Source organism: Henckelia pumila, chromosome 4 (assembly GCF_033568475.1).
Source record: "Henckelia pumila isolate YLH828 chromosome 4, ASM3356847v2, whole genome shotgun sequence".
NCBI lineage: Eukaryota > Viridiplantae > Streptophyta > Magnoliopsida > Lamiales > Gesneriaceae > Henckelia > Henckelia pumila.
Window position 1 is genome coordinate 119,388,232 of NC_133123.1, and position 72,089 is coordinate 119,460,320.

Below are 72,089 nucleotides of genomic sequence, written 5' to 3' on the forward strand. Positions count from 1 at the left end.
TTTCATGTATTCAAACATGAAACTTTTGTTTGATTTTATTATTATAGAGTAGTCGTCCTTTGACCGGGGCCACAATAGGGCCAGACTATTGATTTTTGTTCATGGAACAGATTGATTGAATTTTTATTTATGAAATATTTATTAATTAATATTAGTGCTTATTTATTGCTTTTAATCTGGCCAATTAATCGCATGTCTGTTGTTCGATCTGGACTTGAAAAAGAAGAGATTGAAATTAGCTTCAAAATATTGATTAACACATGGTTAAACCGACTAGAAATAGTATTCGGTTTCAGTGTGCGACTTTAGACGAAAGTTGAAATTCCATAACTCGTGAATGCGTTTTTGTTTAATTAAATTCAATTAGAAATAATTGGACTGTTAAATGAAAATAGGGTTATTAATTCTAGAAATATATTAATAATTATTCTAGGGAATTTCTTCGTGAATATGAATGATTCTTGTTTGATTAAATCCAATACGTGGCAATTATCGATGTCTGGTACCGTTGTGTGTTCCTGGTCATTTTCTTGAAACTTGAATCAGTCTTAAATTTATTCTGCTATTTTAATTTGCTTAAAATCTCTGCTTTAAAATAATTTATTTATTTTATTTAGTAGTTAATTCCTAAAAATCCCTTATTTTAATTAGCCTAGATTAAATTGAATAGTCTATATCTTAGTATTTAAACATTAGTCTCTGTGGGATCGACTTGGACTCTGTCCAACTATATTATAACTTGACCTAGTTCACTTGCTAGAATTTTTCCCAACCGAAATCGTCGGTCAAGTTTTTGCCGCCGTTGCCGGGGACTATTTGTTTAATATTAGGATTGATTATTTATTTGAGACTGGGTTTTTATTTTACTTTGTTTAATTTTTATTCAAGTGGTTGATTTGTGCGATTTAATTTTTTTCAGGAGTATATCTCATGTTATATGAGCCGTGATCGAGATTCTGAAGACTTCATACCTCTTGATTTGGAGATTGAAAGCACTCTTCGTCGTATACGTAGAGATCGAAGACATCATAACTTAGCCCTTAATTTTGAATCTGAAAAGGAGTTAGAAGATATGGCTGAAGAAGAGAACAACCGCACTCTGATGGACCTTCATCGACCATTAGTTGGAGGATATGGATCCAGCATTGTTCACCCTGCAGTTCAGGCGAATACTTTTGAGCTCAAACCGTCTATCATCCAGATGATTCAGATGCAATTCAGATTTGGAGGGACGCCTTCTGAGGATCCGAATGCTCATCTGGAGCAATTTTTGTCAATCTGTGACACCTTTAAATTTAATGGAGTGACTTCTGATGCCGTTTGGCTGAGACTATTTCCGTTTTCACTACAAGGAGAAGCGATAGAGTGGCTGCGAGATTAGCCAGAGGGATCAATTACTACTTGGGATGGTCTGGTTGAAGTTTTCATGCATAAGTATTTTCGACCCACCAAAGTTACACAACTTCGGAATGCAATCATGTCGTTTAGGCAGAAAGATGGAGAATCACTGAATGTCGCATGGTCGAGATTTAAAAAGATGTTGAGAGTATGTCCAGTACACGATCTCTCCATAGGCCAACAAGTAGAGACTTTCTACTAGGGGGTTGATTCATCTGTGCGTTCCATGCTTGATGCAGCTGCCAATGGCAGCCTCAATAGAAAAACTCCTGCAGCGGCACTCGAAATCATCTCAAATATGGATGAAAGCAATGTTGGTTGGCAAGACAGTAGGAGAGAAAAGAAAGTTGGATTTCAGGAGATGGATGCTCTGACAGCAATTACAGCAAAACTTGATGGACTGACCCATCAAGTATCTCAACGGCAAGCAAATAAATCTGCACCATCAAAGCATGTGAATCAAGTCCAGGGAAGCACTGAGGCAGTTGAAGGATCAGCGAGTGGCATTCCATTCATGCCCGATTCATTTTTTGATGGACCGCCAGTTTTTGAAGGTGATTCAGTGAATTATGTGGGGAACCAAGGGCGACAGCAGTTTAATCCATACAGTTTTTCATATAATCCGGGTTGGAGAAGTCACCCAAATTTTGGGTGGAAATAGGCTGAAAATTCTGTCGAGCCGCAACGTTTTAATCCACCACAGCAGCTTGCACAGCAAAGGCCTCCTCAGCAAGCAGTTAGACCTCCACAAGGTGCTGGATCTTCTATGCCGCCAGGTTTCAAGCCATCTGAGAATAAGTCAAATCTGGAAGACATGCTTGCAAAATACATAGCTGGGAATGAGATGAGATGGCAGAATCATGATGCTATGATGCAAAGAGTGGAAACCCAATTGGGTCAGTTAGCAAACCAGTTCTCTACATGGGCGCCAGGCTCATTTCCTAGTGACACGGAAAAAAATCCAAAAGGCGTCAATGCAATCATAGTAGCTGAACAGGTGAAGAAGGAGGAGGTTGAGGTTGAAAAAGCTATCAAGGAGAAAGAATCAGATAAGCCGCAACGCGAGAACTCAAGGGAGAAAGGTAAGTCTCTTAACTCCAATATTGATATAAATTCTCTCCCTTTTCCCCAAAGAGCAAAGCAACTGCAACTTGATACTCAATTTTCAAAATTTCTAGAGATTTTTAAGAAGTTGCATATTAATATCCCGTTTGCAGAAGCTTTGGCTCAAATCCCCTCTTATGATAAATTTTTAAAAGAAATTTTATCAAACAAGAGGAAACTGGTAGATTTTGAGACAGTGAAGCTTTCGGAGGAATGCTCTGCAATTTTACAAAACAAATTACCTCCGAAGCTTAAGGATCCTGGTAGCTTCTCTATTCCTTGCACCATAGAAAATTAATTTTTTAGAAAAGCTTTGTGTGATCTTGGTGCAAGCAGTAATTTGATGCCATTATCTTGCTTTGAGAAGTTAGGAATTGGTGAGGTGAAACCAACTACAATTTCCCTACTGTTAGCAGATAGATCAATTAAATATCCTAGGCAAATTGTAGAGGATGTCTTAGTTAAGGTCGATAAATTTATTTCCCAGTGGACTTTGTTGTTTTGGATATGGAAAAGGATCGTGAGATTCCTCTTATTTTGGGTAGATCATTTTTTGCCACTGGGAAAGCTTTGATAGATGTCCAGAAGGGTGAATTGGTATTGAGGTTAAATGATGAGAGAATAGTATTTAATGTGTTTCATTCTATGAAATATCCGTCGAATGTTTCAAATTATTTTAGAATTGATGCTACTGATGAGTTTGTTGAGTATGATGTGCAGGAATTTAATTGTGAAGATCCCTCGAAGTTATGCTTGACACATCCAGCACCAAAAGAATTGGATAAGCAGGAGATTGAGGAATGCATTCAGTATTTGGACGCCGACAAACCACTCTCAAGGATGGTAAACTCAAGGATTGGGGAGCTTGGACATGTTCCAAGAGCTTTAAAGCCATCAGTTGAAGACGCCTCAATCCTTGAGATGAAACATCTCTCTTCGCATCTAAAATATTTATTTTTGCTTAATAATGATAAACTGCCTGTAATTGTTTCTTCTACTTTGATAGGGGATGAGGAACGAAAATTGACTCGCGTGTTGAGAGAGAATATCAAGGCCATTGGGTTGAGCATAGCGGATATAAAGGGGATCATCTCTTACATGTGCATGCACACAATTCTGATGGAAGTTGATCACAAAACATCAACCCAACCTCAAAGGCGGCTTAATCCTGCTATGCAAGAAGTGGTAAAGAAGGAGGTAATCAAACTTCTGGATGCAGGTATTATCTATCCCATCTCTGATAGTAAGTGGGTTAATCCTATTCAAGTTGTTCCGAAAAAGGGTGGGATTACTGTTGTGAAAAATGAGAATAATGAATTAATTCCCACCAGAACTATTACGGGTTGGAGTGTTTGCATAGACTATAGAAAACTTAATGATGCAACCCGTAAAGATCATTTTCCCCTACCCTTCATTGATCAAATGTTGGAAAGATTAGCAGGACATCCTTTTTACTGTTTCTTAGATGGCTATTTGGGTTATATGCAAATTCTCGTTGATCTTGAGGATCAAGAAAAAACAACTTTTACATGTCCTTATGGGACTTTTGCATATAAACGAATGCCATTCGGTCTTTCTAACGCACTGGCTACTTTCCAACGTTGCATGATGGCAATTTTTCATGACATGATTGAGGATTTTATTGAAATATTCATGAATGGTTTTTCAGTGTTTGGCTCTTCATTTGATGCTTGCTTGCTAAATTTGTCTAAGGTTTTAGAAAGATGTGAAGAGTCCAATTTAGTTTTGAACTGGAAAAAGTGTCATTTTATGGTGAGAGAGGAAATAGTTTTGGGACATAAAATTTCTAAAAGTGGGATTGAGGTTGACAAAGCAAAAATTGAGGTCATTGAGAAACTTCCTCCGCCATCAAATCTGAAAGGGGTGCGTAGTTTTTTAGGACATGCTGGATTTTATAGGCGGTTCATTAAAGATTTTTCTAGCATCGCCAAGCCGATGACTAATTTGCTTATAAACTATGTGCCGTTTGATTTTTCTGCTGAGTGTGTGCAGGCCTTTCAGATTTTCAAGAAAAAGTTAATCACTGCACCAGTGATTGTAGCACCTGATTGGGAATCACCTTTTGAGGTGATGTGTGATGCGAGTGACACAACTCTTGGAGCAGTTTTGGGGCAGAAGCGAGACAGATGCATACATGTCATTTACTACGCCAGTATGACCCTATCAGCTGCCCAACGAAATTATGCTACAACTGAAAAAGAGTTACTAGATGTGGTTTTTGCTCTATATAAATTCAGATCTTACTTAATAGGGAGCAAAGTGATAGTGCACACTGATCATTCGGCCTTGAAATACTTGATGGATAAGAAAGATGCAAAACCCAGACTAATTTGTTGGATTAACCTCTTGCAGGAATTTGATTTGAAGATCGTTGATAGGAAGGGCACTGAGAACCAAGTGGCGGACCATCTGTCATGCCTGGAGAATCCCATTCAGAGCAGCAACATTATTCGTGATGAATTTCCTGATGAACAGCTCTTTGAGGTGAACAATTTACCATGGTATGCTGATTTTGTTAATTACCTCTCAAGTAAGTTCTTACCTCCGCACTTTACTTATCAACAAAAGAATAAATTCTTTTCTGACTTGAAATACTATTTGTGGGAAGATCCTTACTTGTTTAGAATATGCGCAGATGGTATAATTAGGAGATGTGTTCCAAAGGAAGAGGTAAGTGAGATTTTATTTCATTGTCACAAGGGTCCAACTGGAGGTCACTTTGGTACGACTAGAACCGCATCTAAAGTACTACAATCCTGCTTTTATTGGCCCACTTTGTTTAAGGATGCGCATGAGTATATAACCAAGTGTGATGAGTGTCAGCGTACTGGTAATATCTCTAGGAGACATGAAATGTGTAGTAACCCGTATCCAGAATTAGCGATTAATGAGTATATTAATCATGTAATCATGTTTAGATTAAGTAAAACATGATTAAGGAAACTCCAAAAGAGTTAACGGAGTCCAGAAATGGATTCAGGATACTCAAAATAACCGGGAAGGTCCCGAAGGTCCGGAGGGTTCGGAAGCTCCGAACCAAGTCAGGAGGCTCCGAACTGGATCGGAGGATCCGAACTCAGGATCGGAGGCTCCGAAGTGGATCGGAAGCTCCGTCGGCAAGATCGGACGTTCCGATCGGGACCAAGGCACACGTCATCGCTTACGTCAGCAAGGTGACGTCATGGCTGACGTAATATTGGGGCGATCGGACGCTCCGAAGATGGGATCGGAGGTTCCGATCGTGTTCGAACGTTCCGAACCGGGTTCGGAGGCTCAGAACTTCGTCTATAAATAGGGGGCCGAGATTTCATTTTCAAGTGTACCTTTCCCTCTCTTCTCTTTGATTCCTAAGCCTTCTAACTCAGATCTAGGGAGTTCTAGGCATCCTATTGGGAATCCGAAAGTGGCATAGCAATCCAAGCGTCGAGGCAGAGCTGTGGCCTAGTTTTGAGGCAAGTGTCATCAGCGGGCTGACGACGGACGCAGGTATAGCTATGGTCTCCTTAAATTATTTAGGAGTATGCAATAGCTTAGTTAAGGCTTTTAGAGCTTAATTATTGATGCATGAGTATTTGCATTGTAGAGCTGATATAGGCTTGGAACCAAGAGTGGGACTGCTAGGAACTGCCTGTAGTAAGGTACGCAAGTACAGACTGAGATTGCCAGCGGGTTTTGCATGCTTATATGTTGCATTTTGTATGTCATTTATTATGCAGCATGTGCATATCATATTGTGCCTGTCCATCTTGTGAGATGAGCCACGTAGGGTCGCTCAGCCCTGTCTGGACCGTTGATGTCTAGGGCCCAGTGACTGACGGGTCATGGGTGGCTAGCATCGGGGGACACGGTCCACGTCCTATAGGAATGAGCAGCGTATGCAGGGTTTGCTCCCCGGGTTGTACCACTCATGTCCTAGGCTCCATTACTGAGCAGTTATATACAGTTATCCCAGATATGGATACCCTATCATTTGCATGCATCATATTTGTATGTTTTACCCAATGCTTTCGTATTGAGCTTAGAGCTCACGTCCAGTATTTTCTGTGTATCTGGAAACCCCATTCGGCGGGACAGGTGTAGGTGCAGGATTGAGCACCAGGAGCTTGGAGTAGCCAGTGACCAGTGAAGATAGCAGGATTAGCTGTAGGTTTTGCCTTTAGGCTATTTATTCGATTTGGTTGTATAAATCAAATTGGTTTAACCGGTTGTATTCTGTCGGTCTGTTTTTATTTAAGTCTTCCGCAGCGATTTATTTAATGCATGTTTAATTATGCTCTTAACTCTGATTAGGTAGCGGATCCGGGTAGGATCTCTACATTTATTGGTATCAGAGCATATACATGCAAGAGACTTGGGATATAGTAATAAGACTTTGGGTTATCCTTATAGGATTGATGAGACCTTGGAAGAGGTAATGATGCGGCGATTAAGTTGCACAAAGACTATCATCATTGGCAGGATTTTTGAAGATTTGGCTAATGGGATACCAGCAAGTGCGGACAGGAGTGATGGATCGTGTCCGAGTTTTCAAGATTTCTACTCATGTGGATCCTAGATTTGGATCAAGTACCGGATGCCAGAGGCAGTGGCAGAGGATTGGTGGGGACTTACTTAATGCTTGCATCTGTACAGTCATTACCATGATGACACTACTCTGAAGATTCTCCACTAGTAGTTGGAGAGATTGTCAGATAGACCTTCACCAGAGAATGCCTCGAGTGCCTAAAGCATGACAGGTTTCGAGCGTGAGGTCTTTAACCTCATGCAGAACATGGTTTTGCCGGTATGCTGATTTCGATGCTTTCGGTAAGCACGCGGAAAACTTCATGTTCAAAAGCATGATTTGGTTACAAGAAGAACGCTAATGGTAGATCGTGAGCAGAAGGGGTCGACTGACATGCACGGACGTAGAGCATAACTGGTTAGCTATCACGAGCCATTTCTCCAGAGTTCTTCGTAGGAGGACATGTAGAGAGACTTGGTCGGGAGTATGCTTGTATCGATGCGTGTGTCAATTAGAGGCTTCATGCTCAAGAAACGAAGACTAGTACGATGATTTAAATACTGTATTTATGTAGTTGTAAACAGTATTTCAGTTGTAATGAATCATCATACTTTGGTTGTATCATTTCAAGTTTGGTTGTACATTTCATTGTATTTTGAATACTGTATGTATTTCATGGGATTGTAATTGAGAAATTGTACATAAATGGAAGCAATGATACATGTTTTATTTATCCAGCAATTCGTGGATGATTGCATGATTGTGCAGAAGTTTGGATTGGGTTTAGTTGATTAGCATTCAACTATTGCAGCTCATGGGATTTGAGTGGGCCGACTGTGACAGTGTGACTTGTGGTTAGTCTATGCGTTTTCCTAGGATTGACCTAGTTAGTCAGTGGACTATGTTAGTGCCAGCGATGAGTGGACTCATCTAGAGGCATTAGGCATAATGTTTGGTTTAGAACATTTCGGCTTTGTTCTAGGTTGTTTCATTAGAACAGGCTGTCTGACCTTCGTTAGGTTGAGACTTGTGATGATGGGTTTTCATCGGGATACCAGGTCCAGTATATGCCGAGAGTTGTGGACTATGACCATGATTAGACGTGATGGGGCGCGACCCTATGCCAGTGTTACTCTGGGAGTCCTTGTACTTCAGAGGTTATCTGGGAGCCTTGGTGCTTCAGGATTGGCGGTGGGAAGGCTACTCAATCTAGGGATTTGGTAGCAGTCACGACGAGGTATGACCTTGGATTAGATATCAGGTTTGATATCGATGGTACGATATCGTCTGGTGTGCCAGAGATATAGTTTGAGTTTTCTGCTGTGGAACCAATCATGGAGGGATTTCTTTGACAAGTGTATACTCTGAGCAGATAGGTTTTAACCTTTGAATTACTGCTAGACGTCTGAATCTAGTAGGTGGATGGATTTCTACCAGCGATGACTAGGGGTTGTCATCAGAGTTGTGGTTAGAATTTCCTTGTGATAGGAATTATCCAAGATACTGAATGGAATGTTGTTTTAAGACTTAGACTCGAATACGAGGACTACACCATGATGATTGACTTCATCTGTGATAGATTATGTCAGAAGCTAAGGATTGTACAGAGCTATCTGAGATATGAGGGAAGCGTGGCCTATACCCGTGAAGCCTTGGTGGTTGTCCAGGTGGGTTAACATGGTAAGCTACCTTAGTCTTAAATTTTTGCACAATCTTAGCGAGGGATATAATCATGAGAGTGTTAGAAGATTGTAAGAATCTTGGAGATTCGTTAGTTATGATTCTGAATTTGACGAATCGTGATATTCATCCTGGATGAACGAAGCAAGGATAGTTAGTGCAGTGTTTGCGCTAAGTACTGTATGATATTTTCAGAGATTGAGCGTAGGATTTTCCATGGGATGGAATGGGCTTAGTTTATCTTGATGTTTGCCTTGGGTGAACAAGACAATGATTGGTAGTGCTAAGGTGGCACGGGATCTGTGCTAGTGACTACTAGTGGTTATTGGGTAACTCTATCAGAGTTAGGATGATTAAGTTCAGAATACGAAGCAGCGGTTAGTAGTGCTGAAAAGGCGCAGGACTTGTGCCAAGTAAACTACTTATGTACTGTGATCTGATACCGTTTGGAAATGATTCCTTGTGGTAGCTAAGTCATGGTTATTGACCGAGCCATGTAGGTTGGATGATTAGTGGTGGTCTGATCTGATAAGTGCGAGCTTAAGTAGATCGACAAATTCGATTGGTTGAGCCAATCAGGGATGATCAGGATGTAGCAATTAAGAAATACTTGGAGTAGTATTTTTTTGAATAGTGCTTATGGGATGAGTACTGGATACCATCTCAGAGCATTTGACAATTTGGATGATTTAGGATCTCTAGGTTTGCCAGAGACGAATCTATTGAAAGATTGCAATTGAATTGTATGATCAAGTTAGGTGATAACTTGACAGTGGAGACAACAAGGGAGTTGTTAGTTTCCAGTATAGTGCATTCTTGTTAAGAAGGAAACTGATATTGATCCAATCAATTGCTTAGTGATAGCAATAGGTCAGGAAAGGATCATGTTGTTGTTTCATGTGAGAGTTTTCCATTGAACAACAATAGTAAAGATTGTTGACCGGACATTTCGGTTAAATGAGGGAATCTATGTGTACTGTTGTGGTTGGATCCGATGAAAGGTAGGAAATGCTAATGGACATTAGCAAGGAAACATCAGTTGTCTGATCTGTGTGACATTAGCTAGGATCTGATCCTCGAGATCTAGCAAGATGTGTCACTAGTCTTCCAGTGTGTGATGAACGATGTCTCTGAAATTACAGAGATAGTCAAGGATCGACTTAGTAGCCAACGAGGTTTGCCTTTGGGATGAAAGATTTCGCAAGATCGTGACGGATCAAGTTATTTATTTCAAGCCGTGAGTCACATCCGTGCGGACTATTTGTCAAAGATATTGCGCGTTAACAATGAACGACAATCAGAGACGCATTATGTGGCAAGTTATTTCGAGCACAAGTGTTTTCCAGGATTGACTAGGGAATCGACAAGTTAGATCGTTCAGTGCTAAGGATGATGCATTTAGCAAGGGAGCAATTTGATGACTTCCATTACAATGTATGCGTGATTTCGCAGGCCAATGGCTAGGAGATGACGTAGCGTCATGAATTGCAAGTGATGATAGTTATCATCAAGGCACAGTGTTGAGGTTATACTAAGAAACGTGGACAGCAGAATGTACTAGACATGATGGTTTAAGTTCCCAGTATTCCATGGGAAGCTGGTTATGCTTCAGGGAGAGTGGGGAGGATAACCAGTCTAGGGAACATTGTAAGCAGTTACGTTGAAGTATAGACTTGAGTCCACTGGATTACCTTAAAGCGAGATTCATGTTAGAATGTGTCAGCACAATGTTGGAAATAGTGTTTTCTGACTAGAGGTGTTGAGCATCGAGAACTTTTGGAATCATTAGATGGTTAATTTGATAAGTAATTCGACGAATGTCGTAAACCAGTCAGGTTATGACTTGGTCTTCGTCAGTAAAAAGATTTCCTTGAGACGATAATCTTGATCAAGCGGGTATTGTATCTTTCATGACCAGAGAGATCGGGGTCAGTTTGGAAGACGTATCAATGTTGTGATATGTGAGTGCTAGAGGAGTTCGATTGTCGACCAGTAGCGCAGTAATTTTTGGCTGGGGAAAATGTTAATGCGGTTCAGCATTAATGAAGCTTGCAGAGAATTCGACGGGAGTCTGAGTGTGTCGGAGGGTATTTCGACCAGACACTCAAGCAAGGGTTTCTTGTACGTTCTCGAGGTATTACCTTAGATTTCGAGGATGAAATCTTTTAAGGGGGGGAGAATGTAGTAACCCGTATCCAAAATTAGTGATTAATGAGTATATTAATCATGTAATCATGATTAGATTAAGTAAAACATGATTAAGGAAACTCCAAAAGAGTTAACGGAGTCCAGAAATGGATTCAGGACACTCAAAATAGCCGGGAAGGTCCCGAAGGTCCGGAGGGTTCGGAAGCTCCGAACCAAGTCAGGAGGCTCCAAACTGGATCGGAGGATCCGAACTGAGGATCGAAGGCTCCGAAGTGGATCGGAAGCTCCGTCGGCAAGATCGGACGTTCCGATTGGGACCAGGGCACACGTCATCGCTTACGTTAGCAAGGTGACATCATGGCTGACGTAATATTGGGCGATCGGACGCTCCGAAGATGGGATCGGAGGTTCCGATCATGTTCGGACGTTCCGAACCTGGTTCGCAGGCTCTGAACTTCGTCTATAAATAGGGGGCCGAGATTTCATTTTCAAGTGTACCTTTCCCTCTCTTCTCTCTGATTCCTAAGCCTTCTAACTCAAATCTAGGGTGTTCTAGGCATCCTATTGGGAATCCGGAAGTGGCATAGCGATCCAGGCGTCGAGGCGGAGCTGTGGCCTAGTTTTGAGGCAAGTGTCATCAGCGGGCTGACGACGGACGCATGTATAGCTATGGTCTCCTTAAATTATTTAGGAGTATGCAATAGCTTAGTTAAGGCTTTTAGAGCTTAATTATTGATGCATGGGTATTTGCATTGTAGAGCTGATATAGGCTTGGAACCTAGAGTGGGACTGCTAGGAACTGCCTGTAGTAAGGTACGCAAGTACAGACTGAGATTGCCAGCGGGTTTTGCATGCTTATATGTTGCATTTTGTATGTCATTTATTATGCAGCATGTGCATATCATATTGTGCCTGTCCATCTTGTGAGATGAGCCACGTAGGGTCGCTCAGCCCTGTCTGGACGGTTGATGTCTAGGGCCCAGTGACTGACGGGTCATGGGTGGCTAGCATCGGGGGACATGGTCCACGTCCTGTAGGAATGAGCAGCGTACGCAGGGTTTGCTCCCCGGGTTGTACCACTCATGTCCTAGGTGCCATTACTGAGCAGTTATATACAATTATCCCAGATATGGATACCCTATCATTTGCATGCATCATATTTGTATGTTTTACCCAGTGCTTTCATATTGAGCTTAGAGCTCACGTCCAGTCTTTTCTGTGTATCTGGACACCCCATTCGACGGGACAGGTGTAGGTGCAGGATTGAGCACCAGGAGCTTGGAGTAGCCAGTGACCAGTGAAGACAGCAGGATTAGCTGTAGGTTTTTCCTTTAGGCTATTTATTCGATTTGGTTGTATAAATCGAATTGGTTTAACCGGTTGTATTCTGCCGGTCTGTTTTTATTTAAGTCTTCCGCAGCGATTTATTTAATGCATATTTAATTATGCTCTTAACTCTGATTAGGTAGCGGATCCAGGTAGGGTCGCTACAAAATGCCACTTAATAATATCTTGGTTTGTGAACTTTTTGATGTGTGGGGAATTGATTTCATGGGTCCGTTCCCAGTCTCTTTTGGGATAAATATATTTTGGTTGCTATAGACTATGTGTATAAATGGGTAGAGGCAAGTTCTTGTAAAAATAATGATGCTAAGGTTGTCATTCAGTTTCTCAAGAAAAATATTTTTTCACGATTTGGCACACCTAGAGCGATCATTAGTGATGGGGGTACTCATTTTTGTAACCGTCAGTTTGACAGTCTGTTAGCTAAATATGGGGCATAAGGTGGCAACACCTTAACATCCTCAGATCAGTGGCCAAGTCGAGGTGTCGAACAGAGAGATAAAACGCATTATGGAGAAGACCGTTGGTGCTTCAAGGAAAGAATGGTCTAGTAAACTCGACGACGCACTGTGGGCTTATCGCACAGCATTTAAAACCCCAATTGAAATGTCTCCATTTCGTCTCGTGTATGGAAAATCATGTCACTTGCCTGTTGAACTTGAACATAAGGCTTATTGGGCTACTAAATTTTTGAATTTTGATGTCAAAGCCACATGTGAAGAAAGGTTGCTGCAGTTGCAAGAATTGGAAGAGTTTTGGCTGGATGCATATGAAAATGCCAAGCTTTACAAGGACAAGACCAAACGCTGGCATGATCAGAATATTGTGAATCAAGAATTCGAGGTGGGACAACAGGTATTACTTTATAATTCTCGTTTGAAGTTGATGCCAGGTAAGTTGCGGTCGCGTTGGTCCAGACCTTATACTATCACTCAAGTCTTCCCATATGGCACCGTGGAAATCACTAGCGAGACAACTGGAAAATTTCAAGTGAACGGCCATAGACTTAAGGTTTATCGAGGCGGCAAGGTGGTCGATGAGCAGATCACCATGAACTTGCAGGATCCAAATTAAAAAGGGAAGCACAGTCGGGCTATAGACTATAAATTTAGCGCTTGCTGGTAGGAAACCCAGTTTCTTTTCCTTTTGTTCTTTTATTTCGTTTTGTTTTGTTTTATTGTTTAATTTATTTTTATTTTCTTATTTAGTTAATCTCAGCGAAATTTTTTTTTTGGTGGGTGTAGATTTTTACTGAATCGGAGTACATCATTGCTTGAGGAGGAAAGAGCGCGCGTATTTTTGGACGTCTTATCATTCAGGAGAGTCTCTTTAAAATTTTGCATTTTGTGTGCTTACGTGTCTTATCTGAAATTTTAGATGCAAAATTCATTTGGGTGGATTAACATTGTGGGTGCTTGATTGAATTTTTTTTTTATTTGCCTAATCCGTTTGAAAAATGCATGGACCCCGGACCTAGGTCCGGGTAAGGGTCCGTGCATCTTTTTTCTTCAAAATTCTAGGACATTGGGCATCCAGAGGCGTATCCGGACCCCCCTACGGGGTCCGTGCCCTGCGATTCCACCTTAAATTAATCAGACGGGTTCTTTTCTATTCTCAAATTCCTAACCCCCAAATATCTTCCTCCCAACTTTTTCTCCATAAACCGGACACCGTGCTCAAAGATTCACAGCCTCCACACATCACCTCCGTTTCTTCACCCGTATACACCTCCGGACCGTTGCTCCACACCCAGCCACATACATCCGCCGTTTCAAACCTCTAGGCATCGCCTCTGCTCATCCAGCGGCCGCCCCTATCTCGATTCTGATTGTCTGATCAGCCACGACTCCTCTCATTAGTTTTGTTTCTCTGATTTTGGACGTCTGTTTGGTCCTACTATGGGTAAGGGTGGCTAGACTCCTTTTTCTTGGTTTGACGCTATTCATTGGCTGAGTGTATCGATAATTAAGTTTTTTTTTGAATTTGAGATTGGTTGGTTCAGCGTGGGAGATTATAGTGGATTTCTAGATTGACGTGATCGTTAGTCGCGATTTTTTTTTTACGAACCCGTATGACTGAGGGAGTTTAGTTTGTGTTTATTTGGTTGGATATCTTACTGATCCTGAGGATTAGCTTGTGCATTTGTGCTTGGTCAGTTGGTGATATTTGGTTTTTCTTGTGAATTGTGTTGCACATTTTGAAAAGGCTTCGTTATTAATTGTTGATCATTTGTGATGCCGCCACGACCAAGTGTTACAAAGCGTGCGAGGGGTGGGGCTTCCTCATCTCGAGGAGCTCCAAGATTTGAGTTTGATGCTACTCGGTTTAATAGTCGGGAAAATTTTGAATGGCATGAGAAAATGAAGGGAAATCCCATGGTTGTGGAGAAATCTATTCACCCTACCATTGATTCCCAAGTACCGATACGAGTGGAATTTAATAAGTTTGGGTGGGGCTCTATATTAGACATCAAGGGTGTTTATTTTCCTGAGTTGGTGTGGCAATTTTATGCAAATATGGAGGAGAAGGATAAAACCGGAATGCAAGTGATCCGAACTTTTGTGAAGGGTGTCCGCATCGAGATGACAAGTGAGTTTCTAGCACAGCTATTGCATATCCCGAATGATGGTCCACCAGTGGTGTACAACCAATATGATGCTATCGTGTCTGATCCTACCTACAATTTCTACGAATCCATGAATGATCTCTCATACCGCAGGGTAAAGACTGGTGCCCGTTACAGGATCCTTCCGACCTATCTCCCACTGATGGATAGGCTCATGATCTACTTTCTCAGCGGCAACATAATTCTTTGGAAGGCCGGGAATAATGAAATCCGGAACTTGGACATGTATCTGATTGATAAGATGGTAAGAGGTTTGGGCGACATCGCGGCCATCCCTTTGGCGAGCATTATGATTTCGCACATGCGCGTTTTCACTCATTCCGCTTGTGCTCCGCATGCGAAGCAACATGCCCCCTTTGCCATTACAGTCTCCCGGATCTTGGCAGCGTTTGGAGCTGATTTTACTGGCGAGATGTCGCTTTCCTCCTCCATTTGACATATGCTCACTCCTAATGTCTTGACAGGTATGCACTTTATTTTTAGACAGGGTGGATGGTACAAGAACCCTGCAAGCCATCATTTGAGTCGCCACACTCAAGACCCTCCCGTCCCACCACCTACAGCTGCAGATGAAGCCAGGGAGGCTCGAGTTCAGGAAGAAGCCGCTCTAGATCAGGCCGATGATCCTCCCACAGGTGCCCCTGTCCACGCCAGAGCTCCGAGGGGCACACGTCGCATTTTCTCTGCCATATTTGACTGCTTGGATGAGCTTCGCACCGGTATGGCTCGACTACAACATCACGCCATTTCCCAGTCCTACTCCACTGAGATTCATGCCCCACCCTTTGATCGCTCTGCTCTAGATGACCTTGCCGAGTTAGCTTCTGCTTCGGAGGAGGAGTAGTTTAGAGATATTTTCTGCTGTGGTTCTTTTGGATATTTTGGGTATTTTGTTATGGGTTTTGAACTATGTGTGTTTTGGCATTTATTTGCTTTATTTTGGCATGTTTTGCAAATACTCTAGCCTTTTCTAGTTATTTAGTGGATCTTACCTATTGTTTCACTTTATCAAATTTTGTTTAGTTGGCGTTTCATGGATATCGTGCTTATTCGCTCAGCTAAGCTTATTCCGTGTTGAATTTATTTTGGGAGGTTTTATGTGTGTGCTTGTGTGCGTCATTTTTCTATTTTTCGTGTTTTGGTTGGTTTTGTTGTCTCCTATGCTCAGGATGCCGCCCGCTCATTGTGTTTGTAACACCCGGTATTTTTAATACGTAAATTCGCATGCATAATTAGGGAATTTATTTATTTAAAATTTTAGATTTATGGGTTAAATATTTATGTGAATTATTTGTGCATGATTTAATTGATTTTTAAGCAATTAACCCATAATTATTGATTTTTATGAATTATTGGTATTTGAATTATTTTATCGCGTTGACGGGACCGTGGACGGACGAGATGACAACTTTCTATCCAATTTATTTCATGAGCCTTTTAAGAGCCCAAAAATATTATTTTGAGTTTTATTACCTCAATATTTTTAGTATTTAATTTTATATAATTTTAGGAGTCCGTTTTTATTCAAAATAAGCCAAAATAATGACTTTTTAGTATTTTTAAAATTCCCTTAATTATATATTTCGGGATTTATGATTTAGTATCAGATTTAAATCTTTTAAGTGGAGTTTTAAATTATATATTTTGGTATATTAATTAAGTAAATTATGTAGTGTAATTATATTTAATATTTTTAATCCAAAACTACCCAACCCTACGCCCAAACTCTCCATCAGCCGCCTCACCCCCATCTCCATCATCTTCTTCGTCGATCCAACAGCCAAGGAAGACTCCATAGCCACGTTTTTGAAGGTCCAAAACAAGTTGTCGTCGCCCCGTCGTCCCGGAATCGTTCCACGCTTCTTTTTCTCTTCAAACTTCGGTGCAAGGCATGATTCTTTCTATAATTTTGTACCATATCAGTACTTATGCATGCGTGTGTGTGCATTGTTTTTTTATTTCAAGAAATTTCATAAAAAAAAATATCGAGAGGGCTTGAATGTATGCATTGTTCACGTTTTGGGAATCATGCTCACGTTTTTTTTGTTAAGGGGCGTGCATGGCTGCTGGTCAGGGCTGTCAAGGGGTTCGTCGGGGTCCTTAGGCTAGCTTGGCTTGGTCGGATATGGGCTACGTAGAGGCCTGGATGAGCTGGTGCAAGAAGAAGCCATGGGGGGCGCAGGTTAGGGTTTCTGGAAGGAGGGTTCGGCCTTGGGCTAGGGAGAATCGTTGAGGCCGAGCTAGGTCAGGTTAGGACCGTCCAGACGTGGGCTACGTCTGGGCGGCGGAGCTCCAGCCAGGGGTGGCCGGAGCAGGCTGGCAGCAGCCATGGAGTGGCTGCTGCTCGTGGCCGAGAAGGAGCTAGGGAGGGGCGTCGGGTTCTAGGGTTCCAAGTGGGTTCCGGGTCGGGTTAGTGGTCCGGGTCAAGTCCGTGGGTCATGGGTTAAGTTAGTTGGGTTCGGGTCCGGGTTAAGTTAATTGGGCTCGGGTATTTTTAATTTTAAGTTAATTATTAAGTTTAAGTGTTTTAATGGGCTAATTAGATTAATTAAATTAATGGGCTACATTTAAGTTTATTAATGGGCTTGAATAATTAATTTAAGTTAGTCCACTAATTTTTATGGGCTTGAGAGCCCATGGGAATTATTGGGTCAGTCTTTGGGCTTTTGGGCCCATTGGGCCGGAATAGAATGTTATTGGGCCAAGAATGTTTTAATGGGCTTTAATTAATTAAGTGGGCTTAGAATAATTAATTATTGGGCTTAAGTATGTTAATAGGCCAGTCTCAGTGTTAGTGGGCCAGAATTTAAGAAAATGGGCTTGAGTGTTAGGGCCAGCAATTCAGCACAAACCATGAGAAATTGCATGTGTCCTAAATATATATTTAATTATTTTATGCATGAATGTTATTTTAGTATTTATATGTTAGTATAAAAATTAAATTAAATATATATGAAGGACACACATTTTATTTAAGTACATGCATTCATGAAATAATTTTTATGCATGATTTAATGTTTAAGGTTGAGAAAAAGAAAAATAATTTTTATGTTGGAAGTTGAAGTAGTGTGACAATTTGAGGGGGATTCGTCCCCATATGTGAACTATTGAAGGGCAGTTTACTGCCAATTTAAGAGGTGATTCGTCACCGCCACGTACGTTGGTTCCCACGCTGATCAGTATTTAATGTATGATTTAAGGTTACACTATGGATACAACCATGCGATGTTAGAAAATACTTTGCTCAACAATGTTTATGTATTATGTATGATTATGATATTTAAGTTAATTTAAGTTATGTTATGTCATGATATTTTTTAAGTATGCTCATTCATGTATATGCTATGTATTAGTATTAAAGTGATTTAAATTATTTTAAACCCTTGTTATGTTAGCATGTTGGGCCTCTAGGCTCACTATACTGGTACGGTGCAGGTGAGTACGTAGAGGAGGATGTGGTACCCACCGGCGGCGAGGACATATGAGCGGACATGCAGTGACCCCGTGACCGTGATAGTCGTCTGAGTCTTTATGCATGTTTTGAATATTTTAGCATGCTATACATTTATTTATTTATTTTCAGTGGTTGACAGTATGGGATATTTTATTTAAATATTTTCAGTGCATGCAAATTTTATTTATTTTTGCTTATGTCAGTATTTTATTAAATGTTTGACTCAGATATTTAATTTATTAAAGGTTGCATTTTTATTTAGTTTATTTATTTTTAAATCTATTTATTCTGTGCATATATGTATGGGCATGTATGTACATATTTTTAATTAGTAAGTATATATAAAAAAAAAATTCCGCATATTTATTTATTATTTAGAGAGTTAGGGTCGTTTCAGTTAGTATCAAAGCATGGTCCTTGGAGGGGTCATTACTGCTATACGAACTCAGAAATCCACGCTACCGGCCTATAAGTTTTAAGTGTTTATAGCATGATTTACTTTTAAGAATTTAAGTTAGCATTAATGTTAAAACACTTAGTTATGCATGGAGATTTACGTAAAGAAATATGTGGTGGTGCAGAATGCCTCCCAGACCGATGAACAGACGTGGGGAATCTACACCTACACCTCCACCTCCGCAGAACCCACTTGCAGCATTGGAGCAGGCCAATGCTACTTTGATGGCAGGGGTTACTGCTCTGTTAGAGCAACAGGCTTCACGTCCTAGAATGTCCCATGAGGAGGACGTAGCTGAGCGGTTCCAGAAGAAGGGACCCAAGGAGTTCACTGGTACCACCGATCCTTTGGTGGCTGAGGGGTGGATTCGATCTTTGGAGTCCATCTTTGCGTATATGGGGATCACAGATGCCGACAGGGTGAACTGTGCAACGTATATGCTGAGGGGAGACGCAGCTCTTTGGTGGGAGGGTGCTGCCAGGGGAGTACACCTTCCTACACTGACGTGGGCGGAGTTTAGGCATATCTTCTACGCCAAGTATTTCACTGAGGATGTGCGCAGTTGCATGATCCGAGAGTTTATGAGTCTCCATTAGGGGGACAGATCAGTGGTGGAGTATGTGAGGCAGTTCGAGAGGGGCTGTCACTTTGTGCCCCTGATTTCAGATAGTCCATCGGAGAAGATGAGGCAGTTTGTGGAGGGCCTGAAGGCAGATATCAGGCATGACGTTCGCATGGCGGACGTCCCTACTTACGAGACTGCAGTCAGTAGAGCCTTGCGTTCCGAGGAGGGTCAGAGAGAGAACCAAAGGGAGCAGCAGGGTAAGAGGCAGTTTCAGGCTGGGTATCACGACCACCTTCACAGCCTCCTGCGAAGAATCAGTTTACTGGGCCGGCTAAGGTCCCGAATCCGCAGCAGAGGCCACAGCAGTTGAGGGGCGGGGCCCCTAATGCTATAGGTTTTCCTACTTGCCCGAAGTGTCAGAAGATGCATTCGGGACCTTGTCTGTTGGGAGCAGGAGTTTGTTTCCACTGTAGGGAGCCAGGGCATCAGATAGCTAACTGCCCGAGGAAGAAGAACACTGCTGGTAGAGTGTTCGTCATGCAGGCAGAGGAGGCAGACCCAGACACCTCCTTGATCACCGGTATATCTTACCTCTAGCATTTTACAATTTCTTCCTTTGGTTAAGAATTTCGTTTTTTTGTGGAATTGTTGTTATTTGGATTATCTATTTGCATGTTAGAATAAGAAGCATGTTTTACTTGTGATTAGAATTAAGGGTTTTAGTGACTCTTTGGGGAAAGTTTAGTAGTGGTATGAAATTGTTGGGATTTTTCTGCGTGCAGGGAGAATTCTAGTTAGAGGCAACTCCACGTTTGCGTTGCTAGATTCAGGGGCTACGCATTCGTTTATCTCCCTGGAGTTTATCAGATGGATAGGCATCACACCTGAGATTATTGACAGTGGTTATGATGTTACTATGCCGTCAGGGCAGATTATTTCCACCTCTAATGTCATCCGAAAGCTGGAGTTGGAGCTTCAGGGACACTCCATTCGAGCAGATGTGGTGGTTTTGCCGTTGAGCGATTTTGATTTGATTTTGGGTATGGACTGGTTGATAGTCAATGGAGCTTTGATTGATTTTCGTCGGAGATCAGTGTCAGTGAAACCATCAGAAGGCGACCCGTTTACCTTTCAGGCATCTCAGAGCAGTGATATTCCTCAGGTGATATCTCTTATTCAGGCGAGGAAGTTGTTGAGATGGGGTTGCCAAGGTTTTCTAGCAAGTATTGTCACGGCCTCAGAACCATCTAGCAGATCATTATCAGAGATAGAGGTGGTTCGTGACTTTCCGGATGTCTTTCCGGAGGATGTTACAGGAATTACACCAGTGAGAGATGTAGAGTTCAGCATCGATTTAGTGCCAGACACCATGCCTATATCTAAGGCACCGTACAGACTTGCTCCTACCGAGATGAAAGAGTTGAAGGAGTAGATTCAGGAGTTATTATAGAAAGGCTTTGTTCGTCCTAGCTTTTCTCCATGGGGAGCTCCAGTGTTATTTGTGAAGAAGAAGGATGGCAGTATGAGATTGTGCATCGATTATCGAGAGCTCAACAGGGTCACAGTGAAGAATAAGTACCCACTGCCGAGGATAGAGGACTTATTTGATCAGTTGCAGGGAGCTTCAGTGTTCTCCAAGATCGACCTGCGATCTGGTTATCATCAGCTGCGAGTTAGAGATGCAGATGTGTCCAAGACTGCTTTCAGGACACGTTATGGGCATTACGAGTTCTTAGTGATGCCATTTGGGATGACCAATGCTCCAGCGGTTTTCATGGATCTCATGAACCGAGTCTTTCAGCCGTATCTTGATTAGTTCATCATAGTCTTCATTGATGATATCTTGATCTACTCTAGGAGCATTGAGGAGCATAGGCAGCATCTACAGACAGCCTTGCAGACTTTGAGGGAGCATCGTTTGTATGCCAAGTTCAGCAAGTGCGAGTTTTGGCTCGAGCAGGTGGCGTTTCTTGGCCACGTTATTTCGAGAGATGGGATTGCAGTGGATCAGTCGAACGTTGAGGCAGTGCAGAATTGGGGTATTCCGAAGAATGCTTCGGAGATTCGCAGTTTCTTGGGTTTGGCAGGATATTATAGGAAGTTCATCAAGGGTTTTTCCTCTATTGCAGTACCCTTGACTTCCTTAACCAAGAAGAACGCGAAGTTTATTTGGAGTTCAGACTGTCAGAGGAGCTTCGATCAGCTGAAGGAAGCACTCACTACTGCACCGGTGTTAGCGGTTACAGTACCACACGAGGAGTTAGTGGTGTACACTGACGCGTCTAAGCTGGGTTTAGGCGCAGTACTTATGCAGTGTGGTAAGGTTATTGCTTATGCGTCGAGGCAGTTGAAGATTCATGAGCAGAACTACCCGACGCATGACTTGGAGTTAGCAGCAGTGGTCTTCGCTTTCAAAATCTAGAGTCACTATCTGTATGGCGAGAAGTGCAAGATTTTCACTGATCACAAGAGTCTCAAGTACTTCTTCACACAGAAGGAGTTGAACATGAGACAGCGTCGATGGTTGGAGTTGGTGAAGGACTACGACTGTGACATTAGCTACCATCCGGGTAAAGCTAATGTAGTGGCCGATGCTTTGAGTCGGAAGTCATCAGTGGTATCGTGTTTTTCAGTGCAGTTACCACTGCAGAGTGAGATTCAGAGGTTTGATTTGGAGTTTTACTCGAGTGGTCATGCACCGAGCTTGTCAGTGTTGACGGTGCAGCCAGTTCTGCAAGATCGGATCAGGGATGGACAGTCTACTGATAAGGAGTTGCAGCGTTGGAGACAGAGAGATGAGGCCAAGGGTAATCTTCTGTATACAGCTGTGGATGGCATTGTTCAGTACCGTGGTAGGATGTGGGTACCGAACGTCGATCAGTTGAGGGCTGAGATTCTAGCAGAGGCTCACACATCTCCGTACTCCATTCACCCCGGAAGTACGAAGATGTACCGAGATTTGCAGCTATTGTATTGGTGGCCCGGGATGAATAGAGAAATCGGGAGAGTTGTGTCAGAGTGCTTGACTTGTCAGCAGGTCAAGGCTGAGCATCACCGTCCAGCAGGACTTCTTAGACCTCTTCCTATTCCGGAATGGAAATGGGAGAATATTACGATGGACTTTGTGGTTGGCTTACCGAGGAGTGCCAGAGGTTGCACAGCGATTTGGGTGATTGTGGATAGACTCACCAAGTCAGCTCATTTCTTGCCGGTGAGGACTACTTACTCATTGACACAGTATGCAGAGCTCTACATCAAAGAGATTGTTAGATTGCATGGCATACCAGTGTCGATTGTGTCAGACAGAGATCCGAGATTTACATCCGCGTTTTGGAAGAGTTTGCACACAGCATTGGGGACTAGACTACTGTTCAGCACAGCTTTTCATCCCCAGACAGATGGTCAGTCTGAGAGAGTGATCCAGATTCTCGAGGATCTTCTGAGAGCTTGTGTCATTGATTTTCAGGGCTCTTGGGAGACTAGACTGCCATTAGTGGAGTTTACCTATAACAACAGTTTTCAGTCGTCTATAGGTATGGCTCCTTATGCAGCATTGTACGAAAGGAGATGCAGATCTCCTGTGCATTGGGATGAGGTTGGCGAGAGGATTTTACTCGGTCCTGAGATTGTGCAGCAGACAGCTGACATTGTGACTCAGATTTGGGATCGGATGAGGACTGCTCAGAGTCGTCAGAAGAGTTATGCAGATACTCGACGACAAGATTTGGAGTTCGCAGTAGGTGATCACGTGTTTCTGAGAGTGTCACCTATGAAGGAGTGGAACGATTTGGCCGGAGAGGGAAGCTTAATCCGAGGTATATTGGGCCATTCGAAATCTTAGAGAGAGTTGGCACGTTAGCCTACCGTTTAGCTTTACCGCCAGGGCTTGCAGCAGTGCACAACGTTTTCCATGTATCCATGCTTCGAAGATATGTCTCTAACCCGTCGCATGTGTTGGATTTCGAGCCCTTGGAGTTGCCACCTGATCTGGTTTATGAGGAGAGGCCAGCGCAGATCTTGGCTAGGGAGGAGTGGAGACTTAGGACGCGAGTAATACCGATGGTCAGAGTCCAGTGGCTGAATCACTCGGAGGAGGAAGCTACTTGGGAGACCGAGGCAGAGATGAGGACTCGTTTCCCGGAGTTGTTCGGGTAAGTACTTTAATTTCGAGGGCGAAATCCAATTTAAGGGGGGGAGAATTGTAACACCCGGTATTTTTAATACGTAAATTCGCATGCATAATTAGGGAATTTATTTATTTAAAATTTTAGATTTATGGGTTAAATATTTATGTGAATTATTTGTGCATGATTTAATTGATTTTTAAGCATTTAACCCATAATTAGTGATTTTTATGAATTATTGGTATTTGAATTATTTTATCGCGTTGACGGGACCGTGGACGGACGAGATGACAACTTTCTATCCAATTTATTTCATGAGCCTTTTAAGAGCCCAAAAATATTATTTTGAGTTTTATTACCTCAATATTTTTAGTATTTAATTTTATATAATTTTAGGAGTCCGTTTTTATTCAAAATAAGCCAAAATAATGACTTTTTAGTATTTTTAAAATTCCATTAATTATATATTTCGGGATTTATGATTTAGTATCAGATTTAAATCTTTTAAGTGGAGTTTTAAATTATATATTTTGGTATATTAATTAAGTAAATTATGTAGTGTAATTATATTTAATATTTTTAATCCTAAAACTACCCAACCCTATGCCCAAACTCTCCATCAGCCACCTCACCCCCATCTCCATCATCTTCTTCGTCGATCCAACAGCCAAGGAAGACTCCATAGCCACGTTTTTGAAGGTCCAAAACAAGTTGTCGTCGCCCCGTCGTCCCGGAATCGTTCCACGCTTCTTTTTCTCTTCAAACTTCGGTGCAAGGCATGATTCTTTCTATAATTTTGTACCATATCAGTACTTATGCGTGCGTGTGTGTGCATTGTTTTTTTTATTTCAAGAAATTTCATAAAAAAAATATCGAGAGGGCTTGAACGTATGCATTGTTCACGTTTTGGGAATCATGCTGTTTTTTTTGTTAAGGGGCGTGCATGGCTGCTGGTCAGGGCTGTCAAGGGGTTCTTCGGGGTCCTTAGGCTAGCTTTGCTTGGTCGGATATTGGCTAGGTAGAGGCTTGGACGAGCTGGTGCAAGAAGAAGCCATGGGGGGCGCAGGTTAGGGTTTCTGGAAGGAGGGTTCGGCCTTGGGCTAGGGGGAATGGTTGAGGCCGAGCTAGGTCAGGTTAGGACCGTCCAGACGTGGGCTACGTCTGGGCGGCGGATCTTCGGCCAGGGGTGGCCGGAGCAGGCCGGCAGCAGCCATGGAGTGGCTGCTGCTCGTGGCCGAGAAGGAGCTAGGGAGGGGCGTCGGGTTCTAGGGTTCCAAGTGGGTTCCGGGTCGGGTTAGTGGTTCGGGTCAAGTCCGTGGGTCATGGGTTAAGTTAGTTGGGTCCGGGTCCGGGTTAAGTTAATTGGGCTCGGGTATTTTTAATTTTAATTTAATTATTAAGTTTAAGTGTTTTATTGGGCTAATTAGATTAATTAAATTAATGGGATACATTTAAGTTTATTAATGGGCTTGAATAATTAATTTAAGTTAGTCCACTAATTTTTATGGGCTTGAGAGCCCATGGGAATTATTGGGCCAGTCTTTGGGCTTTTGGGTCCATTGGGCCGGAATAGAATGTTATTGGGCCAAGAATGTTTTAATGGGCTTTAATTAATTAAGTGGACTTAGAATAATTAATTATTGGGCTTAAGTATGTTAATGGGCCAGTCTCAGTGTTAGTGGGCCAGAATTTAAGAAAATGGGCTTGAGTGTTAGGGCCAGCAGTTCAGCACAAACCATGAGAAATTGTATGTGTCCTAAATATATATTTAATTATTTTATGCATGAATGTTATTTTAGTATTTATATGTTAGTATAAAAATTAAATTAAATATATATGAAGGACACACATTTTATTTAAGTACATGCATTCATGAAATAATTTTTATGCATGATTTAATGTTTAAGGTTGAGCAAAAGATAAATAATTTTTATGTTGGAAGTTGAAGTAGTGTGACAATTTGAGGGGGATTCGTCCCCATATGTGAACTATTGAAGGGCAGTTTACTGCCAATTTAAGAGGTGATTCGTCACCGCCACGTACGTTGGTTTCCACGCTGATCAGTATTTAATGTATGATTTAAGGTTACACTATGGATACAACCATGCGATGTTAGAAAATACTTTGCTCAACAATGTTTATGTATTATGTATGATTATGATATTTAAGTTAATTTAAGTTATGTTATGTCATGATATTTTTTAAGCATGCTCATTCATGTATATGTTATGTATTAGTATTAAAGTGATTTAAATTATTTTAAACCCTTGTTATGTTAGCATGTTGGGCCTCTAGGCTCACTACACTGGTACGGTGCAGGTGAGTACGTAGAGGAGGATGTGGTACCCACCGGCGGCGAGGACATATGAGCGGACATGCAGTGACCCCGTGTCCGTGATAGTCGTATGAGTCGTTATGCATGTTTTGAATATTTTAGCATGTTATACATTTATTTATTTATTTTCAGTGGTTGACAGTATGGGATATTTTATTTAAATATTTTCAGTGCATGCAAATTTTATTTATTTTTGCTTATGTCAGTATTTTATTTAATGTTTGACTCAGATATTTAATTTATTAAAGGTTGCATTTTTATTTAGTTTATTTATTTTTAAATCTATTTATTCTGTGCATATATGTATGGGCATGTATGTACATATTTTTACTTAGTAAGTATATATAAAAAAAAAAAATTCCGCATATTTATTTATTATTTAGAGAGTTAGGGTATTTTCAGTTTTCATGGTCGTCGTCATTTTTCAGTGAAGTGTTTTTGCTATTGCTATTTTTCCTTCTTTATTTTTCCATTAGCTTAACACTGAGGATAGTGTCGCGTTCTAAGTATGGGGGGGATAGGTTCATTACACTCTGTTTCACATCACCGCGCAAAATTTTTCAAAATAAAAAGAGATGAGCACTTGTGGTTTACATGACATACCAATTAGTTTGCCATATTTTTGATCGCCTGAGAAATTGTTTTGTGCCTAGAACTGAATGAGATTAGCTGTAGTTGCAAGGAGGGACTTTGATATGAACTAGTTTTGCATTGACTTTATAAGATATCCTTTATGCACATTTGTCAGACTTATGCAAATTAATTGTTAATTGGGGCGGGGTGAACTCATGAAAAAAAAAAAGAAGAAAAAAGAAAAGAGATAACAACTCCATCCGGGCCATAGATAAGTTATTGAAATCCTAATCACCAAATTCAAGGCTAAGTATGCGGATAAAATGGGGTTGAAGCTCCATCCGGGCTATAGACGAGGGGATTGAAATTCTAATCCTATCAAAATTGTAGCTAAGTTTGCGGATAAAATATGGGGCGAGAAAAAAAAAATTGATTGGCGAGTAAACATGAGAGATCTTTAAACCGAAAAACTTTTGAGGAGTATAAGTTCTGACACTCACACTACACACGTCTCATTCTGTTGATCTTTACTGGGTAGTGTTCGAGTTTTGAATTGTGATGAAAGCAAGGCTTGTGATTTTTGAAGTATGAGCTCTTGATTGGGTGTGACGAGATTTGGTAGATTGAAAGGTTTTGATTGTGCCACTTTGTGTTGTAAATCATGGATATTTTTCATCTCTAATTTTCTTCTGATTTGTTCGAGGACGAACAAAAGCTAAGTATGGGGGATTTGATAAGCACGAATTTTATAGCTTATTTGGCACTTTATTTTATCGTACTCGTGCTTATCTGATATTTTTATTTCGATTTTTGCGCCTAAATCGTCTTACTTTTATATGTTTGTAGGTTTGACTAAAAGTTGAGAAGGCTTAAATATTGAAGAAAAAATCAAACAATGTGATGCCACGTCGGGACTTGGCCGGAAAACACGGAGAAATCATAAGACGCCAAGAAATTGAAGAGAAGTTTAATGTCCGGACCCCGTGCATGCTTTGGAATGGGGTCCGTGCATTTTAGTTTGGAAGAAGGAGTCGGCCCAGAAAAATGTCCAGACCCCGGACCCTTTTTGGAAACACCCCCGTGCCTTCGTAAATGAAGAAATCCGAGGCAGAGGACCTCCAGAGGGATATCCGGACCCTTATCCGGGGTCCGGGTGGTTACTGTTCACGTTTGAAGAAAAATATCCGGAGGTGTATCCGGAGGGTATCCGGGGTCCGGGTCATTCGCGAATTTGGAAAAAATCTTATTTTCAGAATTTAGAAATTTCGGGATTCTGATTATTTGGACGAAAAATAGGGCTTTTGAGAGATGTATAAAATTGAATAAAGCCCTAATTGAATAAGACTTTTGACAGAGAGACTTTGGCTAGATTTTAGAACTGACAGCTGAGAGCAAAATTGAAGAACACAAGCAAGATTCGGCACCATTGCTGAGATTTTCTTTATTCTTCTTTTTCAGTTTTATTTTGTCATGAATTCAAACATGAAACTTTTGTTTGATTTTATTATTATGGAGTAGTTGTCCTTTGACCGGGGCCACAATAGGGCCAGACTATTGATTTTTATTCATGGAACAGATTGATTGAATTTTGATTTATGAAATATTTATTAATTAATATTTGTGCTTATTTCTTGCTTTTAATCTGGCCAATTAATCGCATGTCTGTTGTTCGATCTGGACTTGAAAAAGAAGAGATTGAAATTAGCTTCAAAATATTGATTAACACATGGTTAAACCGACTAGAAATAGTATTCGGTTTCAGTGTGCGACTTTAGACGAAAGTTGAAATTCCATAACTCGTGAATGCGTTTTTGTTTAATTAAATTCAATTAGAAATAATTGGACTGTTAAATGAAAATAGGGTTATTAATTCTAGAAATAGATTAATAATTATTCTAGGAAATTTCGTCGTGGATATGAATGATTCTTGTTTGATTAAATCCAATACGTGACAATTATCGATGTCTGGTACCGTTGTGCGTTCCTGGTCATTTTCTTGAAACTTGAATCAGTCTTAAATTTATTCTGCTATTTTAATTTGCTTAAAATCTCAGCTTTAGAATAAATTATTTATTTTATTTAGTAGTTAATTCGTAAAAATCCCTTATTTTAATTAGCCTAGATTAAATTGAATAGTCTATATCTTAGTATTTAAACATTAGTCTTTGTGGGATCGACTTGGACTCTGTCCAACTATATTATAACTTGATCTAGTTCACTTGCTAGAATTTTTTTCAACCGAAATCGTTGGTCAATAATCAGGAAATTGATTCCGCAATTTTATTATTTGAGTCATTAATCTTGAAAATGCCACATTCTGAGATGACAATAAGCATACATGTGACCATCTGCTAGAAGCATCGATCAATACCATAAAATATTAAAATGGTCCACATGGTGGATGAATTGGCCCATAAATATCACCCTGAATACGTTCAAGAAATATTGGTGATTCTGTTTGGATTTTAGCTGGCGATGGTCTTATAATAATTTTTCCAAGAGAACATGCTTTACATTGAAACTTATTATTCTGAAAGATCTTCTGGTCTTTCAATGGATGACCATGTGTATTTTCAATAATTATTCGCATCATTATTGAACCAAGATGTCCCAATCGATCATGTCAATTGGTTAATATTAAAGAACTATTAACCACCATATTTGATTCGATTGGCCTTATATGTATATAATGCAATCCAGTAGGGAGCATTGATAATTTTTCAACCACATATTTTTTTCCTGGTTTATATGTGGTAAGACACATATATTTCTTATTTTCATCAGTTATCATCTCAGCATAATACCCATGAGAATATATGTTATTAAAACTCAACAAATCCCTTTTTGATCCTGGTGAATATAAAGCATCATTTATCAAAACTTTTGTACCATTAGGTAACAAAAAATGTTCTTTTCCACAACCTTCAATCAAGTCTACAGGACCTGATATTGTATTCACCATTGTTTTTGTTGGTTTTAATTCCAAGAAATATATTTTATCTCGGAGAATGGTGTGCGTTCTACCACTATCGGGTATGCAAACTTTCATGGGTTTATCTTTGCTCATAGCATTTCCATACTTCAAAAAAATGCAATAAAAAAAATCAAGGATAATATTATATGCAAAATATAGCATGTTTCATAAGAATGTATGAAAAATATAGCATGTTACATTTCAGTCCCACCAATATATTAATCAATGTTCTCAAAATCATTTAAAAAATCGGCAGCATTGAAATAAGTTGAACTACTTAAATGGTTACTATTTTCAACAAAATTGGTCTCTTTTTCTTTCCCCTTTATCGATACTTTAAAGATCTTGCATAAGTGCTCAGAGTTACGTGACCAATATCTTGGAGTTCCACATTTATAACAAGCACTTTCATATCTTTTTGAGTGATTTTTATTTTCACTCATATTTTCATGCTGCCTTTTTGGGTGGTTCGTGACGTTCTTTTGAGATTATTTATTGAAGTAACTATCTCGATTATTTTTATATCCACGGTCGTGACCACAACCACGATCATTTTTACGTCCACATTCATGACCACATCCTCGACCTCGACCAAAATCTAGTTTATGTCTTTGATTTTGGTTTTCATTTTTACTTACGACATTTGCTTCTGGAAATGCCGTAGATACATTGGGTCAGGATTGATGATTTTTCATTAACAATTCTTTGTTCTTTTCTAGTGATATCGAGAGCAACGAATTTAAGCTTTGCTAAATATGACATGGTGGTACTAGAAAAATAACAATGCATTTTATTAGTTAATTTTCATTAATATGACAATACAAAATAATGGATAAACGACGAGTACAAGTATTTTTAAAAATAAATGAAAAGTGTGCGGTGGATAATCGCCAGTGAGTACAAGACTCAAGAGCATGATGATCATAATCGTTATGAAAAATATCCTTAGAAATGCCATCATCTTCATCTTCGAAAAAAAACCGAGGAGAAAATATTTTGAGAGAAAGAGTGAATTTTGGTGTGATTGAAAATGAGTTTGAGTGAACATATTTATAGGCAAAAAACTAGCCGTTTTTTTACCGTTTCTGACCGTTGGGGGTAAGGAAAAAAAATCGAGTATGTGTTGAATAAAAATTCGTGATAATCATGTGATGCATATAATGATAATCATAATTAAATAATTATGTATATCATATCACTTATTATAAGATCGGTGTCGTAGACATTCTTTTATATAATATTGTGAAATTATACAAATATAATTAGTATAAAGTCAGGTATAGTATATCATATCACATTATTATAAGATCGGTGTCATAGACAGCCTTTTATATAATATTGTGAAATTATACAAATATAATTAGTATAAAGTCAGGTATAGTATATCATATCACATTATTATAAGATCGGTGTCATAGACAACCTTTTATATAATATTGTGAAATTATACAAATATAGTTAGTATAAAGTCAGGTATAGTATATCATATCACATTATTATAAGATCGGTGTCACAGACAACCTTTTATATAATATTGTGAAATTATACAAATATAGTTAGTATATATACATAATAAATATATATCATATCACGTTATTATAAGGTCGGTGTCATAGACAACCTTTTATATAATAACATGAAATTATATATTAATATAGTTATATATATATAATATATCATATGCCGTTATTATAAGGTCAGTGTCATAGACAGCCTTTTATATAATAACATGAAATTATATATTAATACATATACATAAAAAATATATAAACAATAAAATAAATATACTTACTTGTTGAATATTTTTTTCTTCTCTTTGTGTTTTGGAGCGTCGGAAATTATAGAGAACCTTCGAGCGATCGTGCTGATAACGTGTTGTGAAAAAGTAAAAATTTATGGTAAAAAATAAAAACTCCAAAACTCAAAATATATCAAACTCTATACTTCACAATATTTTTCTCCCTCAATTCAATTGTGTTTTTCTACACAAATGGAGAGACCTATTTATAGATCTCATTTGGAGATTAGTCCAAATATTAATACATCATCATCTACATCATCACATACTAATTTTCCACATTTTACAACTCAATATTCAACATTCAACATTCAACTTTAAATAATAATAATAATAATAATAATAATAATAATAATAATAATAATAATAATAATAATAATAATAATAATAATAATAATAACAAATTTTCAACACTCCCCCTTGTGATGATGATCTTCATATGATGATTGTCTTTATTAAGTGTTTTATGTACTAGCAAGGAAAAAAGAGTGCAGCCACATAAACTCCCCCTCATGTTAACACGAGTGATTATTCACATATTCCGTAGATTGCGCATCCCAATGTTATATATATGCTTTCTGAATATTGCCGTAGGCAGCGCCTTTGTGAACAGGTCTGGTGAGTTCTCACTTAATTGAATGTAACAAATATCAATATCTTTATTCTTCTCAAGCTCTTGAGTGTAGGCAAAGAACTTTAAGAGGATATATAAAAATATTGAGATGTGTAAAATTTTGATTTTAAAAAACTTTAATAATCAATAAAATATATATTTATATTATATTATTTACAAACTTATAATAATGTTTTTTCTAAAAAAATATAAATTTTATAATTTTTAATTAAGTTTTATTTTTAACATGTTTAAATATATATATGTCAATTGTTTTCCAACTAAACAAAATATATTCATGTTTGGAACAATTTTTTTTAAAGGCGAAACAACTTTTTATAATTTATTATTTATTAAAAAAATATAATTACAACAATCAAAATAGGAAAATTAAAGTTTTAAAATCATTTTAACATAAAATTTATTTTAAAATCTCATTATATTATTAAATAATGAGATTATTAGATTAAAAAATAATATTAAATATTATAATATAATTATCATAGTATTAACGGAAAAAAGAATGCACGGTAAGTTTTGAAAATCAACTAAAAATTAGGAAGAGTAATGTTGAAAAATAACTAAATAAAATGGTAAGTTGTGCTATGAAATAAAGGAGAAACTAACCAAAGATATGCAAAGAAAACAAGTAAATTCAATATATCAAAAGTATTACATGAGTGACCTAATTATAGGTACAAGAAATTCTCGAGTATGGTAATTATGCAATTACAAGGAAGTGATATTATCTTGATTCTTTACCATCTCTCAAAGATTTGTTCGATCACCCAAATGTTTGACATCCATAATATTGTAACACTCCCCATTAGATGTCATTCGACGGATGTGCCTCGTTAAAACCTTACTAGGAAAAACCCAATGGGATAAAAACTTAGTGAAGGAAAAAGAGTACAACTTCCCTCATTATTGCTAAACTGCCTCGTTAAAAACCTTGTCATGAAAAACCACTTGGGAAAAATCATGGACAAGGGAAAAGGAGTACAGTTTGGATTAACTCCCCCTGTTGCGAACATCACTTGAAATCTCTAAGTCGCCGCATTCCGATTTTATACACCAATTTCTCAAAAGTTGATGTGGGCAATGATTTTGTGAAAAGATCGGCAAGGTTATCACTTGAGCGAATTTGTTGAACTTCAATATCACCTTTCTTTTGCAAATCATGGGTGAAAAAGAACTTGGGGGATATATGCTTTGTCCTATCACCTTTGATGTATCCATCTTTCAGTTGAGCAATACAAGCCGCATTGTCTTCGTAGAGTATTGTAGCCAAGTTTTTAGTAGAAAACAATCCGCATTCCTCTTTAATATGATGAATCATTGATCTCAACCAAACATATTCTCGACTGGCTTCATGGATTGCAAGTATTTCTGCATGATTTGATGAGGTAGCGACCATGGTTTGCTTCGTAGATCTCCAAGATATAGCTGTTCCACCATAAGTAAATAAGTACCCAGTTTGTGATTTTCCTTTATGTGGATCAGATAGAGACCCAGCATCTGCATAACCAATCAATTGCAAATTACAAGCATTAGAGTAAAATAAACCCAAATCATGAGTGCCCTGAAGATATCTAAATAAATGTTTAACTTCATTCCAATACCTTCGTGTAGGATAAGAACTATATCTTGCCAACAAATTTACAGCAAATGATATGTCCGGTCTAGTACTATTAGCAAGATACATTAATGCACCAATTGCACTAAGATATGGTACTTCTGAACCAAGTAGTTCTTCTTTCTCAACACGAGGTCGAAAAATATCCTTTTCCACATCAAGGGATCGAACAACCATGGGCGAACTCAATGGATGGGCTTTATCCATATAAAATCGCTTCAACACTTTTTCTGTATATGTGGATTGATGGACTAAAATTCCATCTGCCAGATGTTCAATTTGTAAACCAAGACAAAATTTTGTTTTGCCTAAATCTTTCATCTCAAATTCCCTTTTCAAGACATCAACTGTCTTTTCAAGTTCTTCGGGACTTCCAATGATATTTAAATCATCGACATATACAGCAATAATGAAAAACTTTAATCCATTCTTTTGAATAAATACACATGGACAAATTGGATCATTTTTGTAGCCTTCTTTCAACAAATAGTCGCTAAGTCTCTTGTACCACATGCGCCCAGATTGTTTTAGTCCATACAAGGATCTTTGTAGTTTAATGGAACAAACATTTGCAAAATTTGAAGCAAATGCTTTCGATATCTTAAATCCTTCAGGAATTTTCATGTAGATATCATTATCAAGTTTTCCGTACAAATATGCAGTAACAACGTGCATAAGACGCATTTCAAGTTTTTCTTGTTCGGCCATGCCAAGAAGATATCGGCATGTATTTGCATCCATCACAGGATAATACGTCTCTTCATAATCAATACCGGGTCTTTGAGAAAAACCTTGTGCTACTAATCGAGCTTTGTATCTAGTCACTTCGTTTTTTTCATTTTGTTTTCGTACAAAAACCCATTTACAACCCACGGGAATTACCCCTTTTGGTGTTTGGACAACAGGTCCCAAAACCTCACGTTTTGCTAGTGAGTTTAACTCTTCTTGTATTGCCTTTTTCCAATTTGGCCAATCATGTCTATTACGACATTTAGTAATAGATTTAGGATCTAGATCATCATCTTCATTAACAACATCAAATGCCATGGCATATGCAAACTTATTGTCGACAATAATTTCTGCTCGATTTAATCGTTTCCCGGTTTTGACATAATTTATCGAGATCTCTTCATTGTCAAATACTTGAACTTCATTGGGGATTTGATGATCAACTTTTTTAGAGTTATCAATCAATAAATCAGATATCTCAATATGTTGATTCATATTATTTGCTCCTTTTCTTATTCGTGGATTTTTGTCTTTGGACCCAATTGGTCTACCACGCTTGAGTCGAGCAATTGACTCATCATTTGATATTTCTTTGGGAACATCAATATGTGCTGGAGCATTAGCAGCCGGTAAGTATGACTTAGTCACCCTTTTCACATCACTAAATGCATCAGGTAATTTATTTGCAATATTTTGCAAGTGGACTATTCTTTGAACTTCAAGTTCACATTCACTTGTCCGATGAACAAATTGATGTAGTGATGCATTCCAAGTTAATTCACTTGGTGATCTCATATTTTCTCCCCCTAATGTTGGAAATTTTGTTTCATCAAAATGACAATCGGCAAATCGTGCCGTGAAAATATCTCCTGTCGTGGGCTCTAAATATTTGATAATCGATGGAGAATCATATCCAACATATATTCCCAATCTCCTTTGAGGACCCATTTTAGTGCCTTGTGGTGGACTAATTGGAACATACACCGCACACCCAAAAATTCTTATATGGGAAATATTAGGCTCTTGGCCAAAAACTAATTGTAAAGGGGAGAATTCATGATAACTAGTTGGTCTGATCCGTATAAGTGTTGCTGCATGCAAAATAGCATGTCCCCAAACTAACGTGGGGAGTTTCGTTCTCATCATTAATGGTCTAGCTATTAATTGGAGACGTTTAATCAATGACTCAGCGAGACCATTTTGTGTATGAACATGAGCAACAGAATGTTCAACAATTACCCAATTGACATGCAATAGTCATTAAAAGTTTGGGATGTGAATTCACCGGCATTATCAAGACGAATCCTCTTAATAGGATATTCTGGGAATTGTGCTCTTAATCGAATTATTTGAGCCAATAATCTAGCAAACGCTAAGTTGCGAGATGATATTAAACATACATGTAACCATCTTGTTGATGCATCAATCAAAACCATAAAATATCTAAATGGTCCACATGATGGGTGAATTGGTCCACAAATATCACCTTGTATTCTTTCCAAAAATGTAGGTGATTCAATATCAACTTTAGTCGGTGAAGGCCTAATAAATAATTTGCCTTGAGAACATGCATCACATGAGAATTCTTTAAAATTTAGAACCTGCTTGTTCTTTAATTGATGCCCATGTGAATTCTCTATAATTTTTCGCATCATTGTAGAGCCGGGATATCCCAAACGGTTATGCCAAGTCATAAACATATTCATATCAATGATTTTCTGGTCAACTGTGGCATTTATCTCTACTACATTTATTTTTGTGTAGTATAAGCCAGAAGTAAATGTTGGTAATTTTTCAACAATGTATTTCTTTCCCGACATTTCTTTCGTAATAAAAAAATATTCTTTTCCTTCTTGGCTTACAGTCTCAATATGATATCCATTCTGTCGGATATCTTGAAAGCTCAATAAATTCCTTTGAGACTTAGGAGAGAATAATGCATTATTGATAATAAAATTTGTCCCTCCATGTAATATAATATTTGCTCTTTTGGAGCCTTCAATAATGCTTGTACTACCACAAATTGTGTTGACATTACTTTTTCTCATTTGCAAATATGAGAAATATTTATCCTTCTTAAATATAGAATGCGTTGTCGCACTATCAACAAGACATAAATCTCCATCATTGACTTCATGTCCAAAGTCCATATTCTATTCAAAATAATAGAATTAATAAGAATAAAAAAAATATTAATAATAAAGACAATAAGAAATAAATAACTTTTATTCATAATAAAAACAATTAAACCAACTTAATATTGTCTCAAATAAAAATAACTCAAAAACATTACACTTAAATAAATCAAAACATTTAACTAAACGATAGATAAAATATTTTATAATTCTGCACGCTGTCATCTCCAATCAAATGATCAATTCTCCCATCTGGGTCTTCAAAGAAATCAGAGATATCGAAAGGTGCTGAGAAGGATGGAACTTGGCTTAAATCTTCACCTTGATAAATAAAATTAGTCTCTATATCTCTTGCCTTTTTTTTATTCTTGGTAGAGATCAACAAGGTGTTTGGGTGTACGACAATTTTGATATCAATGCCCTTTTATTCGACATCTATAGCACTCATTTTCTGATTTTTTTGGCATATTATTTTGACCAATTTCAACTTTCTTTGCTTGGCCATTATCCCATTTTTGATAATTTGTATTCTTTTGATTGCTATGACTATAGTCATGTGGCTCTTCATGCCCACGATTATACGGATGAAAGTTTCCTCGACAGCGCTCACGGCCATGGCCACGTCCACGTCCACGGCCATGACCACTACCACGACCAAATTCGGTCTTATTTTGTTTCCTTTTTTCATCATGCATCGCCACATTCACTTCAGGGAATGGGTTGGCTCCAGTGGGATGGATTTCATGATTTTTCATTAATAATTCATTATTTTGCTCAGTCACAAGAAAACATGAAATCAATTCAGAATATTTTTTGAAGCCTTTCTCTCTATACTGCTGTTGCAGGAGAACATTAGAGACATGAAACGTGGAATATGTTTTTTCCAATAAATCATCTTCAGTTATTTTTTCTCCACACAATTTCAATTGTGAACTTATGCGAAATAATGCAGAATTATATTCACTTACAGACTTAAAATCTTGTAAGCGCAAATGCATCCAATCATAGCGTTCTTTTGGGAGAATCACCGTCTTTTGATGGCTATATCTCTCTTTCAAATTATTCCACAGATCAAGAGGATCTTTTATCGTCAAATACTCAATTTTCAAACCATCATGAAGATGGTGACGAAGGAATATCATAGCCTTTGCACGGTTTTGCGGTGATTCATTATTTTCATCTTTGATTGTATTTCCAATACCCATAGCATCTAGATGTATTTCAGCATCTAGTATCCAAGAGAGATAATTCTTTCCGGAGATATCAAGAGCGGAAAATTCAAGCTTTGAGATATTCGACATGATGAAATCTATATGACACAAAAAAATTCTTAAATCAATAACATTAATTAAACCGATCGAATTTAAGCATGTACATGACATACAATAAAAACATGCCTCGAAACGTTTAAAAATTAGGAAGATTACGTCTAATTTGTGATACATGATAACCAATCGAACAAAACAAAAAAAAAACGTAAAACAAATGCATGTCATCATGGTCTTGGAAGAATCTAAAACACTCATCATCATATCACATATTAAATATTGTCAATATAATCATGCTTTAATTCCATAATTTAAAATATAAGGCAAAGTATGAATGTCAACCGAAAAAGGAGACGAAACACTTGGCAAACAAATATTCAATCATGCGAGTGACGGTGATGCATGATATGTGTCATACCGTAGGTATTTAATCGCAAAAAGAAGAGTACGACGTGAACGAAGAACAAAATATTTAACAGTCGGTGATCATAGATAAAACGATCATGCAATCGTGCTGATAACGTGCTATAAAATAAAGGAGAAACTAACCAAAGAATATGCAAAGAAAACAAGTAAATTCAATATATCAAAAGTATTACATGAGTGACCTATTTATAGGTACAAGAAATTCTCGAGTATGGTAACTATGCAATTACAAGGAAGTGATATTATCTTGATTCTTTACCATCTCTCGAAGATTTGTTCGATCACCCAAATCTTTGACATCCATAATATTGTAACAAGTTGAAGTGTAATTAACAAATTATGGATTATAAATAACACTCCCCATTAAATAAATATGTGCAGTTTGTTTGTGGGATGATAATAATATTTCATTGATGAAATTAATTTGTTCGGTGACTTATTTTTAAAAAAATTTCAATAATGTCCCTATAATTTCACCATTTTCATTCTCCGATCCCTTTCTTTATAATTTTTCAATCAACTAACCAAATCAAACAAATTAAATTAAACAAAAATATATAAGTTGGTCTCTTGTGAGATGGTCTATGTTTGTAATATATATTAAAAATGATGAGTTGAATTGTGTATTATCCAAATTGTCTTTATGTAGAATTAAAAAGAGTGAGTTTAATTGTGTATTATCTAATTAGAAGATCCGTCTCACAAGAGGTTTTGTGAAAATATATATTACGTTTGATGCATATACGTTGACGACTTTAAAAGAATTTTGTTTATCAGATTTGAACTTAAATAGAGTGTGCATCAGTAAGTGTTGTGTAGTGTGTTGTTGACACCTATGACAACGGAATAATTTAACACATGATATCCCGTAAATGCTCGGGTCTTGACCCGAGTTCAATATGTGGGTTAGGAAGATGAATCAGATATATTATTTTCTTATAAATATATCCGTGTATCTTTCAATATAAGAAAAGAATCAATGAACGTTTGAATTCAAAAAGAAAACAAATCTACCCATAGTCTTTTCATTCGAGGGGACTCTTCTAGCGTTCATTTATAAATACCCATGCCTGGTTCATTCTTAATACACAATAAAGTATTGCACTTTACCGCATATTCTTTCATAGAGTCCTCCTATATTGACTTAGGCATAATAGTGATCACGTCGAAAAATTCTTCCGACGCTCATTCAAGAGTTGTTTATTGTATGTAGGAGATTGGTTTAGTTATGAAGCCACGGTGGAAGAAAAAGATATAAATGGAAAAGGTTGCGTCTAACCAACTTTTTTTGATGTTAACATTTGGTGCCGTCTGTGGAAAACCGAGTTTAAGATGTTGATTAGCGAACAACACAGGAATAAGAGAACATGAGTTTTTGGATTTTTGCATGGCCTGCACGTCAGCAAAATTGCGAAAGCATTTTTGAAGAATTTAACCATCGGATTGGGTCCAATTTTGGTGTGCATATTTATAATTATGTTAAATAGGATCTGAATGATCTTTATTGGAGGCTTGTAGACTCGTGTATTTACGACCGAACAAAATCTGCTGCTCTTCTCACAAAGTTTTTGTGCGGGGTTTTTGAAAACGCGATTGCGAAAAATCTAACAGTTGAAGATTTCTAAAAAACATACTGTGTGTCCAGAACATCTTGATGCACATTCTGGATGGTGAAGATACGATTTTGTTTTCGATTGAGGCCTGTTGGTAAGGGCATAACTCTTGGGATGAGGCCGACATCTCGATCTAATGGGATGAGGCCGTCTGTGGAATTTGAAAACAAAAGGTTAAGATGATGAGTACAAGAGAAGAAACAAATTTGGATTCTCGCATGGCTTGCACATCACAAATTTGAGAAAATCATTTAAATTAATTGTACCATCGGATCGGGTTCCAATTTTGTATGCATATTCATTAATATGTTTTCTAGGATCTGAACGGTGGAGATCGTGATTGGTATCTTGTAGAATCATATCTGGACCGCCAAACAGGTGCTGCTTGCTCGCACAGCTTCTATGTGTTTTTCGCATGGCTTACGCATTAGAAACTTTCAAAAATCATAAGAATTAATTGAACCATCGGATCGGGTTCAAATTTTGCAAACATATTATTTAATATGTTTTTAAAATCTGAATGGTAAAGATCATGAATGGAGTCTTGTAGAATGGGAGTTTGACATCCGAAAATCAGCTACTCACTCGCACAGTTTCTGTATATTTTTGCATGACTTGCGCATCAGAAACTTGAAAAAATAATTTAAATTAATTGAACCGTCGGATCAAGTTCAAATTTTGAAGAATATGAACTTAATATGTTTTATAGGATCTGAACTGTGAAGATCGTGAATGGGGTCTTGTAAAATGGGATTTGGACATTCGAACAGCAGCTGCTCACTCGCACAGTTTTTGTTTATTTTCGCATTGCTTGCGCATCAGAACTTTGCGAAAATTATTAGAATTAATTGAATCGTCGGATCGAGTTAAAATAATGTATTAGTATTTATAATTATGTTATCTAGTATCTGGAGGGTGAATATCATGATCGGAGTTTTGGGACTTGGGGAAAGGTGGCTCAAACCGCCGAGCTGCAACACAATCTGCTTGCATAATTTCTGAGCAGTGTTCTTGAAAAAGTCATTTTGAAAAATCTAACCGTTGAAATTATTTGAAATTTTTATCATGCGTTCGGAACATCTTGACGCACATTCTGGATGGTTGAGATTGATTTTCTCTTGCTACATCAAGTCGGTTCTTTGATCAAAGTATAGAAGATATTATCTTGCTATACATCCAAAGTCATGTCATTGACAACGCATGAACGAGATAAGTATTTCAATCATCTTTATGTTTGAATTAAATTATTAAATTATTATTTATTATAATTATTAATAATATTCTGAGGCATCTTCTACTATCAAAATTATATGTTTGTTTTCTTGTGATCAAATTTGTTGAACTTCTCTTCCCTTGTATTTTGTTTGGGTTATTTTACGTCATCGGGCATGCAATCTTGCAGTAAGGCCCAATTTTATTATATTGGGCATGCGATCTTGCTGTAAGGCCATCTTTTACGTCATCGGGCATGCAATCTCGCAGTAAAGTCCAATTATATCATATCGGCCATGCAATCTCGCAGTAAGGCCCAATTATATCATATCGGGCATGCAATCTCGCTGTAAGGCCCAATTATATCACATCGGGCATGCAATCTCGCAGTAAGGCCCAATTATATTATATCGGGCATGCAATCTAGCAATAAGGCCCAATTTATGGTTCAACACTTTATAAAGTCCGGGTAGGTCCGGCATCAAAAGTCCACATCAGTGGCATCAAAAATCCAAATCAGTGGTCTCAAAAGGCCACATCAGTGGCATCAAAAATCCACATCAGTAGTATCAAAAATCCACATCAGTGGTATACAAAGCCCAGGCAGGTCTGGCACTCAAAGCCCACTTCAGTTGCCCACATCAGTGGTATACAAAGTCCAGACAGGTCTAACACTCAAAGCCCACTTCAGTGGCCCACTTCAGTGGCCCACATCAGTGGTATACAAAGCCCAGACAGGTCTCGCACTCAAAGTCCACTTCAGTGGCATCAAAAGCCACATCAGTGACATCAAAAAGTCCACATCAGTGGCATCATAAATCCACGTCAGTGGTATTCTCCCAAGCCCGACCAAGCTTGGCATCATGTAATCCCACGCAACTCGTGGCTATTTTAAAAGCCCGATCCGCTCGGCAACATCAATTGTTATCTACAACTCTTTATTTGAGCTCGGTTTCATAGGGTTGTCGTCTATTGCTCTTTATTCGAGCTCGGTTCTAATCAGACCTTCATCTAGACCGTTCTTTGAAAACACATCACGCGGATTCAAATCTGGTCCGTCCAAAGGAGGCACGGGTAGTTCGGGGTTCGGTCTACATTCTTGGTCTAAACTCATTCTTATTTTAGACCAATTAGAGAGGTACTATTGTTACCCCGAGAAAATATTTCAACCGGAGCCCGTTTATAATGGGTCTACCCGATATGGCCCAACATGTCAAGGTCCAGCCCAGTTTGGGCTATGTTGAACTTTGATCAAGGCTGGTCATTATGGGCCGACTTGGGCGGTTTCTAATGGGCTGCAGGTATCATTTTCTAGTTCAAGTAGGACTCTGACATATATGAGATAAGCTTGGATCTTTTCAAATAGTCACAAGATAGAGATAAACTTAAGAAGGATCCAATGGATGAAGAGTCCTAGTACATGACATGTTATAATTCGACTAGGTAACTTACTCTATTTTATCCATATAAATACAGGTACTGTTATGGATGTGTTCATTCATTACTCACTATTCATTATTCATCAACACTCACTCTCACTTTTATATTCACGCACTCATATTATCCTATTTTCGCATTCATCATACTCTATGCCTTCAAGACACTGACTTAGGCATCGGAGAGGTCACGCCGAAAACACCTTCGACGCCCCCCTGACCTAGCTGTTGCTTGTGCAGAGGTCATTGGTACCCGACCCGACCTGCTTTATAAAGGAGTGGAGGATCCATTCTACCAGACCGAACCCGAGGTAAAAAATCTTGGTCGGGCTTTGGAGAATACCACTGACGTGGATTTATGATGCCACTGATTTGGACTTTTTGATGTCACTGATGTGGCTTTTGATGCCACTGAAGTGGAATTTGTGTGCGAGACCTGTCTGGGCTATGTATACCACTGATGTGGACCACTGATGTGGGCCACTGAAGTGTGCTTTGAGTGTCAGACCTGTTTGGGCTTTGTATACCACTGATGTGGGCAAATGAAGTGGGCTTTGAGTGCCAGACCTGCCTGGGCTTTGTATACCACTGATGTGGATTTTTGATACCACTGATGTGGATTTTTGATGCCACTGATGTGGCCTTTTGAGTCCACTGATGTGGATTTTTGATGCCACTGATGTGGGCTTTTGATGCCACTGATGTGGGCTTTTGATGCCGAACCTACCCGGACTTTATAAAGTGTTGAACCATAAATTGGGCCTTATTGCTATATTGCATGCCCGATATAATATAATTGGGCCTTACTGCGAGATTGCATGCCCTATGTGATATAATTGGGCCTTACAGCGAGATTGCATGCCCGATATGATATAATTGGGCCTTACTGCAAGATTGCATGCCCGATATGATATAATTGGACCTTACTGCGAGATTGCATGCCCGATGACGTAAAAGATGGCCTTACAGCAAGATCGCATGCCCAATATAATAAAATTGGGCCTTACTGCAAGATTGCATGCCCGATGACGAAAAATAACCCAAACAAAAATACAAGGGAAGAGAAGTTCAACAAATTTGATCACAAGAAAACAAACATGTAATTTTGATAGTAGAAGATGCCTCAGAATATTATTAATAATTATAATAAATAATAATTTAATAATTTAATTCAAACATAAAGATGATTGAAATACTTATCTCGTTCATGCGTTGTCGATGACATGACTTTGGATGTATAGCAAGATAATATCTTCTATACTTTGATCAAAGAACCGACTTGATGTAGCAAGAGAAAATCAATCTCAACTGTCCAGAATGTGCGTCAAGATGTTCTGAACTCATGATAAAAATTTCAAATAATTTCAACGGTTAGATTTTTCAAAATGAATTTTTCAAGAACACTGCTCAAAAACTATGCAAGCAGATTGTGTTGCAGCTCGGCGGTCTGAGCCACCTTTCCCCAAGTCCCAAAACTCCGATAATGATATTCACCCTCCAAATACTATATAACATAATTATAAATACTCATACCAAATTTTAACTCGATCCGACGATTCAATTAATTCTAATGATTTTCGCAAAGTTCTGATGCGCAAGAAATGCGAAAATATACAGAAACTGTGCGAGTGAGCAGCTGTTGTTCGGATGTCCAAATTCCATTTTACAAGACACCATTCACGATCTTCACCGTTCAGATCCTAGAAAACATATTAATTAATATGTCTGCAAAATTTGAACCCGATCCAACAGATCAATTAATCTAAATTATTTTTTCAATTTTCTGATGCGCAAGTCATGCGAAAATATACAGAAACTGTGCGAGTGAGCAGCTGATTTTCAGATGTCAAACTCCCATTCTACAAGACTCCATTCACAATCTTTACCATTCATATCTTAAAAAACATATTAAATAATATGTTTGCAAAATTTGAACCCGATCCGATGGTTCAATTAATTCTTATGATTTTTGAAAGTTTCTAATGCGCAATCCATGCGAAAAACACATAGAAGTTGTGCGAGCGAGCAGCACCTGTTTGGCGGTTCAGATCTGATTTTACAAGATACCAATCATGATCTCCACCATTCAGATCCTATAAAACATATTAGCATACAAAATTTGAACCCGATCCGACGGTACAATTAATTTAAATGATTTTCTCAAGTTTGTGATGTGCAAGCCATGTGAGAATCCAAAATTTGTTTCTTCTCTTGTACTCATCATCTTAAACTTTTGTTTTCAAATTTCACAGACGGCCTCATCTCATTAGATCGAGATGTCGGCCTCATCCCAAGATTTATGCCCTTACCAACAGGCCTCAATCGAAAAAAAAATCGTATCTTCACCATCCAGAATGTGCATCAAGATGTTCTGGACACACAGTATGTTTTTTAGAAATCTACAACTGTTAGATTTTTCGCAATCGCGTTTTCAAAAACCCCGCATAGAAACTATGTGAGAAGAGCAGCAGATTCTGTTCGGTCATAAATACACGAGTCTACAAGCCTCCAATAAAGATCAATCAGATCCTATTTAACATAATTATAAATATGCACACCAAAATTGGACCCAATCCGATGGTTAAATTCTTCAAAAATTCTTTCGCAATTTTGCTGACGTGCAGGCCATGCAAAAATCCGAAAACTCATGTTCTCTTATTCTTGTGTTGTTCGCTAATCAACATCTTAGACTCGTTTTTCCTAAGACGGCACCAAATGTTAACATCGAAAAAAGTTGGTTAGACGTATCAACCTTTCCCATTTATATCTTTTTCTTCCACCGTGGCTTCATAACTAAACCAATCTCCTACATACAATAAACAGCTCTTGAATGAGCGTCGGAAGAATTTTTCGACGTGACCACTATTATGCCTAAGTCAATATAGGAGGACTCTATGAAAGAATATGCGGTAAAGTGCAATACTTTATTGTGTGTTAAGAATGAACCAAATATGGGTATTTATAAATGAAAGCTAGAAGAGTCCCCTCGAATGAAAAGACTATGGGAAGATTTGTTTTCTTTTTGATTCAAACGTTCATTGATTCTTTTCTTTATATTGAAAGATACACTGATATATTGATAAGAAAATAATATGTCTGATTCATCTTTCCTAACCCACATATTGAACTCGGGTCAAGACCCGAGCATTTACGGGATATCATGTGTGAAATTATTCCGTTGGCATAGGTGTCAACAACACACTACACAACACTTACTGATGCACACTCTATTTAAGTTCAAATCTGATAAAAAAAATTCTTTTAAAGTCGTCAACGTATATGCATCAAACGTAATATATATTTTCACAAAAACTCTTGTGAGACGGATCTTCTAATTAGATAATACACAATTAAACTCACTCTTTTTAATTCTACATAGAGACAATTTGGATAATACACAATTCAACTCATCATTTTTAATATATATTACAAACATAGACCATCTCACAAGAGACCAACTTATATATTTTTGTTTAATTTAATTTGTTTGATTTGGTTAGTTGGTTGAAAAATTATAAAGAAAGGGATCGGAGAATGAAAATGGTGGAATTATAGGGACATTATTGGAAAAATTTTAAAAATAAGTCACCGAACAAATTAATTTCAACAATGAAATATTATTATCATCCCACAAACAAACTGCACATATTTATTTAATGGGGAGTGTTATTTATAATCCATAATTTGTTAATTACACTTCAACTTGTTACAATATTATGGATGTCAAAGATTTGGGTGATCGAACAAATCTTCGAGAGATGGTAAAGAATCAAGATAATATCACTTCCTTGTAATTGCATAGTTACCATACTTGAGAATTTCTTGTACCTATAAATAGGTCACTCATGTAATACTTTTGATATATTGAATTTACTTGTTTTCTTTGCATATTCTTTGGTTAGTTTCTCCTTTATTTTATAGCACGTTATCAGCACGATTGTATGATCGTTTTATCTATGATCACTGACTGTTAAATATTTTGTTCTTCGTTCACGTCGTACTCTTCTTTTTGCGATTAAATACCTACGGTATGACACATATCATGCATCACCGTCACTCGCACGATTGAATATTTGTTTGCCAAGTGTTTCGTCTCCTTTTTCGGTTGACATTCTTACTTTGCCTTATATTTTAAATTATGGAATTAAAGCATGATTATATTGACAATATTTAATATGTGATATGATGATGAGTGTTTTAGATTCTTCCAAGACCATGATGACATGCATTTGTTTTACGTTTTTTTTGTTTTGTTCGATTGGTTATCATGTATCACAAATTAGACGTAATCTTCCTAATTTTTAAACGTTTCGAGGCATGTTTTTATTGTATGTCATGTACATGCTTAAATTCGATCGGTTTAATTAATGTTATTGATTTAAGAATTTTTTTGTGTCATATAGATTTCATCATGTCTAATATCTCAAAGCTTGAATTTGCCGCTCTTGATATCTCCGGCAAGAATTATCTCTCTTGGATACTAGATGCTGAAATACATCTAGATGCAATGGGTATTGGAAATACAATCAAAGATGAAAATAATGAATCACCGCAAAACCGTGCAAAGGCTATGATATTCCTTCGTCACCATATTCATGATGGTTTGAAAATTAAGTATTTGATGATAAAAGATCCTCTTGATCTGTGGAATAATTTCAAAGAGAGATATAGCCATCAAAAGACAGTGATTCTCCCAAAACACGCTATGATTGGATGCATTTGCGCTTACAAGATTTTAAGTCTGTAAGTGAATATAATTCTGCATTATTTCGCATCAGTTCACAATTGAAATTGTGTGGAGAAAAAATAACTGAAGATGATTTATTAGAAAAAACATATTCCACCTTTCATGTCTCTAATGTTCTCATGCAACAGCAGTATAGAGAGAAAGGCTTCAAAAAATATTCTGAATTGATTTCATTTTTCCTTGTGGCTGAGCAAAATAATGAATTATTGATGAAAAATCATGAAATCCGTCCCACTGGAGCCAACCCATTCCCTGAAGTGAATGTGGCGATGCATGATGAAAAAAGAAAACAAAATAAGACCGAATTTGGTCGTGGTAGTGGTCATGGTCATGGACGTGGCCGTGGCCGTGAGCTCTCTCGAGGACGCTTTCATCCGTATAATCGTGGGCATGAAGAGCCACATGACTATAGTCATAGCAATCAAAAGAATACAAATTATCAAAAATGGGGTAATGGCCAAGCAAAGAAAGTTGAAATTAGTCAAAATAATATGCCAAAAAAATCAGAAAATGAGTGCTATAGATGTGGAATAAAAGGGCATTGGTATCAAAATTGTCGTATGCCCAAACACCTTGTTGATCTCTACCAAGCATCAAAAAAAAGGCAAGAGATATAGAGACTAATTTTATTTATCAAGGTGAAGATTTAAGCCAAGTCTCATCCTTCTCAGCACCTTTCGATGTCTCTGATTTCTTTGAAGACCCAGATGGGAGAATTGTGGCGATGTTAAGAGGTGGTTATCCACTATTTATGTTAAGAGATAGTTTACTATCAGCACAGAGGTGATTTATCACCGCCACGTACGTTGGTTTAGGAGACTGATCAGTCGGCACAGATTTAGTCACACTTACTGATAGTACCATAAATGTTTTTATTTAAGTTAATGGGCTTAGCTTAAGTTAATGAGCTTAAATGTTTTTATTTAGGCCCGTTTATGATTAATTGCTTTTAATTAAGAATTTATTACTATTGGACTTTTATTTAAGTTTAATGAGCTTAGAGTGAGTGATCAGCAGTCTGGACCAACCCATGAAAATTACTAAGTCCGGAATATATATATTTAATTTATTTTATGCATGAAAGTATTTTAAGTATAAGTCTATTTATTATGAAAATCAATTAAATATATATTACGGACATATTTTCAGTGCATGCATCCATGAAAAATTTACATGTTATGATTATGATCAAGTGTTGAGAAGCAAAATATTTTTATGATGGGAATTGAAGTAGTGTGACAACACAGAGGTGGTTATCCACTATTTATGTTAAGATGTAGTTTACTACCAGCACAGAGGTGATTTATCACCGCCACGTACGTTGGTTCAGGAGACTGGTCAGTCGGCACAGATTTAGTCACACTTACTGATAGTACCATAGACAGTTTCAAAATATCATGCTCAACTATGTTAAGTATGCTCATGTTCAAGAATCAGGATCAGTGATGTTTATGTTATGATTTTGCAACAGTTTTATTCATGCGCATGTAAACGTATATGTATTATGTATGATTATGTGATGCATTATTTTAACTCTCGTTATAAAGGATTAGACATGTTGAGCCTCTAGGCTCACTACGCTTATATGGTGCATGTGAGCATGATGATTCTTATGTTGCTCCTACCGGTGGCGAGGACGTATGAGTGAGCATGGCAGTGGCCCTGTGACCGTCGCATTGAGTCTTAGTATGTTTGAGTACTTTTGAGAATTTATAAAAAATGTTTCGTATTTTCAGTTTCCAGTGTTTGAGAGAAATAATTTTTATTATGTTTCCGCATTCGAGATTTATGGATTTTTACTTAGATATTATTATTATTTTTATTTAACATGACGTGAGATTTTTAGTGGTTTAATGTTTATTATTTATTTAAGCTTTTATTTTAAGAATTTTATTTATTAGCAGTATTTTAATGTTGATATATATATGTATGGGCATATATGTATAGTTTTTATTTTTTTAAAAAAAGTTTTTCCGCATTTTATTAGTAGTAGGCGTTTCATTTGGTATCAAAGCGCAGTTCTTGGAAGGTGTCCATCTGCCACGTGAAGCTCATAAATCCTACTACCGGTTTGTAAGTTTAAATTGTTTTCTTATGATTTATAAGGAGCATATGTAATAATTTAAGATTTCATGTTAGTAAATTTTTAGAACCCTTAGTTATGCATGGCGATTTACGTAAAGAAATATATGGTGGTGCAGAATGCCTCCGAGACAGATGAACAGGCGTGGTAATCCTCCCCCTCCACCTCCGCAGAACCCGCTTACAGCATTGGAGCAGACCAATGCAAATATGATGGCATGGATCACTGCTCTGTTGGAGCAGCAAGCTGCACGACCTAGGTTTACCCATGATGAGGATGTGGCTGAACGGTTCCAGAAGAAGGGACCAAAGAAGTTTACAGACACCACTGATCTGCTCATTTCAGAGGGATGACCGATCATTGGAGTTTATCTTTGACTACATGGGGATTACGGATGTGAACAGGGTCAAGTGTGCGGTTTATATGATGAGAGGGGATGCAGCCTCGTGGTGGGAGGGCGCTGTTAGAGGCGTGAACCTACCTACTTTGACTTGGACAGAATTCAGACGTATGTTCTTTGCCAAATATTTCACTGAGGATGTGCGCAGCCGCATGATCCGGGAGTGCATGAGTCTCTATCAGGGGGACAAATCTGTGGTGGAGTACATTACACAGTTCGAGAGGGGGTGTCGCTTCGTACCCCTTATTACTAACATTGCACCGGAGAAACTGAGACAGTTTATTGATGGGTTGCGGGCTGCCATCAAGCATGACGTTCGCATGTTGGACGTCACTACTTATGAGGCTGCGGTTAGTAGGGCACTGCGTTCTAAGGAGGGGAGAAGAGAGATGCAGAGGGAACAGCAGAGCAAGAGGCAGTTCCAGCCGGGATTTCAGCGGGCGTCTTTGCAGCCTCCTACGAAGAAGCAGTTCACGGTTTCATCAAAGGGCCCAAGCCAGCAGAAGTATCAGGGTCAACATCCACAACAGCAGCAGAGGGGCGGAGCCCCTAAGACTGGAGGAGTTCCATTGTGCCCACAGTGTCAGAGGCCTCACTCAAGTCAGTGTTTGATCGGCTCCAATGTCTGCTACCACAGCAAGGAGCCAGGGCATGTGACATACAACTGCCCAAGGAAGAGGAACACCACAGGGAGGGTGTTTGTTATGCAAGCAGAGGAGGCAGACCCAGATACTTATTTGATCACCGGTATATCCTAACATATTCTTTTAAGAAATTTTTAGGAATTTATTTCATGATTTTTAATTGCATGGGTTATCTGTTTACATGATTAGAGTAAGATGTATTTTCCTTGTGTTTAGAATTAAGAGAACTTGGTAATATTGTTCTTGATAAGTTAAGTGTTGGTATGCAATTGCTGGGATTTTCTGCGTGCAGGGAGAATTCTAGTTGGAGAAAACTCCACGTTTGCATTGCTAGATTCGGAAGCCACGTATTCGTTCATCTCCCTGGAGTTTATCAGGCGGATATGCATCAAACCTGAGGTTGATGTTACAGGTTACGATGTCACTATGCTGTCTGGGCAAATTCTTACTACCACTAGTATCTGCAGAGGTTTGGATATGGATTTACAGGGGCGCACTATCAGAGCGGATTTAGTGGTCTTACCATTGACTGGGTTTGATTTGATTTTGGGTATGGATTGGTTGGCAGTCAACGGGGCGGTGATCGAATTTTGACACAGGTCAGTGGCAGTGAAACTGGAGGAGGGCGACCAGTTTGTTTTCTATGCATCCCCAAGCAGTGAGATCTCGCCTGTGATTTCTTATGCACGTGCGAGGAAGTTATTGAGACGTGGTTGCCAGGGGTTTCTCGCCAGTGTAGTCACATCAGCAGAGCCACCTGCCAGTTCCCTAGCAGAGATAGAGGTGGTACGTGACTTTTCAGACGTTTTTCCCGATGATGTTGCAGGAATTCCACCAGCGAGGGAAGTGGAGTTCAACATTGAGTTGATTCCTGACACTGTGCCTATTTCTAAGGCACCGTATCAACTCGCTCCTACAGAGATGAAATAGTTGAAGGAGCAGATTCAGGAATTATTGGAGAAGGGCTTTATTCGCCCTAGCTTTTCTCCTTGGGGAGCTCCAGTGTTGTTTGTGAAAAAGAAGGATGGTAGCATGAGGCTTTGTATCGATTACCGGAGCTCAACAGGGTCACAGTGAAGAACAAGTATCCACTGCCGAGGATTGAGGATTTGTTTGATCAGTTGCAGGGAGCTTCGGTTTTCTCTAAAATCGATCTGCGATCTGGCTATCATCAGTTGAGGATCAGAGATGCAGATATGTCCAAGACTGCTTTTCGGACACGGTATGGGCATTATGAGTTCTTAGTAATGTCGTTTGGGTTGACCAATGCTCCAGCGGTCTTCATGGATCTCATGAACCGCGTATTTCAGCCGTACTTAGATCAGTTTATCATAGTCTTTATTGATGATATATTGATCTACTCGAGGATCATGGAGGAGCATAGACAACACTTGCAGACAGCGTTGCAGACTTTGAGGGAGCATCGAATGTATGTGAAATTCAGTAAGTGCGAGTTTTGGCTAGAGCAGGTGGCGTTTCTTGGCCATATAGTTTCAAGAGATGGGATAGCGGTGGACCAGTCTAAGGTTCAGGAAGTGCATAATTGGGGAGTTCCGAAGAATGCTTCTGAGATTCGCAGTTTCTTGGGTTTGGCAGGTTATTATCGGAAGTTTATCAAGGGTTTTTCCTCTATTGCAGTACCCTTGACAGCCTTGACCAAGAAAAATGCGAAGTACATATGGAGTTTGACTGTCAGAGGAGCTTCGATCAGCTGAAGGAAGCACTCAATTTTGCGCCAGTGTTGGCGATGCCTGTTCCACATGAGGAGTTAGTGGTTTACACAGACGCGTCTAAGCTAGGGTTAGGCACCGTGTTGATGCAGTGTGATCGAGTCATTGCCTATGCTTCGCGACAGTTGAAGATTCATGAGCAGAACTATCCGACGCATGACTTGGAGCTAGTAGCAGTTATTTTTGCTTTGAAAATCTGGAGGCACTATCTGTATGGTGAGAAGTGAAAGATTTTCACCGATCATAAGAGTCTAAAGTACTTCTTCACCCAGAAGGAGTTGAACATGAGACAGCGCAGCTGGCTAGAGTTGGTGAAGGATTACGACTGCGACATTAGCTACTATCTGGGTAAGGCTAATGTGGTGGCCGATGCATTGAGTCGGAAGACTTTGGTGGTATCCTGTTTGACAGTACAGTTGCCACTCCAGGAGGAGATTCAGATATTTGAGTTGGAGTTCTACTCGGGCGGTCACTCATCGAGTTTGGCAGTGTTAGTAGTACATCCGAATCTTCGAGATCGTATCAAGGATGGACAGCCTACTGATGAGGAGTTACAGCGGTTGAGGCAGAGGGATGAGGCCAAGGGCAGTCTTCTTTATGCTGTTATTGATGGCATCGTTCAGTACCGTGGTCATATGTGGGTACCGAATGTTGATCAGTTGAGGACCGAGATCTTGACAGAGGCTCACACATCTTCGTATTCCATTCATCCCGAAAGTACGAAGATGTATAAAGATTTGCAGTCGTTATATTGGTGGCCCGACATGAAGAGAGACATTGGACGATTTGTATCTGAGTGCTTGACTTGTCAGCAGGTCAAGGCAGAGCATCAGCGTCCAGCAGGGTTGCTTAAGCCTCTACCCATTCCGGAGTGGAAGTGGGAGAACATCACTATGGACTTTGTAGTTGGTCTTTCGAGGAGTGCCAGAGGCTGTACAGCGATTTGGGTGATCGTGGATAGACTACCAAGTCAGCTCATTTTCTGCCGGTGAGGACTACTTTTTCTTTGAATCAGTATGCGGAGCTTTATATCAAGAAGATTGTTAGACTGCATGGCATACCAGTGTCTATTGTATCCGATAGAGATCCGAGGTTCACATTTGCGTTCTGAAAGAGTCTGCATATGGCATTGGGAACTAGATTACTGTTCAGTACAACTTTCCACCCCCAGATGGACGGGCAGTCTGAGATAGTGATCCAGGTTCTCGATGATCTATTGAGAGCTTGCGTCATCGATTTCCAGGGCTCTTGGGAGACTAGACTGCCGTTGGTGGAGTTTACCTATAACAACAGTTTCCAGGCATCTATAGGTATGGCTCCTTATGCAGCTCTCTACGGGAGGAGATGCAGATCTCCTGTGCATTGGGATAAGGTTGGCGAGAGGATTTTACTTGGTCCCGAGATTGTACAGCAGACTGCAGACATTGTGACTCAGATTCGGGATCGTATGAGGACTGCTCAAAGTCGTCAGAAGAGTTATGCTGATACTCAACGACGAGATCTTGAGTTTTCTGTTGGTGATCATGTATTTTTGAAAGTATCGCCATGAAAGGGGTGATGAGATTTGGTCGCAGAGGCAAGCTGAATCCGAGGTATATTGGGCCATTTGAGGTCTTGGAGAGAGTTGGCACGTTGGCCTACCGTTTGGCTTTGCCACCAGGGCTTGCGGCAGTGCACAACGTCGGGTTGGACGCTGATGCTCTGCCTTGACCTGCTGACAAGTCAAGTACTCAGATACAAATCGTCCAATGTCTCTCTTCATGTCGGGCCACCAATATAACGACTGCAAATCTCTATACATCTTCGTACTTCCGGGATGAATGGAATACGAAGATGTGTGAGCCTCTGTCAAGATCTCGGTCCTCAACTGATCAATGTTCGGTACCCACATACGACCACGGTACTGAACGATGCCATCAATGACAGCATAAAGAAGACTGCCCTTGGCCTCATCCCTCTGCCTCAACCGCTGTAACTCCTCATCAGTAGGATGTCCATCCTTGATACGATCTCGAAGATTTGGCTGTACTACTAACACTGCCAAACTCGGTGAGTGATCGCTCGAGTAGAACTCCAACTCAAATCTCTGAATCTCCTCCTGGAGTGGCAACTATACTGTCAAACAGGATACCACCAAATTCTTCCGACTCAATGCATCGGCCACCACATTAGCCTTAACCGGATGGTAGCTAATGTCGCAGTCGTAATCCTTCACCAACTCTAGCCAGCTGCGCTGTCTCATGTTCAACTCCTTCTGGGTGAAGAAGTACTTTAGACTCTTATGATCGGTGAAAATCTTGCACTTCTCACCATACATATAGTGCCTCCAGATTTTCAAAGCAAAAATAATTGCTGCTAGCTCCAAGTCATGCGTCGGATAGTTCTGCTCATGAATCTTCAACTGTCGCGACGCATAGGCAATGAATCGGTCACACTGCATGAACACGGCGCCTAACCCTAGCTTAGACGCGTCCGTGTAAACCACTAACTCCTCATGTGGAACAGGCATCGCCAACACTGGTGCAAAAGTGAGTGCTTCCTTCAGCTGATCGAAGCTCCTCTGACAGTCAGAACTCCATATGTACTTCGCATTTTTCTTGGTCAAGGCTGTCAAGGGTACTGCAATAGAGGAAAAACCCTTGATAAACTTCTGATAATAACCTGTCAAACCCAAGAAACTGCGAATCTCAGAAGCATTCTTCGGAACTCCCCAATTATGCACTTCTTGAACCTTAGACTGGTCCACCGCTATCCCATCTCTCAAAACTATATGGCCAAGAAACACCACCTGCTCCAGCCAAAACTCGCACTTACTGAATTTCACATACATTCGATGCTCCCTCAAAGTACGCAACGCTGTCTGCAAGTGTTGTCTATGCTCCTCCATGCTCCTTGAGTAGATCAATATATCATCAATAAAGACTATGATAAACTGATCTAAGTACGGCTGAAATACGCGGTTCATGAGATCCATGAAGACCGCTAGAGCATTGGTCAACCCAAACGACATTACTAAGAACTCATAATGCCCATACCGTGTCCGAAAAGCAGTCTTGGACATATCTGCATCTCTGATGCTCAACTGATGATAGCCAGATCGCAGATCGATTTTAAAGAAAACCGAAGCTCCCTGCAACTGATCAAACAAATCCTCAATCCTCGGCAGTGGATACTTGTTCTTCACTGTGACCCTGTTGAGCTCTCGGTAATCGATACAAAGCCTCATGCTACCATCCTTCTTTTTCACAAAAAACACTGGAGCTCCCCAAGGAGAAAAGCTAGGGCGAATAAAGCCCTTCTCCAACAATTCCTAAATCTGCTCCTTCAACTATTTCATCTCTGTAGGAGCGAGTCGATACGGTGCCTTAGAAATAGGCACAGTGTCAGGCATCAACTCAATGTTGAACTCCACTTCCCTCGCTGGTGGAATTCCTGCAACATCATCGGGAAAAACATCTGAAAAGTCACGTACCACCTCTATCTCTGCTAGGGAACTGGCAGGTGGCTCTGCTGATGTGACTACACTGGCGAGAAACCCCTGGCAACCACGTCTCAATAACTTCCTCGCACGTGCATAAGAAATCACAGGCGAGATCTCACTTCTCGGGGATGCATAGAAAACAAACTGGTCGCCCTCCTCTAGTTTCACTGCCACTGACCTCTGTCGAAAGTCGATCACCGCCCCGTTGACTGCCAACCCATCCATACCCAAAATCAAATCAAACCCAGTCAATGGTAAGACCACTAAATCCGCTCTGATAGTGCGCCCCTGTAAATCCATATCCAAACCTCTGCAGATACTAGTGGTAGTAAGAATTTGCCCAGACGGCATAGTGACATCGTAACCTGTAACATCAACCTCAGGTTTGATGCATATCCGCCTGATAAACTCCAGGGAGATGAATGAATGCGTGGCTTCCGAATCTAGCAACGCAAACGTGGAGTTTTCTCCAACTAGAATTCTCCCTGCACGCAGAAAATCCCAACAATTGCATACCAACACTTAACTTACCAAGAACAATATTACCAAGTTCTCTTAATTCTAAACACAAGGAAAATACATCTTAATCTAATCATGTAAACAGATAACCCATGCAATTAAAAATCATGAAATAAATTCCTAAAAATTTCTTAAAAGAATAAGTTAGGATATACCGGTGATCAAAGAAGTATCTGGGTCTGCCTCCTCTGCTTGCATAACAAACACCCTCCCCGTGGTGTTCCTCTTCCTTGGGCAGTTGTATGTCACATGCCCTGGCTCCTTGCTGTGGTAGCAGACATTGGAGCCGATCAAACACTGACTTGAGTGAGGCCTCTGACACTGTGGGCACAATGGAACTCCTCCAGTCTTAGGGGCTCCGCCCCTCTGCTGCTGTTGTGGATGTTGACCCTGAGACTTATGCTGGCTTAGGCCCTTAGATGGCCCCGTGAACTGCTTCTTCGTAGGAGGCTGCGAAGACGCCCGCTGAAATCCCGGCTGGAATTGCCTCTTGCTCTGCTGTTCCCTCTGCATCTCTCTTCTCCCCTCCTCAGAACGCAGTGCCATACTAACTGCAGCCTCATAAGTAGTGACGTCCAACATGCGAATGTCATGCTTGATGTCAGCCCGCAACCCATCAATAAACTGTCTCAGTTTCTCCGGTGCAATGTTATCAATAAGGGGTACGAAGCAACACCCCCTCTCGAACTGTGTAATGTACTCCACCACAGACTTGTCCCCCTGAGAGAGACTCATGAACTCCCGGATCATGCGGCTGCGCACATCGTCAGTGAAATACTTGGCAAAAAACATACGTCTGAATTCTGTCCAAGTCAAAGTAGGTAGGTTCACGCTGAAAGAGTGGGTGCCCGGTTAGCCAACTTGTGGCTAAGGGCTTTTGTGACTCTATGTATAAACAATCTTTGTTTAATATAATTTACATTCATTAATGGCATTTTCTTTGTCTTTCTTCATATTGTTATATTGTGATATACTATTGATGTTTTGATAAAGACCTTGAATATACTATAGTGTAAGTAAGATGAGATAGTGAATAAAGAGAGATCACTATTATGAAACACATCTTATAGTCACTATATATTCTAAAAAGTTCCTAGTCAATTGAGCCGTCCGCTAATAAGGATAAGGATTGCTCGAGATTGAGACTAGAATTTGTGATGCCAAGTACCACGTTTCATTGGTAATGGACATGGAGATGTTCAAAGCATGCAAATGGATATTCATATGATGAATGATCGAACTACCCTATTCGGACTTTCCAAGTGGTTATCAATTATTTAGTGGATAAAGTCCGCGGTTTTGGTTGTACACCATTAGTCCTTACTACTTGAAACATCATTGAGACTCTATATGCTAGTACTGTACTTTGACTTGTTTACCGACTCTATTGGGGTCAACAGGTGTCGGGATTGGGTACAGTTACGACACATATAGGAGTCGATGATTTGTTGTCAAGGATTCACCACATACTTGCGAGTGTGGATATCCTATGCGATCTGAGGAGATATTAGTGTGGCGAATCTCTGGCCAGAGTACATGATGTGTTTTAGGTTACTCGGTTTTCTTAGTAACACATGCGATGTCACTATTTGATCTCCAAGATGTAATGCATAGTTATCGAATCTCGAACAACTCTCGATGCACCAATGGTTGTTGATTCGATCGGGATATATGGATGAAGGGACCGTACTGTACGCTAACCAAAATCTACTGGTTCTTGCAGGCACTATCAGTGATACCTAGGAAATCATGGGGCGATGTTGCTAGACGCTCTTACCATGATTCGTTGGGCAAGTCGGAAATTGTTGTTCCGAGTCACAAGGAGTTGTGAGCCCACGGCTAGCTGTATCCCTGAACCATTGAGGGTCACACAAGTAATGGATTACTAAACCCCGTTGAGATAGTTAAATTTAAAAAGTTAAATTTAATGAAAGAGAAGTTGGACTTCTTAACTAAAAAGGAGTGGAATTTCCTAAAATGACATAGGGATGGACATTTTTGAAAATCACTGAATTCGGATTCAGAAAAATTATCTTGACTTTAAAAGGTGCAAAAATGGTTTCTGTGCACATTGGTGAAATAGTTTTATCAATCGGAGTCATGATGAATTTTATATTAATTTCTATAATAACGGGCTTGGCTTGTTGGGCTTAAGTTATGGATTATGGGCCCTAAGGAGTTAGAGTCCTAATACAATCATAACTTAATCTAGTCTAGAAATTATCTATAAATAGATGAGTAGTGTTCGAAAATCAGAAGTATTCATTCTAGCAATTTTCGAAAATCACTCATATTATTTCAAGGGGATTTTCGAAATCCTCTGTCCCTTTTTGAGAAAATTCAGTTTGTGATTTTTACGGAAAATTACATTCTGAATTGACAGATCAAATCTGTTTATTCTCATCGATAAACATTTGATTTATTTCTAGTGCAATCAATCAGAGGGTTTCTGTTTTCTGTTCGTGGACCTGATTCCGGAGATTGATCGTGAAGCCATCGGTTCCCGGGATATACAAGAAGAGCAGATTAAATTCTGTTGGTGTCCATAATCAAGCCGTTGCTTGAAGAGGTAAAAATTTAATTGTGATTTTATTTTTACTTGCATAATTTAATCGTAAAGTTTTGATACCCATGATATGGAATCGTTCCATATATAAAAATAAAATTTTTAAACTTCCGCTGCACCGGGTATCAATTCTTAATTGATCTGAACACGTTTTTTCCAACAGTGGTATCAGAGCCAGGTTGCTCAGATCAAACGATTAAATTAATCGATTGTACAAAATATTTGGCCTCGGTTTTTTGAAAACAAAACAAATTTTAAAAATTAAAATTTTGACGGAACAGGGGCATCGGGGCAGCGATCAAGGGCAGCGACGAAGCTGCCCGCCTCCACGTGGGCAGCCCTGTCCCACGTGGAGGAGGGGGCTGCCCGGGAATGTCCCGGGCAGTACGGGAAAATTAAAATTCATTTTTTAATTAAAATTTTGAAATTTTGAAATTTTAGTTTTTGGTCCGATCGAAAATTGTTTTTGATTGGTTCACGAGGCATCGGATCGAATTGTTCGAGTTCGAAATTTTTAAAATTGATTTTTGGATAAATTTGAATTTTTGGAAAATTTATAAATTTTATCCGTTAAATTAGATTTTATAAAATCAATTATTTTGGTACAATTGATGATAATATATGATCTTATGAAATAATAAGATAAAATTTGATTTTATCTTTTTAAATATGATGTCATTGCATGTTATCCAATTATTTAATTATTGAATTAATTATTGAAAAAAAGGATGATCGATTGCCATGAACAAGTTTGTAGGTGTATGTTAGGTTATTTACATTTGGTTTTATTGTTGTTGGATTTTATTAATGGGCTTGGTTTATAGCCCAATTTGAATTGTCATTTGTAATAAAAAGTAAGTTTGGTTTATGGCCCATTCCCACCCCTTAAATATGTATCCCTTACTTGTCATCTAAATTTATTGTAAATTTGTTAGACTTAGTGGGAGATAAAGATTTGAAGACAATGGTGGGCCCAGCATACGATAAAGACCGAAGAAATGTAAATGGAAGCTCAATGTAATAGGATTGCATTGCATACTTGCATATCACCTAGGATTGGACTTAGACTCGTGATTGGCAATCACGGGTCGATTAGATAATGGGATCTATCATCCTTAAATAATATATGATATTATTGATGTATGCATGTTTAGACTAAATTGTATGAATCCCGCAAGCATACATAAATTGCATGATGAGACAAATTTTCAAAAAAAAAAATTAAAATCCCTCATTTTAAATATGATTTAAAATTGATATCAAGATTTATAAAAGGGAATTTAAATATTGTTAAAATGTTCCTACCTTCCATCAACGATCAATGTATGAGATGCTACCCGCGGATACGGTCCGGCTCATATTATTGGGGGGGCCCGTTCATCGAAAAGCTGTACATTGGATCGACACATGTTGTAAGTTGGGTGGAACTCCCATGGAATTGGCTCATATTATTGGGGGATCCACATGGCGACCGTCCATCACAACTTAATATTGATGGGTTATCTTGACATGTCACAATAAACGGCGTCATATTATTGGGCCCTTATTGGACATGAGGTAAAAACATGGGGGTTACTTTGGAAGTAATTGGGCTCTACCTTTTGAAAATTATGGTTGGCTGATATTATTCGGGACTATGATTTGTCAATTGGACTCCATGTTCCCACTAAGGAAAGGAGTTTCCCGTTTTCACTAGAGGGTAGTGAAATCGTTAAAATAGTGGGAGTATAATTCATAAAATTAAAATTCGCCATATTTTATGTCTTAGTAAATTAATTAAACAATCATCGATTATTGCCTGTTTCATCTCAGTATATCATTATGATGAATCTTCGTAATCCACATGTTTCAATTCTCGAACAAAACAAACTTTCTGGCGCAACTATACGGAATGGTTCAATAAGTTAAGATTGTCTAGAGTTCGGAAAAGATTTTCTAAGTGTTAGAAAAGGCTTCTTCGAAAACAGCCCCGGCTGATGTAACTACCGAAAGGTTGGCCAAACTAGAGAAATGGTTGGACCATGATCTCAAGGCCAAATGTTACATGCAAAATTGGACAAGTCTAAACAAGTTTGCCATCACTGCAAGAAACCCGGTCATTGAAAACGTAACTGCAAAGGGTATGTTTTACATTGAAATAAATGTTTTACTTAATACTACTTCTTGGTTATTGGATACCAGATGTAGATCTCACATTTGCAATGAGTTGCAAATGATGACAAGAAGTAATAAGCTTAGAAAGGGTGAGACCCAGCTAAGACTCGAAAATGGTTCTAGAGTTGAAGCTCAAGCTATAGGAGACATTTATTTAGTTTTGCAGAACGATTTTAAGTTATTTTTTAGAGACGTTTTATTTATGCCAGATTCGATTAAAAACATTATTTCTATTTCTATGCTTGATAGAAATGGTTTTTCTTGTAATTTTGTGAATGGGATTTGCAATATTTACAAGAATGAATGTTTGATTAGAAATGGACAACTTGAAAATGATCTATATAACTTAAAATTAAAAGATGTTCCAATTAATTATGTTGATAAGCCGGTAACAACAAATAAAAGGAAAAACGATAGTCAAAACCCGGCAAACCTTTGGCATGCTAGGCTAGGTCATATTTCCTCAAGAAGGATGAACAAGCTAGTGGGAGAGGGCATGTTTGATATGTCTGATATTAACTCTCTACCTACTTGTGAGTCCTGCCTAAAAGGAAAAATGATTAAATCTCCTTTCAAAGGGAAGCCTGAGCGTAGTCAAAATCTGTTGGATTTGATCCATACAGATGTTTGTGGACCATTTAGTATCAGTACTAAATTTGGTCACACCTACTTCATTACCTTTACTGATGATTATTCTAGGTATGGGTATTTATATTTAATGAAATATAAGTCTGAATCATTTGAAAAGTTCAAAGAATTCAAGGCTGAAGTAGAAAACAAACAAGGTAGAAGTATTAAAGTACTTCGATCGGATCGAGGTGGAGAATACTTAAGTACCGAGTTTTTGAGCTATCTAAAAGAGAATGGGATTCTCTCTAAGTGGACTCCTCCTATGAAACCTCAGCTGAATGGTGTCTCGGAGCGTCGCAATCGAACTTTGTTGGACATGGTTCGATCTATGATGAGCTTCACTGAGCTCCCACCTTTGTTTTGGGGCTATGCGCTTGAAACGGCGGTATTGTTGTTGAACAATGTCCACACTAAAGCAGTAGATAAAACTCCATACGAGTTATATAATGACAAAGCTCTTAATTATTCGTACTTAAGGATTTGGGGATATCCTGCTTACGTGAAGCAGACAGTGGGAGATAAGTTGGATAATCGATCCACCTTATGTTATTTTGTAGGATATCCGAAGAATTCAATCGGATATTATTTCTATCATCCTTATGAGACAAAAGTGTTTGTTTCGAGGAATGCCACCTTCATGGAGAAGGAGTTCTTATTAGATAAGAAAGGCAAGATGATAGAACTCGAAGAAATTCGAGAAGAACCCGAGATATAAAATAACGACCACACACCTCAAGAACCTTCAACGAACACGCCTATATCTAGGAGATCCGAGAGGACTTCTAGACCTCCTATTCGATATGGTCTTCTTCTTGAAGGGGATCAAAGTGAACCCGACATTGGATGTGATCCAAGAAACTTCAAGGAAGCAATTTCTGATGCGGATTCTAATTTATGGCTTGAAGCTATGCAGTCGGAAATAGACTCGATGCATACAAACCAAGTTTGGTCTTTAGTAGATCCTCCCGATGGAATTGTTCCAATAGAGTGTAAATGGATCTAAAAGAGAAAACTTGGGCCTGATGGTAAGGTACTTACCTACAAGGCACGATTGGTAGCAAAAGGTTATACTCAAAGACAAGGAGTTGACTATGATAAAACCTTTTCACCAGTCGCAATGTTCAAGTCCATAAGAATCCTTATTGCCATAGCAGCATGGTATGACTATGAGATATGGCAAATGGATGTGAAGACTGCATTTCTTAATGGAAACATTAAGGAAGAAATCTATATGATGCAGCCCGAGGGATTCACATCTATGGGAAGCGAGCATAAGGTATGCAAGCTTCAGAGATCAATTTATGGTCTCAAACAAGCATCAAGAAGTTGGAACCAGAAATTTGATGAAACAATAAAGGACTTTGGTTTCATCAAAAACCCAGAGGAACCGTGCGTGTACAAGAAAGTAGTTAAGGATGTGGTGACGTTCTTAGTGCTATATGTTGATGATATCCTACTCATTGGGAATGATGTAGGGATGTTGCAGTCAACAAAGATATGGTTATCAGGTAGATTCTCGATGAAGGATTTGGGTGAGGCATCCTATATTCTAGGGATACAGATCTATAGAGATAGATTTAAGAAAATGATAGGACTCACTCAAGCAACCTACATCGACACCATATTGAAAAGGTTTTCTATGGATGAGTCCAAGAGAGGGCATCTACCTATGTGTCATGGAGTTTCTCTATCCAAGTCTATGTGTCCCAAGACTGACGAAAAGATAGATAAAATGACACACATACCATATGCGTCAGCCATAGGTAGTATTATGTATGGGATGATATCTACCAGACCGGATGTAGCCTTTGCTCTGAGTGTCACGAGCAGATATCAGGCCAACCCCGGTCAAATTCATTGGAAAGCCATGAAGGATATTCTTAAGTACTTCAGAAGGACTAAGAATATATTCATGGTTTATGGAGGAAGAGAATTGAAATTGGAAGGCTATACCGACTCTAGCTTCCAAAGCGACGTGGATGACTCGAAGTCAACCTCTGGATTTGTATTCATGCTCAATGGCGGTGTTGTCTCTTGGAAGAGTTCCAAGCAAGACACCACAGCGGATTCCACCACTGAGGCAGAATACATTGCAGCATCAGCTGCTGCTAAAGAGGCCGTTTGGATGAGGAATTTCGTCCAAGAGTTGGGCGTAATTCCTGAAGCTGTTGGTCCAGTTCCGGTATACTGCGACAACACTAATGTCGTTTCTCAGGCAAAGGAACCAAGGTCTCATCAAAGATCCAAACACGTACTGAAGAAATACCACATCATCCAGGAGATTGTGGAAAGAGGAGACATCATTATCGAGAGAGTGGCCTCTACAGACAATATCGCTGATCCACTTACTAAGCCCTTGCCAGGACCATTGTTTGACAAACATTGCGAAGCAATGGGATTGCGTAGTGTGACTAGTTGGCTTTAGGGCAAGTGGAAGATTGAAAGAGTGGGTGCCCGATTAGCCAACTTGTGGCTAAGGGCTTTTGTGACTCTATGTATAAACAATCTTTGTTTAATATAATTTACATTCATTAATGGCATTTTCTTTGTCTTTCTTCATATTGTTATATTGTGATATACTATTGATGTTTTGATAAAGACCTTGAATATACTATAGTGCAAGTAAGATGAGATAGTGAATAAAGAGAGATCACTATTATAAAACACATCTTATAGTCACTGTATATTCTAAACAGTTCCTAGTCAATTGAGCCGTCCGCTAATAAGGATAAGGATCGCTCGAGATTGAGACTAGCATTTGTGATGCCAAGTACCACGTTTCATTGGTAATGGACATGGAGATGTTCAAAGCATGCAAATGGATATTCATATGATGAATGATCAAACTACCCTATTCGGACTTTCCAAGTGGTTATCACTTATCGAGTGGATAAAGTCCGCAGTTTTGGTTGTACACCATTAGTCCTTACTACTTGAAACATCATTGAGACTCTATATGCTAGTACTGTACTTTGACTCATTTACCGACTCTATTGGGGTCAACAGGTGTCGCTATTGGGTACAGTTACGACACATATAGGATTCGATGCTTTGTTGTCAAGGATTCACCACATACTTGCGAGTGTGGATATCCTATGCGATCTGAGGAGATATTAGTGTGACGAATCTCTGACCAGAGTACATGATGTGTTTTAGGTTACTCGGTTTTCTTAGTAACACATGCGATGTCACTATTTGATCTCCAAGATGTAATGCATAGTTATCGAATCTCGAACGAATCTCGATGCACCAATGGTTGTTGATTCGATCGGGATATATGGATAAAGGGACCGTACTGTACACTAACCAAAATCTACTGGTTCTTGTAGGCACTATCAGTGATACCTAGGGAATCATGGGGCAATGTTGCTAGACGCTCTTACCATGATTCGTTGGGCAAGTCGGAAATTGTTGTTTCGAGTCACAAGGAGTTGTGAGCCCACGGCTAGCTGTATCCTTGAACCATTGAGGGTCACACAAGTAATGGATTACTAAACCCCATTGAGATAGTTAAATTTAAAGAGTTAAATTTAATGAAAGAGAAGTTGGACTTCTTAACTAAAAGGAAGTGGAATTTCCTAAAATGACATAGGGATGAGCATTTTTGGAAATCACTGAATTCGGATTCAGAAAAATTATCTTGACTTTAAAAGGTGCAGAAATGGTTTCTGTGCACATTGGTGAAATCGGTTTATCAATCGGAGTCATGATGAATTTTATATTAATTTCTATAGTAACGGGCTTGGCTTGTTGGGCTTAAGCTATGGATTGCGGGCCCTAAGAAATTAGAGTCCCAATACAATCATAACTTAATCTAGTCTAGAAATTATCTATAAATAGATGAGTAGTGTTCGAAAATCAGAAGTATTCATTCTAGAAATTTTCGAAAATCACTCATATTATTTCAAGGGGATTTTCGAAATCCTCTGTCCCTTTTTGAGAAAATTCAGTTTGTGATTTTTACGAAAAATTACATTCTGAATTGACAGATCAAATCTGTTTATTCTCATCGATAAACATCTGATTGATTTCTAGTGCAATCAATCAGAGGGTTTCTGTTTTCTGTTCGTGGACTTGATTCCGGAGATTGATCGTGAAGCCATCGGTTCCCGGGATATACAAGAAGAGCAGATTAAATTCTTTTGGTGTCCATAATCAAGCCGTTGCTTGAAGAGGTAAAAATTTAATTGTGATTTTATTTTTACTTGCATAATTTAATCGTAAAGTTTTGATACCCATGATATGAAATCGTTCCATATATAAAAATAAAATTTTTAAACTTCCGCTGCACCGGGTATCAATTCTTAATTGATCTGAACACGTTTTTTCCAACACACGCCTCTAACAGCGCCCTCCCACCACGAGGCTGCATCCCCTCTCATCATATAAACCGCACAATTGACCCTGTCCACATCCGTAATCCCCATGTAGTCAAAGATAGACTCCAATGATCGGATCCATCCCTCTGCAATGAGCATATCAGTGGTGTCTGTAAACTCCTTTGGTCCCTTCTTCTGGAACCATTCAGCCACATCCTCATCATGGGTAAACCTAGGTCGTGCAGCTTGCTGCTCCAACAGAGCAGTGATCCCCGCCATCATATTTGCATTGGTCTGCTCCAATGCTGTAAGCGGGTTCTGCGGAGGTGGAGGGGGAGGATTACCACGCCTGTTCATCTGTCTCGAAGGCATTCTGCACCGCCATATATTTCTTTACGTAAATCACCATGCATAACTAAGGGTTCTAAAAATTTACTAGCATGAAATCTTAAATCATTACATATGCTCTTTATAAATCATAAGAAAACAATTTAAACTTACAGACCGGTAGTAGGATTTATGAGCTTCACGTGGCAGATGGACACCTTCCAAGAACCACGCTCTGATACCAAATGAAATGCCTACTACTAATAAAATGCGGAAAAACTTTTTTTAAAAAAATAAAAACTATACATATATGCTCATACATATATGTATCAACATTAAAATACTGCTAATAAATAAAATTCTTAAAACAAAAGCTTAAATAAAAAATAAACATTAAACCACTGAAAATCTCACGTCATGTTAAATAAAAATAATAATAATATCTAAGTAAAAATCCATAAATCTCGAATGCGGAAACATAATAAAAATTATTTCTCTCAAACACTGGAAACTGAAAATACGAAACATGTTTTATAAATTCTCAAAAGTACTCAAACATACTAAGACTCAATGAGACGGTCACAGGGCCACTGTCATGCTCACTCATACGTCCTCGTCACCGGTAGGAGCAACATAAGAATCATTATGATCACATGCACCATATAAGCGTAGTGAGCCTAGAGGCTCAACATGTCTAATCCTTTATAACGAGAGTTAAAATAATGCATCACATAATCATACTAATACATATACGTTTACATGCGCATGAATAAAACTGTTGCAAAATCATAACATAAACATCACTGATCCTGATTCTTGAACATGAGCATACTTAACATAGTTGAGCATGATATTTTGAAACTGTCTATGATACTATCAGTAAGTGTGACTAAATCTGTGCCGACTGATCAGTCTCCTGAACCAACGTACATGGCGGTGATAAATCACCTCTGTGCTGGTAGTAAACTACCTCTTAACATAAATAGTGGATAACCACCTCTGTGTTGTCACACTACTTCAATTCCCATCATAAAAATATTTTGCTTCTCAACACTTGATCATAATCATAACATGTAAATTTTTCATGAATGCATGCACTGAAAATATGTCCGTAATATATATTTAATTAATTTTCATAATAAATAGACTTATACTTAAAATACTTTCATGCATAAAATAAATTAAATATATATATTTCGGACTTAGTAATTTTCATGGGTTGGTCCAGACTGCTGATCACTCACTCTAAGCCCATTAAACTTAAATAAAAGCCCAATAAAAATAAATTCTTAATAAAAGCAATTAATCATAAACGGGCCTAAATAAAAATATTTAAGCCCATTAACTTAAGCTAAGCCCAAAAATCATATTTTAGCCCAAATAACTTAATTAAACTTAACTGGGCCTAAATAAAAATATTTAAGCCCATTAACTTAATTAAACCCAATAAAACTCTAGACTGGCCCAAAAATTCCCATGGGCTTCCCAGCCCATAAAAATCACAGGGCTAACTTAAATAAATTATTTAAGGCCCAAATAAAATTATTTGGAGGCCTAAATAATTTTCTAATTAATTATTAAAGCCCAAAAACCACTTAAATTAATAAACACTTAAAAATTAAAATACCCAAGCCCGGCCCACCTAACCCAGACCCGACCCGGACCCCCAGAACCCGACCCAACCCAACCCACAGCCCAACCCGGTTCCCCCCTCCCCTCTCCTCTCGGCTGCGCGAGCAGCAGGCCTTCATGGCCTGCTGCCGCCGGGCTCTGGCCGCCCCTGGCCAGAGCACCACCGCCCAGACGTAGCCCACGTCTGGGTGGTCCTAACCTGACCACTGCCCAGTCCTGGCTCGGCCCTGCATGGCCGGGCGATCCCCTCTTCCCCAAAACCCTAAACCGCGCACCAACTGCCCATCCAAGGAGTTTCTGATCAGCCAGCCCCTAACCAGCCTATAACCTGGCCATGGTTCGATCCCTAGGACCCTAAATCACCCCTTGACCCTTGAACCAGCAGCCAAAACCGATTCCCAATAGCAAAACGTGAGGATGCATCAAAGGGAAATCAACAAACATGAGTTATGACATGCACCAATCAAGAATCTTGCATAAACTCGATAAGGACAGTAAAAAACATGATGGATCAGGAAATCGATTGTGTAGTAGCTTATATGGTGTAAAACGAAAAGATTTAAACATGCCTTGATAATAATTCTTGAAGATATATGTGTAAACGGCCCCGGGACGACGAAAACTCAAAGAAGAACTTGAAGATCGGCTAAGGGGCTGAGTTTTCTGCTGCTAACCGATGAAAAATATGAAGAATGAGGTGGGGTGGCGGCTGATGGGGGTTTGAGTGTAGGGTAGGGAGAAATTTTTGGGATTATTTTGGGTAGATTTAGGTTAATAATTAATATAAATTATTTAAGAAGATAATAAACCATAAACATAATATTTAAAACTCATAAATAAGATATAAGTCTGATAATAAAATAAAAATTTCGAATTTAATAATTAAGGTATTTTTAAAAATTACCTAAAGTCATAAAAATGGCTTATTTTGGCTAAAAACAAGCTTCTAAAAATATCTAACTAAAATACCGCAAATTTTGGAAATAAAAACTTTAAAAATAATAATTTATGGCTACTAAATGTCTTCTAAAATATTTTGGATGGAAAATCAATACTTCGTCCGTCCACAGTCCCGTCTACGCGATCAAAATAACTTATTTACTCAAAAATCTAAAAATTCAATAATTACGGGTTAAATGCTAAAATAAATTTAACTCATGCATATAATTCACATAATAACACATAAATGTCATTTAACCCAATTATAACATTTTAAATAATTATTTTTCCTAATTATGCATGTGAATTTACGTATTAAAAATACTGGGTGCTACACTATCCATCTAAGACCAAATGTATAAGGCATTGACACCTAATTCCGAGTGAATTATGTAGTAACCCGGTTATCATTTTAAAGTGATTATAAGTTAAATAAGATTAATGATTATTATTTATAATAAACAAGTTCAAAAACAAACTCCAGGCTTCGGCCCTTGAAGAGTTTGAAAGATCCGAAGAGAGTTTGGAAGCACCGAACTGTTCAGAAGCAAGATCGGAGGCAGCGGTAGAGTTCGAAAGATCCGAACTAAGATAGGAACGTCCAAAGTTAGTTAGGCCATGCATATTGTGATGTTTCAGCTACACACAGACACGTGGGAGTTCGGAAGGTCCGAACCCAGGTAATCACTTAGGTGTCAAAGAGGATTTAGAAATGCCGTTTCATGCATGGGATCGGAGGATCCGAAGTGGAGATCGAATCTTCCGAAGTGACCAGTTCGGAACGTGACTTATATGCAGAGATCGGAGCTTCCGATATTTGCCTATAAATAGACCACCCAAGATCAGATTTAGTTGCCAATTCACACCTCTCCTATCTAGTACTTAGTGTGTTCTTGTGAGTTATCTTGTTGGGTTCTTAGTCTTCGGTGCGAGGGTCGGACACTAGTGGGGCACTTCCGAAGAAGCGACAGAGCTGTGTCCAAGAAGCGGGGTCTTCGACTTCAAAGGACCGATGACGGACGCAGATATAAATCTAGACTCTTAATAGCTTTTGTGTGTAGCTATTAGTCTAGTTAAGACTTTTTATTAAGCAACAAGTGATATGGTACTTATCTGATTATAGGCTAGGACTTGTGTGCCAGACTGCTATAATTGTTGTTTAGAGGTACAAACGTACTATCAAAGATATTCTGGTTGAGTAATGTGCATGTTCTATGTGTTGCATGTTTATCTGGTATGTTTTAGGTGCATATATATATACATATATATAAAAAATGTCATGGTTATTATGATGCATGCATTATCATGTTGAGCCTATACCTTGTTATAGTTTGTAATGAGGTCGTTCATCCCATATTTTTTTAGTGGATGTTTGGACCCATTAGTACGGAGTTAGGTCACCTATATGTACATATTTCCTTCTGGTGTGTGAGCCACCTCTTGATGCGATGTTTCAACGTGCTACATACCACGGCGCCTTCTAGATAAAGCAGATTTCTACTGTGATAGGTTTTTGGTACTTTGTACATTTGCATTCACGTACTCATAGCATATGTATACTCATACTTCCGTGTTGAGCATTGTTATCACTGATGTCCTCGGTTTTGTTTTGGACACCCCATTCTACGAGACAGGACTTAGGCTAGATGGACCCAGTGGAAGCGGTCACTGAACTGAGAGTTGCAATTGTTTCCTGAGGTCGCAGTTAGTTTTTCTGGTTTAGTATTGGTTTTCGTATTGCTTTTCGATTTGGTTCTATAACCCTTTATCACTTGGGTTTATTGCCGGTTGTATTTTGTCAGTTGTTTTATTGTATGGTTAAGTTTCCGTTGGTTTAATTGGTTTTGGTTATCCTAGGTTAATAGCATGCTTTAGTTTAATAAGTAGGTGATCTTATAAACGAGTTGCTACAAATGAGACATCTACACAATATTTATGGCTCAGTCTCTGATCCTATCCATCTAAGACCAAGTGTATGAGACCTTGACACTTAAGCCCGAGTTATCCAGGTCAAGACACGTTTTGTTTGACTCGGGGCAATGAGTGGTACTCTAGTCCGAATAGGATGGGGGTACTTGTGATATCCCCATAAATGTTTGGGTCTTGACCCGGGCTCAATATGTGGGTCAGAAAAGATGAATTAGATATATTATTTTCTTATCTAGATATCCACGTATATCTGAAGATAATAAAATAATATTTGATAAAAATGAAAGTTTAAATTCAAAAAAGAAACAAATCTTCCTATAGTTTTTCAATTCGAGGAGACTCTTTTAGGGTTCACCTATAAGTACTTATGTTTGGTTCATTCTTAACACACAATAAAGTATTGCAATTTACTGCATATTCTCTCATATAGTTTCTCTCATATAGTTTCTTCTCCCATAAACTCTATATTGACTTAGGCATCAGAGTGGCCACATTGAAAAACTCTTCGGCGTCCATTCACGAGTTGTTTATTGTGTGACGAAAACTCAGTTGCGTAGCCATGGTGGAAGGGGAAGATCTAACTGAGAAAAGTAGTCACGTCTACCCAAATTTTTTCATTGTTAACAACACACAAATAAGTCTGCGTAAATAAAAATAAAACACAATTAATTTTGCACAAGTGTATAGGGCAAAAAAATTATTAAAAAAAATAACCAATTCACAAAATCAATACTAGAGAATAAACAAAAAATAATTTCCTTAACATGTCAAGGAATTAAATTGCATCCTAAAATAACAATGACAAAAATAACCAAATAAACAAGAACTCAAATCTGTGTGGTCAAAATTCGGAGCAACGAAACTCTTCAAACAACACTTTATACGAGTGTCTCTAACACTTCACGGCAACACAGTGAAACATCAATACTCGATTATACAAGTTCTTCAGAAAAATGTCTCCGAGCTTCATAATCTCTATATGTTTTCACTCTTCGATCGTGTGTCGTTGGTGTATATATCATGCAACCTATATTCTTCAATATTTATAAAGACTTGTTTTGATCTTGAAATGATTCCTTAAATAGAAAATACACAATGAGAAAAGTAGTCTCTTTGGTTGTCTCACATATCCTTATATCCAAGGATTGTAGTTACACCAGAATAATCAATTCATTGTTTTATCTTTTTCCATTTCTAAATTTTAACCAAAATGGGTCTGTCGTAACTGACTATAACGATCAAAATATGTGTTTATTATTGACACACAACATATCTAATATAAGAAAATAAACATGAGGAATCGGAGGCTAATAAATTAAACATCGATAAAAGAAAACCATAATTAAAATATAGCTCAAAATTGAGATGACTTGCGTACAAATGTTAGGTCAACCATTCATTTTTATTAAAAAAACAAAAAATTTCCATCAACGAATTTTAGCCTTTAGGCGTTCCCAAAAGAAAAAAAAATAAATTTATTCCATACCAACAAAATAATATTGAAAAAAATCTCAAAATTTAAATAATATATATTTGAGTGATCGTTTAGAGATGAATCTTTATTCTTTATCCATATTTATAGTAAAAAATAATATTTTTATTATGAAAATAATATTTTATGGGTCAAGGATCGAGATCCGTTTCATAAAATAATTCATAAAACGAGTGCACATGAGTTTTTTTATATATATAACTTTTTAATAAAAATAAAATTAAAATTAAAATTAAAATTAAAAATAAATAAAATAGGTCTCTTGAGAGTTGAGACCCGATCTCATAAATATATACAATAAAAATGCATAATTTTACAATAAAT

General features: G+C 38.6%; 3 protein-coding genes across 3 annotated transcripts; 2 read left to right on the top strand and 1 right to left on the bottom strand.

Moving 5' to 3' along the window:
* Positions 1–36,631: 36,631 nt before the first annotated feature.
* LOC140861626 (uncharacterized) lies at positions 36,632–37,519 on the bottom strand. Its single transcript, XM_073264648.1, has one exon. The coding sequence runs from the start codon at positions 37,517–37,519 to the stop codon at positions 36,632–36,634; it is 888 nt and encodes a 295-aa protein (XP_073120749.1).
* Positions 37,520–46,584: 9,065 nt separating this feature from the next.
* LOC140861627 (uncharacterized) lies at positions 46,585–47,537 on the top strand. The gene is made up of 2 exons (XM_073264649.1): positions 46,585–46,787; positions 46,952–47,537. The coding sequence occupies exons 1-2, from the start codon at positions 46,585–46,587 to the stop codon at positions 47,535–47,537; spliced, it is 789 nt and encodes a 262-aa protein (XP_073120750.1).
* A 1,847-nt stretch (positions 47,538–49,384) lies between these two features.
* LOC140861628 (uncharacterized) lies at positions 49,385–52,965 on the top strand. Its single transcript, XM_073264650.1, has 5 exons — positions 49,385–50,150; positions 50,340–50,580; positions 50,647–50,941; positions 52,206–52,394; positions 52,918–52,965. The coding sequence occupies exons 1-5, from the start codon at positions 49,385–49,387 to the stop codon at positions 52,963–52,965; spliced, it is 1,539 nt and encodes a 512-aa protein (XP_073120751.1).
* Positions 52,966–72,089: the final 19,124 nt, after the last annotated feature.

Bases quoted from the DNA above. Each gene is read 5' to 3' on its own strand.
- LOC140861626 (XM_073264648.1), bottom strand. From the start codon at position 37,519: ATGTCGAATATCTCAAAGCTTGAATTTTCCGCTCTTGATATCTCCGGA.
- LOC140861627 (XM_073264649.1), top strand. From the start codon at position 46,585: ATGTCTAATATCTCAAAGCTTGAATTTGCCGCTCTTGATATCTCCGGC. The intron at 46,788-46,951 runs GTATTTGATGAT...ATTTCGCATCAG, and splicing joins CATGATGGTTTGAAAATTAA to TTCACAATTGAAATTGTGTG.
- LOC140861628 (XM_073264650.1), top strand. From the start codon at position 49,385: ATGGGGATTACGGATGTGAACAGGGTCAAGTGTGCGGTTTATATGATG. The intron at 50,151-50,339 runs GTATATCCTAAC...TTCTGCGTGCAG, and splicing joins AGATACTTATTTGATCACCG to GGAGAATTCTAGTTGGAGAA. The intron at 50,942-52,205 runs GCACCGTATCAA...TTGCCACTCCAG, and splicing joins ACACTGTGCCTATTTCTAAG to GAGGAGATTCAGATATTTGA.